At 45.0% G+C, this 72,089-nt stretch overlaps 2 protein-coding genes across 2 annotated transcripts in view; both read left to right on the forward strand.

The window, feature by feature from the left end:
* Positions 1–7,476, forward strand: part of LOC308163859 (methylcytosine dioxygenase TET1-like) — a gene marked incomplete at both ends in the record, with an annotated part of 22,129 nt that extends 14,653 nt beyond the window's left edge. The window contains 7 exons of the mRNA XM_080538043.1: positions 602–712; positions 2,782–2,875; positions 3,917–4,125; positions 4,567–4,717; positions 5,244–5,333; positions 5,993–6,130; positions 6,883–7,476. Coding sequence (XP_080394169.1) covers positions 602–712; positions 2,782–2,875; positions 3,917–4,125; positions 4,567–4,717; positions 5,244–5,333; positions 5,993–6,130; positions 6,883–7,476 — 1,387 coding nt within the window. The remainder of the gene's footprint in view (positions 1–601; positions 713–2,781; positions 2,876–3,916; positions 4,126–4,566; positions 4,718–5,243; positions 5,334–5,992; positions 6,131–6,882) is intronic.
* A 9,787-nt stretch (positions 7,477–17,263) lies between these two features.
* On the forward strand, positions 17,264–30,303 carry LOC308163861 (structural maintenance of chromosomes protein 5-like; the record flags this gene model as incomplete). Its single annotated transcript, XM_080538045.1, has 15 exons — positions 17,264–17,386; positions 18,238–18,351; positions 18,993–19,087; positions 19,246–19,378; positions 19,827–19,991; positions 20,489–20,586; positions 20,976–21,099; positions 21,407–21,529; positions 21,665–21,793; positions 23,171–23,266; positions 23,717–23,821; positions 24,065–24,184; positions 26,746–26,925; positions 29,909–30,004; positions 30,148–30,303. The coding sequence occupies 15 exons, from the start codon at positions 17,264–17,266 to the stop codon at positions 30,301–30,303; spliced, it is 1,857 nt and encodes a 618-aa protein (XP_080394171.1).
* Positions 30,304–72,089: the final 41,786 nt, after the last annotated feature.

A 72,089-nucleotide genomic window follows, 5' to 3' on the forward strand; every position in this document is an offset into this window, starting at 1 on the left:
GTGGTATGTGACCTCAGATTACCTCAGAACCAGACACACACACACACACACCGCACGCACACACACACACACACACACACACTCCTTTACACACACAGACACATCTTGACTCACTCACTCTCACAAACAGCTCTGTTTCTTCTGTGCGTAGTGCCACCAACCAGCTCCCAGTGATAACAGTCACTGCCTAGAAGAAGTGTGTGTGTGTGTGTGTGTGTGTGTAACATGGTCACATCTAGCCACGGTTCCTCTTCGCCTCTGTGGCCTGTTAGATGTGAGCAGTAAGCTTGTTTAGCTCTGATCCTGCATCTTGAGGTTACTTACACACGGTTCTACCGGCTGTCCCTTTGGGAGAACCCTGCGAGGAACCCTTCTGTTGGAAAAGGGTTCTCTCCAAGGAACCCAAAATAAAAGGGCTTCTTCAAAGGGTTCTCTCACAGGGACAGCCGGAGAACCCTTCATGGCGCTGCACCTTTTAAAGAGTGTACTGTACTGTATGTATGGAGGTCATGTCTAACCCTGACCTCTGTGTTTTCTCTCTCTCTCTCTCTCTCTCTCTCTCTCTCTCTCTCTCTCTCTCTCTCTCTCTCCTCTCTCTCCCTCTCTCTCTCTCCCTCATAGAAAAAATCCTGGAGAAAGACGAGGGCCCCTACTACAACCACCTGGGCTCCGGGCCGACTGTGGCCTCCATACGAGAGCTGATGGAGTCCAGGTGAGACATCTGGACTAGGCCAGAGGGAAGAGACAGAAAAACCTCACGACCCCAAAACAAAAAAGGCGTTTGAGACATATGAAAGCGATGAGCCTCTCTCCCCTGGTTATTTCTCCCAAACCAGAACTCTCTTTGACACTCCCTTCCTCCCTTCCCTCCCCTTCTCTTGCTCTCTCTCTCTCTCTCTCTCTCTCTCTCTCTCTCTCTCTCTGTCTCTCTCTCTCTCTCTCTCTCTCTCTCTCTCTCTCTCTCTCTCTCTCTCTCCCTTCTTGTGAACAGAAGGTTGTGTAGGGCTGCTGGAGCCCTGGCAGCCCTGGCACCAAACCCACTCACAGCTGTGAGCTAGCATCACTCTTCCCAGCTCTCCCTCTGCTTTATTATTAGACGGGTACAGACTCTGACTGCTGATGTGGTGAATTCGCTTGGTTTTGAGCAACTTACCGGCACCAGTGATTACCCTTCACGAGCCTACAATGGGAAGTGATTGGGGCATATTACATACACAACAAAAGGCTCCAAAACACGAGATTGGCTTCCAGAAATCGGAACAGAAATCCTTTTCATTTCAATCGTCATTTACCAATTCACTGCCATTAAGAGTCAGGCTCTGTAGGAGCAGACAGGAGTATCTCATTGGCCTTTTGCGGATTCAACATGGTCGACCTCCCGGGTCCTCACGTGTGGTGGGCTACGGGCTGAAGCCAGGGGGAGTGACTGGTCATATTGTGAGAGGCATTTCTGTTTCTTTAGAGCGGTGACTCATCAGTCGCTTGAGAGGGCAGAGTGAGTGTGTGTGGGGGGGTGGTGTTATGGGTAGGGTGGGAGGGGGAGGGGGGGTGGCTCCCTTTGTTTGTTTGAGAGGTGACGTAAGAACTAAAGCCCTCCATAGTCTCCTGGCTGACCTCCCGCTCCACCTCTGATCCCCTCGCGGCCCACCCCTGTGGAGAGAGAGCCCGCTCCCCTCCCACCGCCTGGCGGGCCCTGAATGGGTTCTCATTCACCAGAAGCACATGTGTTAGCCGGGCTAGGCCCGTTCAGGGGGGACGCATGATCAGAATGACAGGTATGATGCAGGCGGGGGGAAAGGTTGAGCTGTGAGCGGGACATCTGATGTGACGCACACAGGGACATACGCGCACGTTCACACACACATAAGCACACGCACACACACGAACGCACACAGGCGCACACACACACACACGCTCACACACACAAACACGCACGCACACACACATACGCGCACATTCGCACACATACGTATAAGCACACACACACACGCACACTGGCACACACAAGCACACACACATACACACACAGACACACAAGCACACACACACACACACACATAAGCACACACACACACATAAGCACACAGGCGCACACACACAATCACACACACATACATGCACAGATACACAAGCACACACAAGCACACGTACACACAGACACACACGCACACACACATACCCGCACATTCACACACACACACACAGGCACACACAAGCACACACACATACACGCACAGACACACAAGCACACACAAGCACACACACACACACACACGCACACACACACGCACACACACATACTGGCTACAAATACTGAAGGCACAGATGGGATGCATTCACAAACAGACATGGACAATGTCTTTCACATACAACAGACACACACACACGCACACACACACACACACACGCACACACACATACTGGCTGACTGTGTTTGTTGGGATGGTTATATTGGGCTTGGTTTGTAAGTGTCTGCCTCTGTGAAGATCAACAGAGGCGTGCGAGAGGCTGCTGGCCGGCCCAGGGCGGCGAGGCTGTGGGCGGACTTCATGACGTTTCCCTGGACCCGTGTCCAACTCACACAGGGGTCACACAGGGGTCACACAGGGTCCAGACGTTGGCGTGTATCACCACGGTCCAGCGCAGAACCAACCAAATTGTCATTCTGGGGATATTCACAGTATCCCAACGCATTTGAAAACTCGAGAAGGCACTTTTGGTTCTGGAAGATACTATACTGCCATACCTGCTCACCTCCAACTCTTGTTTTCCTGTGTGCAGGTATGGAGAGAAGGGGGAAGCGGTACGCATCGAGAAGGTGCTCTACACGGGCCGGGAAGGGAAGAGATCTCCGGGATGTCCCATCGCCGAGGGGGTGAGTACCAGCAAAACCACCTCATCCCCCCCCCCCTCCTTCCCCGGCACGACCAACTCCCTAACCCCCCACTCAACACACTCCCCCCCCCCCCCTACGAATCCCACACAAAAAGGTTTTCCACGCAAGTGTAAAACCCCAAGTACAGGCCACCGCCACTCCTTTGGGAGCGTCAGGCTGTGGTCAGATTTGCGTCGTCTGCTGTCGATGTTCCCAGACGTTTGAAACCAAAACGAACGCTGTGCTGCTGCAGCACACCCCCGAGAGACACGAGTTAACCAATGAGAGAGAGAGAGAGAGAGAGAGAGAGAGAGAGAGAGAGAGAGAGAGAGAGAGAGACAGAGAGAGAGAGAGAGAGAGAGAGACAGAGAGAGAGACAGAGAGAGAGAGAGAGAGAGAGAGAGAGAGAGAGAGAGACAGAGACAGAGAGAGAGAGAGAGAGAGAGAGAGAGAGACAGAGAGAGAGAGAGAGAGAGAGAGACAGAGAGAGAGAGAGAGAGAGAGACAGAGAGAGAGAGAGAGAGAGAGAGAGAGAGACGTCGTGCTGACAGCTCTGCCAGCCAATCAGGAGCGAGTTACAGGCGCAGGCAGTAAACGAGATGTGAGATGGAGACACCTTGCAGAGTGTAAAACAGCAGGGGGCGGGGGGGGGGGGTCCCTCCCTCCCCCCTCCCAGCTGGTGGCCTTGCCCCCCTCCTCTCTCCCTCCCTCCCTCCCCCCCTCCCTCCTCCCACACCCTTTCAGACACCCTACTAATGGCTTTATGGATTCAGAAACAACCACCATGCTTAGAGGCCATTAGTGGCTGACAGACATGAGGTGGGGGGTGAGGGGGGGGTGTGGAGGGGGGTGGAGACAAGAAGGGAAAAGTCTGGCTCTTAACTCCTCTCGCTCTCTCGCTCTCTCTCTCTCTCTTTCTCTCTCTGTCTCTACTTCCCTTTCTCTCTCAACACTTTCACCCTCTTACTGTCTCTGTCTCCCCCCTGTCCCACCGCTCTCTCTCTCCCCCTGTCCCTCCTCCTCCTCCTCCTCCTCTCCCAGGTGATTCGCCGTGGCAGCGTGACGGAGAAGCTTCTGTGTCTGGTGCGCCACCGGGCGGGTCACCACTGTGCCAACGCCCACATCATCATCCTCATCATGGCGTGGGAGGGCGTACCGCAGGGGCTCGGCGACAAGCTGTACCGCGAGCTCTCCACCACCCTCTCCAAGTTCGGCAAGCCCACCGTCCGCGGCTGCGGCCTCAATGAAGAGTGAGTGACGGGGCTGTACCCCCCCCCCCCTCCTTCGCTGCCCCCCCCCCATGCGCCGAACACGCTTGTGGCCTTTGACATCGTAAGCTTACCATGTCACATGTGTCACAAGGCAGCCGGAGTAGCATCTTACCATGTCACATGTGTCACAAGGCAGCCGGAGTAGCATACCACCTGCCACAGTAGCATGAACTTAAAATCATTGCCTTTAAATGACTAAATGCCTTTAAATAATTAAGATTATATAATGATTGGAGCACTTTGAGCTGCAGCGTTTGTAGGAAAAGCGCTATACAAATAAAGTTATTATTATTATTATTGTTATTATAAAGTGAAGAGCTTAGGCCTTACGCAGTACCTGGACAGATTCTATGTTGTTTTGGGGCTGATGTACTTGAATGGAGCGCTGACTGCGACTGTGCTCTCTGGCGCCCCCTGCAGCCGTACGTGTGAGTGCCAAGGCAAGGACCCCGACAGCTGTGGCGCCTCCTTCTCCTTCGGCTGCTCCTGGAACAACCGCCTCAACGGCTGCAAGTTCGCACGAAGCAACATACCCCGCAAGTTCGGACTGCAAGGAACATGCCCCGAAGAGGTGAGCATGTGGTGGTCTGCGACCGTTTTAAAGGAAACACCTCGCAATGTTTTCTTTTTGGGGTTGTTTGTAGACACCGGTGTGGTGGTGCTCGAGATATATCATGAGCTTAGAATGATAAGGTTCTATCTCCGCTTAGGGCAGTTCAGAGATATTGAGCGTCAAAGTTTTGACATTCCATTATGTTTTGTGAGATGGAACCATTGTATTTTATGAATTACTAACTCAAAAATGTCAACATTCTAAAAATAACACCACACAGGCATTAATAAACACCTAATGGATCAGATTATGTAAAAAACTAAATTTTTACAAAAATGGAGATAGAACCCTATAATTCTAACGTCACGATAAAACAAAGATGAGGTTACAAAGTTGCAAAGTGTCCCTTTAAGACGTTGAAAAGCTGACATGTCAACACTATTAAAGTCTTAGTTCTTTGCCTCAGTTTTTTTCAGACTTTATTTCATGTGGTGCTGCGTTGTGTTGCCCTGACCTGTTGTGCTCGTGCTGTGTCTTCTCTCAGGAGGATCAGCTCAGGGGTAACATCCAGACGCTGGCCACAGAGCTGGCTCCCCTGTTCAAGCAGCTGGCCCCAAAGGCCTACAGTAACATGGTAAGACCTGCATGCACACACACATACGCACACGCACACGCACACACACACACACGCGCACACACACACACACACGCACACACACACACACACAGGCCTGCAGTTACTGTAGTTACTTTATTCTATGATAGTGTGTGTGTGTGTGTGTGTGTGTGTGTGTGTGTGTGGCCTGCAGCCTGTAGTAGCCTGTAGCAGTAGTACCTCCCTGCAGCCTGGTGTAGCGGCTGTAGCAGTAACTCACCAGCCACTGCAGAGGCCTGTGACCCTGTCCTCCCCCCCAGCTCCAGTTACAGGGAGTAGGGTACACAGTCCAGGGAAGGGACCCCTCACTGTCTGTCTGGGTGAATAATGTCCACGGTCCAGTTTCTGCTGTGGAGTACTACTTCTACTCCATTCAGAACGCTGTCAGAACAGCCAAGCTTGGTTTTGACCTTCATTAGTACCATGTAGGGGAACCCTTTGAAAAACACATCTTGGCTCGCTTCCATTCAGAACCCTCTGTGGAAAGGTTTCAACACGTTTTTCGGTACTAACTAGAAGCTTTATTCTTCTAAGCGTATAGCACGGTGTTTCGCTAGCTGTCGTACAGGGTATGACCCGTCCTGTTCCCCTTGTATGTGTGTGTGTGTGTGTGTGTGTGTGTGTGTGTGTGTGTCCAGTTGCAGAACGAGTCGGCGGCTCCAGACTGCAGGCTGGGGCTGAAGGAGGGCAGGCCCTTCTCTGGGGTCACCGCCTGCATGGACTTCTGTGCCCACGCTCACAACGACCTGAACAACCTCTACAACGGCTGCACCGTGGTACGACACCTACTGTCTCTCTCTCTCTCTCTCTCTCTCTCTCTCTCTTGCTCTCTCTCGCTCTTTCTTTCTGTCTCTCTCTCTCTCTCGCTCTTTCTTTCTGTCTCTCTCTCTCTTTCTCTCTCTTTTGCTCTCTCTCGCTCTTTCTTTCTGTCTCTCTCTCTCTCTCGCGCTCTTTCTTTCTGTCTCTCTCTCTCTCTCGCTCTTTCTTTCTGTCTCTCTCTCTCTCTCGCTCTTTCTTTCTGTCTCTCTCTCTCTCTCTCTCGCTCTTTCTTTCTGTCTCTCTCTCTCTCTCGCTCTTTCTTTCTGTCTCTCTCTCTCTCTTTCTCTCTCTTTTGCTCTCTCTCGCTCTTTCTTTCTGTCTCTCTCTCTCTCTCTCGCTCTCTCTCGCTCTTTCTTTCTGTCTCTCTCTCTCTCTTGCTCTCTCGCTCTTTCTTTCTGTCTCTCTCGCGCTCTCTTTCTCTTGTCTGTTCGTCTGTCTCTCTCTGTCCATCTGTCTCTCTGTTTGTCTGCCTCTCTGTCTGTCTTTCTCTCTCGCTCCTTCTCACTCTATCTGTGCATGTCTATGTTGTTCTTAGGTCGTTCGTCTGTTTCTCAGGGGGGTAGTTGCCAGAGAGACTTGTGTGTGTCCGCAGTACAACGTCCCCCTGCCCGGTCACCGCCACGATGACTCAGCAGACACTAAACCTTGTCCCTTCTTCTTCTCTCCTCTCCCCTTCCCCTTCCCCCCCCCACCACCGCCTCTCTCCCAGGTGTGCACCCTGACAAAACCAGACAACCGCAAGGTGGGAGAGATCCCCGAGGACGAGCAGCTCCATGTGCTGCCCCTCTACAAGGTCTCGCTCACCGACGAGCACGGCAGCGAGGAGGGCCAGCGGCAGAAGATGAAGTCCGGCGCCATCCAGGTGCTGGACAACTTCCGCCGCGCCGTCCGCAAGCTGCCGTGCTCGTCGGAGAAGAAAACCGGGGTTGTCAAAACACCCAACTTCCTGGACCCCAACATCGGCGGCGTGGCGGTGGCCCCGGCCCACGGCTCCATCCTGATAGAGTGCGCCCGGCGCGAGCTGCATGCCACCACGCCGCTGAAGAGGCCCGACCGCTCCCACCCCACGCGCATCTCCCTGGTCTTCTACTTACATAAGAACCTGAACCAGCCCGTCCACGGCAAGGCCATGTGGGAGGCCAAAATGAAGGAGCGGGCGCGGCAGAGGCAGCAGGAGGCCGCTCTACTGGAGCCCGTGACGCGGCACGCCCCCACGATGCACACCACCTCCACTGTCACTACGCCTGGCGTGTCCCCCTACGCCTTCACCCAGGTCACTGGGTCCTACAGGCACTTTATGTGAGGACAGACAGTTTATTGCATGTTTGAAAATGTCTTTTAAACACCATCCACTGGAAGAAAAAGAAAAAAAAACGTATGTAAGATGTTCTGACAGGATGGAAAAGAAGTCTTTAGAAAGGTTAGGGTAAATCTAACATGACACGATTCTACAGTAAACATTTAGCTTCAAACCTCATCATTTATATAACATTTATTTTCTACCAGCAAAATGTCAGACTATTTTTGATGGAATATATTTTGAAATGCCTAAATAGATAAAAGGTTTACTTTTTAAAAATATTTGTAAAATACTAACACCTTTTTTAATTTGGTTGTGGGAAACATATTTATATATATATATATATATGTATATATTTATAACATATATACATATACGTGTTTAACCTGCTCAGTATTCAGTTGTAAGCGTTCATACCTTTCCTGATCACGAAAAGAAAAAAAAGAAGAAAAAAAAGTTACACAAATGATAAATGACTTGTGATAAAGGATAGCATATCTAGGTTTGGTTCTTCGATCGACGGTCTTACACAATTTATTTTATTGCTGGGATTTCCATGTTAATATTACAAGAAAAGTTTCACGTTGATGTTTTGTAGATAGTCTTAGACAGTAAGAAGCTTCAGATCACCAGACACACGCTGAGGAACACCCAACACAATCAGCATCCTTGATTTAAGTGTCCTTCTCTGCTTGCTGTTTATCTTGTATATATTGAATATACTGTCCAGTTTGGGTTTTATTTTGCTGTATGTCAGGAATACGTTCAGTATTACTTTGTTATAATACAGGGTTTATGTTGGCTAACAATTGTACTGATTGTATATAGATAATTGTTTTCTCCACTCGATGCTACGAGTCATGTGACTTCCTATAAGAGGCGATGAGTAATGTGACTTCCTGTAGAGGCGATATGAGTCATGTGACTTCCTATAGAGGCGATATGAGTCATGTGACTTCCTATAGAGGCGATATGAGTCATGTGACTTCCTATAGAGGCCATATGAGTCATGTGACTTCCTGTAAGAGGACGATATGAGTCATGTGACTTCCTATAGAGGCGATATGAGTCATGTGACTTCCTATAGAGGCCATAGAGTCATGTGACTTCCTGTAAGAGGCCGATGAGAAACTACAGAAACTACGAACCAACATTGTAGCTCTGCTACAGAAAGTACAGGAGGTACACACTGTCTCTCAGACTTACTTACATACACACACACACACACACACACATATACAGTCATACGCTGAACACTAATGTCTCTTCTTCCCTCCTGTAGGACTTTGACATAAACACAGATGATGAACTGGACGCTTACATAGAAGACTTGCTCACCAAGGGAGATTAGAAAAGAGAAGAGGAGAGAAGAATGAACAGAGACAAACACAGACAAAGAGTCTTCACTCAGTTCCTTACTCGCAAGACAGCTCTCCACTCTATTTTATTCTAGACTCTGGTTGGTCTGTGCTTCCGTTCATATAGGGTGAGGGTGTCCATGTTTGTGGGGCAAAAGGTGTGGCCGATACATGCACAGTTCCCTGAGCATCTGAGGATGACCTCTGTTTGGTTTGTTTTTTATAAAACTGCAGTATCTTTATCTTTCTGTTTCTGTTAAGTTAGCATCTCCATCCTCTCTGGGTTTGTACAGGTTTTATGGTGGTCCGACTGAGACTAGCCCATTAGCGTGTAGCGCATGTCTCATTTTAGTCCTTTTATATAGCCGTTATGTATGCTAATCTGTACCAAGAAGTCTTGATTGACTGTAGAACAAAACAGTCTTGAATAGGTTATCCCAGTATTCCCAGCCCAGCCCAGTTCTAAAGCTTATCAGGTTTACCAACCGAACTTACTGCGTTTTATCAGTATCATTATTCCCCCAATATTTCATCTTGTCATCTTGATGTGACTGTTCACTGTGTTCATTTTGGTCTGAAAGTTATTGTCTGGATTTCAACTAACTGGCTTTTCTGTTTTGAGTTATTTAAAATGATTTGTTCATAGTATCAAAGAGGATGCATCAGTGGCCAAGTTTCTTCTAACGGACATTTTTAACATGTCATAGAAAGTTTTATTAAAAGATGGACATGTTGGCTGAACAAAATATGCTGTATTTTTGACTAATCTCTATATGAAGCAACAATAAAAACAGGTTCCCAGACAACTTTACTACATGCTTATTATGTTATGTCATTACGTTGTCACTACATATAAACATCTTGAATATCATATGCATTATTACTGTGAAGTGAAGGACTGTCGTAGCCCAAGTCTTCGAATGTCAGAGGTAATGTAGAATAGTTAGTGTACGTATTAAGTTTTGAATCTTGTAAAACAAAGGATGGTTCAGGGGCTCCCTACGTTACCAGCTTTGCCGAATGGCAAGGCAAGTTTATTTGTATAGCACATTTCATACAACAGGGGCAATTCAAAGTGCTTTACATACATTATATAAAAATACAGCATTAGAAAATAAAAATTGCAATGAATAAAAGCAAATATAAGAAGTAAATAGATAAAACATTTAAAAAGACAGTTAATGGAAAAAAGACATTGATAGAAGTGTTTGTGTTTAATCATAACTGGTGCAAAACATGAAGGTTTTTAGCTTAGATATTTTAAGGGTTTGGGCCTGTTTGATTTCTTCAGGGAGATTGTTCCAGGAGCATGCAGCTGCGTGACTGAAAGCTGCTGCACCGTGTTTTGTTTTTACTCTTGGAATTATTAGCTGATTAGTCTCAGCTGACCTTATATTAGGGACCTTGCGGGAATATAGGGTGGGAGGAGATCTGATATGTATTTTGGTCCAAGACCATTTTGTGATTTGTATGTAATTAGGAGGATTTTGAATTCAATTCTCTGACTGGTAGCCAGTGCAGGGATCTCAGGATTGGTGTAATGTGTTTTTGTTAGGACCCTAGCAGCAGCGTTTTTGGATGAGCTGCAATTTACGAACAGCTCCTTTAGATAGGCCTGTTAGTAGACCATTACAATAATCGAGACTACTCAAAACAAATGCATGGATGAGTTTTTCAAGGTCTTGCTTGGACATGAAACCTCTCATTCTTGTTATGTTTTTCAGGTGATAGTAGGCTGATTTAGTTATCGAATTGATGTGGCTGTTGATGTTTAGATCGGAGTCTAGAATTACACCAAGATTTCTGACCTGTTTTTTAGTCTGAAGAGAGAGAGAATCAAGTTTTGCACTGACTTTCGATCTTTTGTCAGGTGCACCGAATACAATTATCTCTGTTTTGTCCTTGTTTAGTTGGAGCAAGTTTTGTGTCATCCAGGCGTTTATTTGCTCAATGCAATTACAGAGATTGTCAATGGGACTATAGTCGTTCGGTGAGAGGGCTATGTAGATTTGAGTGTCATCCGCATAGTTGTGGTAGGCAATTTTGTTCTTTTTTATGATGTGTCCCAATGGAAGCATGTAGAGATTGAATAGAAGGGGGCCAAGGATTGACCCTTGGGGAACCCCACATGTCATTTTAATTTGGTCAGATACAAAGTTGCCAATGGAGACATAGTAGCTTCTGTCCTGTAGGTAGGATCTAAACCAGTTTAGGGCAGTGCCCGAAAGTCCTACCCAGGTTTTTAGTCTATCTATTAGAATGTCATGGTCTACAGTGTCAAAGGCAGCACTAAGATCTAGTAGGACCAAAACTGAGATTTTTCCGGAGTCTGTGTTTACGCGAATGTCATTAAGGACCTTAATAAGGGCCGTTTCAGTGCTATGTAGGGGCGAAAGCCTGATTGAAAGTCATCAAAGAGATCATTTAGGGTCAAATAATTGCTAAGTTGTTCGTGGGCAACCATTTCAATAATTTTTCCTGTACAGGGAAGGTTTGATATGGGTCTGTAGTTGTTTAGTACAAATGGGTCTAGGCCGTTCTTTTTTAGTAGAGGCTTAATAACTGCAGTTTTCAGGGCTTCAGGGAAGATTCCTGATTTAAGGAAGGTGTTAATTATTTGTATTAGTTCGCCTGCCATGCAGCTAAATATGTTTTTTAAAAAGCTTGTTGGCAGGACATCAAGGGCACAGGTGGATGGTTTAAGACGTGACATGATTTTATCTAGGGTCTTGTAATCAATGGTGTTAAATTGTGACATGGTTGTTATGTCCGCCCTATTTGGGGTTGTTAATGGGGACATGTTTTTCATGCCTGACACAGAAGGCCTAATGCCTTGTCTAATGGTTTCTATTTTATTGTTAAAAAAGGATGCAAGCTCATTGCATTTACTAGTTGAGTGAAATTCCTGAGCAATGGGTGTTGGGGGATTTGTTAGTCTGTCAACAGTTCTGAAAAGGATGCGGGCATTATTGATGTTATTGTTTATGATCTTAGAGAAAAATGATTGCCTGGCACTTCTTATTTCTAAGTTATAGTTCTGAAGATTCTCTTTATAGATATCATAGTGGACTTGAAGGTTTGTTTTTCTCCATCTGCGCTCTGCTTTACGACATTCTCTTTTTTGGGTCTTTACGGATGGGGCAGTTCTCCAGGGAGCTTTTTGCTTACCAGAGATGCATTTGGATCTAATGGGTGCAATATCATCAATGGTTTTTGTGATTTTTAAGTTGAAATCGTGTAGAAGGTCATTTACTTAGAGAGAAATCGGACCTTGATGGTCTTTTAATGGCCACACACGGCAGTTTTACACTCTGATCACACACATGCAAGTTTTAGGTGAACACACACACAAACACAAGCACATGCACTATCTTCGGCGGGTCGCCAGGTAGAAATTGTCCTCTGCCTTTGTAACCCATCTGGGCTGCCATTCCTCCACTGGCAGCCAGGGGCAGCGGTCGCCCTTTTGGCGCGGCTTGAACCGACGCCCGGCGCCCCGGGGACCAAGTAGCGTTCTTCACCGTCGTGGTCAGGGACGGGTGTTCACTTTGGCATGTCTTTCCATGTGGGGTGAAGGAGACCCCTAGTGGACATGGGGGGAACATGCCAACCCCAAGCCATATATATGTGCCACGGCAACCAGGCTTTCACCCTTTTTGGACTCCCATCCAGGTTACTAACCAGGCCCAGCCCTGCTTAGCTTCTGAGATCTGACGAGATCAGGCTTGACAAGGTGGTACGGCCGCACACAAGGTATATTACTGAGGTTGGAATAGAAGTTTGGGGGGGGGGGGGCTAGGGAAAAGGCCTGTGTGAACAGTGCACTGGTCTTTTCATTGATATATCGTTTGGAAATAGTTTTAGACATAGTTTGAATAACAGGAAAGATAGATACGTCAAAGAATATGCAACAGTGGTCAGACAGGGCAATGTCAGTTACAACAACATTTGAAATATCTAGGCCTTTGGTGATGATAAGGTCCAGAGTGTGACCTCGATTATGAGTAGGGAGGTTCACATGTTGTTGAAGTTCAAAAACATCTAACAGAACAGAGAGTTCTTTGGCTTTGTTGTCCTCTGAGTTATCCACATGAATATTTAAATCACCAGCAATGATCAGACCATTAAATTCAGTAGTAATGATGGAGAGAAGCTCTGTAAGTTCATTAAAGAAGCTAGTAGAGTATTGGGGTGGTCTGTATAAAATTATAAAAAGAATTCGAGTGGAACATTTAAAAACAACTGAAAGATATTCAAATGATAAAAATTCCCCGAAGGATTTCTGTTTGCAGTTAAAACTGTCAATGCAGGTTAGATGACGAACTGCATTTCCTTATGACAACCTTGGTACTTGTCAATGACAATAAGATTGAATCTAATCTAATCTAAAATAAAAAAACATGATTTAACATAATAAATACAAAGGGAGATATCTGTTTTTGCAAAACAACCCCTCAAATATGTTGTACAGTTTAATCGGGAATCATATTTAATCAGTGGTGTAGTCTAGTTAGTGGGTATACTGTGATTTTTCCCTCCCAGCCTCATATCGTTCATTTCGGAACTTCATAAAAAATACATCTGCGTTCCCTGCCTGACGTTATATATCTAACATTACATGTTATAAGGCTGATCTGTGCATGGTATAGTGCTGCATTTTGACATATTTCATGTCGCATCTCCCCCCGTTGATGGTATATGACGCTATAGTCAGTCCCAATGCTCCAAAAGTCATGTGCTTCGTGACACAGACGGGGTGAATTTGAATGAAAGTGTGAAAGTTCTGTCACAAAACGCTGTTACGTATCCTCGCACATTTTTAAGTGGGTATACGGAAATCCTTGGCCTTTCTTAGTGGGTATACGGCGTAGCCCTGCGTATCACGTAGACTACACCACTGTATTTAATTGAATCTGTAATTATTAAACAATACTTGAATGTTATGAAATGTATTATCATAAATAATAAGGTGAACACGTTGTCGATACAGTCTGGAAGAAAGATATTATACGAGAGTTTCATATTGTTATGTGTTCGTTAAGCGGAACTACTGCGCAGAAATTGACTGGGTGAATTTTTTTTTGTGTACGGCTTATCTCCTGTGTGTATTCTCTCATGGACCTTCAGGTTGAAGGACGTAGTGAAACTCTTCCCACACTGGGAGCAGGTGTACAGCTTCTCTCCTGTGTGTATTCTTTCATGGTCCTTAAAGTGTCCTGACTGAGTGAAACCCTTCCCACACAGGGAGCAGGTGTATGGCTTTTCTCCTGTGTGTATTCTCTCATGGACCTTCAAGTGTCTTGACCGAGAGAAACCCTTCCCACAGTGGGAGCAGGTGTACAGCTTCTCTACTGTGTGTATTCTCTCATGGACCTTCAGCTTGTCTTGCCTATTGAAACTCTTCCCACAGTGGGCGCACACGTATGGCTTCTCTCCTGTGTGTATTCTCTGATTGTCCTTCAGCTTGTCTTGCCTAATGAAACTCTTCCCACACTGGGGGCAGGTGTATGGCTTCTCTCCTGTGTGTATTCTCTCATGGACCTTCAGAGTGTCTTGCCTATTGAAACTCTTCCCACAGTGGGAACAGGTGTACAGCTTCTCTACTGTGTGTATTCTCTCATGGACCTTCAGAGTGTCTTGCCTATTGAAACTCTTCCCACAGTGGGCGCACACGTATGGCTTCTCTCCTGTGTGTGTTCTCTCATGGACCTTCAGTTTGATGGACGTAGTGAAACCCTTCCCACAGTGGGAGCAGGTATACGGCTTCTCTCCTGTGTGTATTCTCTGATGGTCCTTTAAGCTTCCTGACTGAGTGAAACCCTTCCCACAGTGGGAGCAGGTGTACGGCTTCTCTCCTGTGTGTATTCTCTCATGGACCTTCAGTTTGATGGACGTAGTGAAACTCTTCCCACAGTGGGAGCAGGTGTACGGCTTCTCTCCTGTGTGTATTCTCTCATGGACCTTCAGGTTCATGGATGTAGTGAAACTCTTCCCACAGTGGGAGCAGGTATACGGCTTCTCTCCTGTGTGTATTCTCTGATGGTCCTTTAAGCTTCCTGACTGAGTGAAACCCTTTCCACAGTGGGAGCAGGTGTACGGCTTCTCTCCTGTGTGTATTCTCTCATGGACCTTCAGTTTGATGGACGTAGTGAAACTCTTCCCACAGTGGGAGCAGGTGTACGGCTTCTCTCCTGTGTGTATTCTCTCATGGACCTTCAGGTTCATGGATGCAGTGAAACTCTTCCTACATAGGATGCAGGTGTACGGCTTCTCTCCTGTGTGTATTCTCTGATGGTCCTTTAACGTTCCTGACTGAGTGAAACCCTTCCCACAGTGGGAGCAGGTGTACAGCTTCTCTACTGTGTGTATTCTCTCATGGACCTTCAGAGTGTCTTGCCTATTGAAACTCTTCCCACAGTGGGTGCACACGTATGGCTTCTCTCCTGTGTGTATTCTCTGATGGTCCTTTAAGCTTCCTGACTGAGTGAAACCCTTCCCACAGTGGGAGCAGGTGTACGGCTTCTCTCCTGTGTGTATTCTCTCATGGACCTTCAGTTTGATGGACGTAGTGAAACTCTTCCCACAGTGGGAGCAGGTGTACGGCTTCTCTCCTGTGTGTATTCTCTCATGGACCTTCAGGTTCATGGATGTAGTGAAACTCTTCCCACACTGGGAGCAGTAGTATGGCCTCTCTCCTGTAAAATTTGGAACATACGCAGGATTATAACAAGATAAGAGCAACAAAGTGGTTCCATAGGCTTCACAGTGCCATGTAACAATATCTCTGGGGTCTGAAGAATACAAGAGGAGAATAGTAAGCAGATTTAAAAAGCAAAATTAATGAATGAAGATTACTAACCGTGATTTTTTGGGAGAGAAAGAGAAAGAGAGAGAGGAAGCTATGTACACATAATAGTCATGTTTTTTGAACCCTTAAAACCACTTCACTTGTCTGCTTTATGAACTGTAGTATCATTGTGTGCCGTGTTATTCACGGACAAACACGGTGCCCTTTGCGGGTTAATAACTTCGGTTTACCGTGGGTTAGGATAACAATTCAAATACAATTCGAATCCAAAACCATTTGAATGGTATCGATCCTACACTCCTATCACCGTCGACAGCGCGGAGCGAATTCCCGGGTAGAAATATTCTCTGCCCCCGCTGTCAACAGGAGTTTCATCCAGCAGCAAGCGGTGCTTTGCGGGTTAATAACTTTGGATTACCGTGGGTTAGGATAACAATTCCATCGTGTCCGGATAGAGGAGAGGACAGGGAATCCAAAACCATTTGAATGGTATCGATCCTACACTCCTATCACCGTCGACAGCGCGGAGCGAATTCCCTGTTAAAACGTTTCTCTGCCCCCGCTGTCAACGGGACTTTCAACCAGCAGCAAGCGGTGCTGCGAGCAGCAGCGGCCGGGTGAACTCCCGGTTCATTGAGTTTACGGTTAAAAGCATAACTTCTCGGGGTGTCAGCGCGGTGGTTAAGGGCTCAAAATGACCGTATACCGATGGTGAAGTTAGCAAAGGAGTATTGTGTTTCTACCACATTCACAGCCGGTGTTATTCACGGGCAAAGACGGTGCATAATAGCGATTTTTGTGTTATGCTTGTTGTAAATAAAAGTTCTATGATGCATTGAAATAACATTAAACTAAGATAATACGATAGTCAGCATAATTTTTCTAATCTTTATTAATAAGCTATTACAGAAACTGTAGTGACATTTTCCAAGAGCGAATGTGGTATTTCAAGATGGCGGTTAGTGAAGAAATCTATGAACATGGGATGACGATTTCCATTGACCAATCAACGGTGTGCAGCGTCACACGTCACACGCAGCCTGGCAAAAAGGTTCCGGGTCTAAATTTAGACCCTGGTATCGAAGGGGAGCTAAAGAAGCGAGCCGAACCGACCTGACCCGACCCGGGCTGGCACGATAGTGGAAAAGGGGCTTTAGGGTTAGGCTTTTTGGCTCTGAAAGAATGTCTGCTGACAAAGGGGTGTTTTATGACATCTAGGGCTGCAACAACGAATCGATTAAATCGATAAAAATCGATAACGAAAAGTGTGAGTTCTGGCGAAGCGTCAGCTAAATGACTGTAATGTAATGCGATAGCCAGTGAGTGTTTGCTCGCATTCATGAATTCAATATTGCATGACAAGTGTATTTAGCTAGCTGGCTAACGTCAGTGGTAGAGCAGAGGTGATAAGCTAAAGGCTAGCTAGTGGTAGCCTACCAAGCTACCCGTGAGTTAGAGTGAGGCACTGGACTGTCGCCTAGCCTATTGTATGGAGTGAGAGGACACATTGCATTGTTTTGGAGCATATCTGTTATATAACAAGCTGTCTCTCTCTCCTAGTGTTGAGGAATAAACTGTTCATTCTCTCCTAGTGTTGAGGAACAAGCTGCGGAGCCTGGACGACATGATGAACATAAAGGAGGAGAAGCTGAGGGGGCGGTCCAGGGACACCTACGCTGCCCTCCAGTGGCTGAGGCAGAACAGAAAAATCTTCGCCGGCAACGTCTATGAACCCATGCTGCTAGTGGTGAGATCACAGAACCACCTCTATGAACCCATGCTGCTAGTGGTGAGAGCAGAGATCCACCTCTAGAACCCATGCTGCTAGTTGCTAGTGGTGAGATCACAGAACCACCTCTATGAACCCATGCTGCTAGTTGCTAGTGGTGAGATCACAGAACCACCTCTATGAACCCATGCTGCTAGTTGCTAGTGGTGAGATCACAGAACCACCTCTATGAACCCATGCTGCTAGTTGCTAGTGGTGAGATCACAGAACCACCTCTATGAACCCATGCTGCTAGTTGCTAGTGGTGAGAGCACAGAGTAGCACTCGTATTACTGTGGGAGAACGGCGGGGCAGAGCAGAGTAGCTTGCCCTGAGCGGTGATCATACTCACGACCTACCGGCCGCGCTAGCTACAACACCAAGGGCTGGTTTCACAGACAAGGGTTAATCCTAGTCCTGGACTACATCACACTTTCAATGTAAAAAATCCCCATTGAAGATGCTTTTTAGTCTAGGATTAGGCTTAGGCCTCGTCTGTGAACCCGGCCCAAAGACTGATTGAACCCTCCCCTGTGACTCCTTCCTGGAGTTCAGACTGATTGACCCCTCCCCTGTGACTCCTTCCTGTAGTTCAGACTGATTGACCCCTCCCCTGTGACTCCTTCCTGGAGTTCAGACTGATTGACCCCTCCCCTGTGACTCCTTCCTGGAGTTCAGACTGATTGACCCCTCCCCTGTGACTCCTTCCTGTAGTTCAGACTGATTGACCCCTCCCCTGTGACTCCTTCCTGGAGTTCAGACTGATTGACCCCTCCCCTGTGACTCCTTCCTGGAGTTCAGACTGATTGACCCCTCCCCTTCCTCCTCAGATCAACGTCCGCGAGGCTCGTTTCGCCAAGTACGTGGAGAACCACATCAGCTTCAACGACCTGCGCTCCTTCGTCTTCCAGAGGAAGGACGACATGGAGATGTTCCTCACGGAGGTGAGAGCAGGGGTCAGAGGTCAGGGTTCACAGACCAGTGTACTACGGTTGAGCCCTGAAGGGAAAATTATTATTATTATTATTATTATTTTTCAACTGACGAAAAGGAAACATATTCAGTATAGAGAGGTGAAGTGGTTCAACAAAATGTACTCTGTGAAGCCAAAAAAATTGCAATTAGAATGTCACTAGAGGGCCAAGGGTGACTTTATTCAACAAAAATGGGACTGGGGGAGGGAGGGAGGAGAAACTCAGGCTGGAGGAGCAGGTCAGGGTGAGGTGGGAGGGGGGGACTGGGGGAGGAGGGGAGAGAGGGACTGGGGGAGGGAGGGAGGAGAGGAGGGAGGGAGGGAGAGACTGGGGGGGAGGGGGGAGGAAGGTAGGGACTGGGGGAAGGAGGGAGGGAGGGACTGGGGGAAGGAAGGAGGGGAGGGAGGGACTGGGGGAGAGAGGGAGGGAGGAAGGTAGGGACTGGGGGAGGGATAATAAAATAAATGATGATGCTTAATTTTGGAGCCAATCAAAGTACTGTTGCTAGGTAAACACCACATAAAAGACTTGCAAACCAACTGCATTTTTGACCCAGGCTTCTGAGCTCTCTACTTGGTGTAAAATGTTAAATAAACCTGCTCCGTCCTCAGTGCCGTGACAAGCAGAACCTGAGGGTGAACGCCATCAACGCCCCAGAGGAGTCCTGTGCCAACCGACCCCCCTCTCGACCCCTCGAGTCCCTGAGGTCAGCGCTTTAACCCCGACCCTAACCCTCAACAGGCTACCACACCTAACACCAACCCCACATAAAACACGTGGCACTCTAGGTGGTGAGTGTTCCGGAATTCTTTGGCGGTTGGTGAGTTAACCGCCTGTTTTGCGGCCTTGTTCTTGGTGTTCCAGGCATTTCGGCTTCTTCTCGTACCTGCGCGAGCTCTTCGACGCCCCTGACGAGGTCATGAGCTACCTCTGCAACCAGTACAAGGTGCATGACGTCCCCGTGGGGACGGTTGAGACCAAGTCCATGATCAAGACGGTAGGTCTCTGAGGGAGCCGCAGGGGAGGCTGGTGGAGGTAGAAATTGGAGGACAATCAATCAATCAATCAAATGTAAACTCCTCAAAAAAAAGTTTGGAAACGTTATTTCAGTCGATTCTTCCTCCCCTTTAATAATACCAATTGGTATTGTATTTTATATCGTTGGAAAGCCTGATTAGTCACCTTTACAAGGTACAACTTGTAAGGATCATGCATTCGTGGAATGAGTAACACAGCTAAACGTGTGGGTAGCGGCCCAAAAAATAAATAAACCGTGGGTAGCGGTTTATTTATATAGCACATGACACTTGTCAACCAAAGTGCTTTACAGTAAAAGTACTCCTAAAGTGTAAATAAACAGACAGATAACTCTCTCTCTCTCCCCAACTCCCTGTCTCCCTGTCTCCCTCCCTGTCTCCCTCCCTGTCTCCCTCTCTGTCTCCCAGGTGATACAGGAGCCCTATCTGAAGGTGCTTTACACGGCGGACGAGAAGTACTCTCTGAAGCGCTCTGTCTACTCCAACCATACCAGCACCAGTAACTCAGCTATCAGGCCCTCCCAGTGGCTCATGCTGGCCGTGGACGCGGAGGAGAAACGCAGGGAGGTGGAGGTGGAGGGAGGAGGGGAGGGAGGGAGGTAGGAGGAGGGGAGGGAGAGAGGGACTGGGGGAGGGAGGAGCAGATCAGAGGGAGGGACTGGGGGGGAGGGGAGGGAGGGACTGGGGGAGGGAGGGAGGGAGAGACTGGGGGAGGGAGAGAGGGAGGGAGGTAGGGACTGGGGGAAGGAAGGAGGGAGGGAGGGGGGGACTCGGCGAGGGAAGGAGGGAGGGAGTGGGGGACTGGGGGAAGGAAGGAGGGAGGGAGGGGGGGACTCTGCGAGGGAGGGAGGAGGGGAGGGAGAGACTGGGGGAGGGAGGGAGGTAGGGACTGAGGGAGGGAGGGAGGGACTGGGGCAAGGAAGGAGGGAGGGGGCGACTGGGGGAGGGAAAGTGAGACGGAAGGACGGGCGGGGGGGCTCGGGGGGACGACGACGACATGATCAGCTAAAGTATAAGGTTACACAGGTGAAGTGAAGTTAACCTTTGACCCCCGTGCTGCGGTCGGTCAGGCGATTGAGACCAACATGCAGGCCATCGACGCCCAGGTGGGCGCCATGCAGGAGCGCGCCAGGAAGATAAGCCAGGAAGAAAACTACACAGATATCATGCTCACACACACACACACACACACACACACACACACACACACACACAGATGGACTATACTATACTATTCTATACTATACATATCAGTATGTGGTATACACTCTAGATCGCATAGAACGCATTTTGGAACACAACCAATGTGTCTTCACATGAAAGTGTTTGTCGTATTTATTCTATACCCCCCTCTCTCTCTGTCCTCTCCTCCCTCCCTCCATCCCTCCCTGTCCTCTCTTTCTGTCCTCCCATCCCTCCCTCCCTGTCCTGTCCTTTCCCTCCCTCCCTCCCTGTCCTCTCTCTCTGTCCTCCCCTCCCTCCCTGTCCTCTCCTCCCTCCCTCCCTCCCTGTCCTCTCTGTCCTCCCCCTCCCTCCCTCCCCCCCCTCTCTCTCTAGTCTGAGACAGATGGAGCAGGGTGGTATTGACCTGAGGAAGGCTGAGGAGGACACCAGCGCCCGGGTCTCCTCCGTCAACACCCAGAAGGTGGCCATCGTGGCCGAGTTCATGACCCACATGAAGGTACGTCTGGGTCATGGAGCAGGGCTCAGATACGCACGCGGACACACACACACACACACACACACACACTCACACACACACACACACACACACACCTCACCACTGTGGCTCCTACAGTAGGTCTGGAGTTTATAGGCGTGTCTTCTAATGATACACACGTACAGCATTCACACATTCATGTGTTCCGCTTCTCCTACCCTACCCCCTCCCTCCCTCCCTCCTTCCCTCCCTCCCTCCCTCCCTCTCTCCCTCCCCTCTCCCTCCCTCCCTCTCTCTCTCCCTCCCTCCCTCCCTCCTCCTCTCCTAGTCGAGGGCCATGCTGAGCATGGAGAAGGTGTACATGACTTTGGAGACTGTGAGCCTGACGGCAGAGAAGAGCAAGCTGGAGAACGACTGCAGGGACGGCTCGGCCGAGCACAGGACCCTAGAGGTCAGGAGGTCACACGCACACACACACACACACACACACACACAGTGTCTTACACACGCCATCTCATCACACTCCCACGGTCTGACACAGAAATAATGAGTGTTAACTGTGCGTGTGTGTGTGTGCGTGTGCCAGCAAGTGTACAACCAGCTGGAGCAGTGGAAGGCCCGTTTGACGGACACCTGTAAGCACCTGATGCGGCGGGCCCGGGAGATCTGCAACATGGACCCAGGGGAGGTGGCCGTGCCCCCGGACATGCACAGGGTCAGTTTATTTTAGTGAGTCTGAGCAGAGGCGGAGAGTCAGAGAGATGTGAGGGACAGTAGGGTGGATGCTGAGGCAAGTCATTAAAGGGATAGGCCTACTACAGAATACCCCTCTCCACCTGTTAAGTGTTAAGGTGTTTATGACATAATGTGAAATCGCACAAAGACCTTGATATAAAGCTAATAGTATATATGTTTCATTCAGAGAAAAAAAAATGTGAAGCAGGTTAAATGTAGAATCAGACTGGGGAAATAGAAGAGTTTTGATTGGTGTTATCTGGACATTTGGCTGGTTTGGGGTGTTTCTGACCTAATCATTTGGAATTTCAGGTATTTGGAAACATCAGGGAAGGTGAGGTGAGCAGGCAGGATGAGTATGCAGCAACAAAGGAGGTCAGAGCAGGCAGGCTGAACAGGTAGCAAGAGTAACATACCTGTAGTAGTGCTGTTGAAAGCTTCATTATTTAAGAACCGGTAATTGTAAAAGGAGAGAGTTTGGTTAATGTTTGGTGAAGAGCATATTCGTTGGATAGAGAGGCTTCCCCCCAAAGTGTCCCCCCCCAATGTGTGACTGACTATTTCGCCCTTGGCTTCAACACATCATCACAGTCAGATAATGCATCACTTCTCCCGGAAGATTGTTGCAATTACATATGCTTTGCTATTCACATGTTTATTTATTTTGTTTTCATTGGAACAACACAAAAAAAGCAGAGAAAAAAAGCCAAATCTGATATCATTCCACACAGATCTAAAAAAAAAAGGAAAAAAGGATTGGCACCTAGTTAGATAATGCACCTCTACTCCCAGGAAATTGTTGCAATTTCAAATGCTTTGGTGTTGCAACATTTTTCTGGGAGAAGTGGTGCATTCTCTGATGGAAGTGCAATATTTTGGGCTGTGACTGTATTTCATTAACTCAATAAAAACTCAATATTAACAAAATGTTTACCATTTAAATGGATTGCACTTATATAGCGCCTTTATCCAAAGCACTTTACAACGGCCTCTCATTCACCCATCCACACACACATTCACACACCCGCTCACTGGGAGCAATTTGGGGTTCAGTGTCTTGCCCAAGGACACTTTGACATGTGGCCAGCCGGGGCTCGAACCGCCGATCTGCCAACCTTGCGATCATTAGACACGTGGCTCTACCTCCTGCACCACAGCCGCCCCAACAAGTGCCTTACTCAAGATCACACTAAGTGTTGGTGTTCCCAGGTGGGATTTGAACTCATGACCTTCGGATCACCAGACCAACTCAGTATCCGCCAGGCCACCACTACCCCTATAATTAATTAATGAATTAATTCTTAATGAGTTAATCCATTTACTCCTCCATCCATTCATCTTGTCTTGTGTTCCCCAGGCCTTCAGCCAGCTGCCCACCTCCCTGGATGAGATCGATGCCAGGCTGAACGAGGAGAGGGCCAGAGCAGAATGCTTCACCGGCCTCAGCGAAAACGTACGTGAGAGGGAGAGGGAGAGAGATGAAAGGGGGGGGGGGGGACATTTTGAGGTGATGGAGAGAGGAAAAAAGTAGTTGTCTGTGTGTGTAGGTGACAGATGTGGTGTCCCGGGGGGGGGGGGGGGGTTTGAGGTGATGGATAGAGGAAAAAAGGAGTGTGTGTGTGTGTGTGTGTGTGTGTGTGTATGTGTGTGTGTGAGTGACAGATGTGGTGTCCCCTCCTCCCAGGTGGTGGATGAGTACAACAGGAGAGAGAGGAAGAAATGAGGAGTGTGTGTGTGTGTAAAAGAGAGGAGGTGTGTGTGTGTGTGTGTGTGTGTGTGTGTGTGTGTGTGTGTGTGTGTGTGCGTGTGCGTGTGCGTGTGCGTGTGCGTGTGCGTGTGTGTGTGTGTGTGTAAGAGAGGAGCAGTGTTTGTGTGAGTATGACAGGTGTCCCTCCTCCCCCAGGTGGTGGATGAGTACAACAGGAGAGAGCAGGAGATCAAGAGCCTGGAGAAGGAGTTAGAGGACCGGAGCAACGCCCTGGACACCTACAGACAGAACATATCAGAGGTCACTACACACACCACCCCGCTGTGTGTGTGTGTGTGTGTGTGTGTGTGTGTGTGTGTGTGCGTGTATGATATCTGTGTAGTTTCCTGGCAAAAATCTAAATGTTGTTTCTCTCTTTTTCTCTCTCCTCCTCTTTCCCCCCCTCTCCCTCTCTGTGTGGCGCACACACACACACACACTCACACACTCACACACACACACACACACACTCACACACACTCACACACACATACACACACTCAGGCGAAGGAGCTTTGGTTGAACCCTCTGAAGCAGCTGGTGGAACAGATCAATGAGAAGTTCAGTGCTTTCTTCCGCTCCATGCAGTGTGCCGGGGAGGTGGACCTGCACTCTGAGAGCGAGGTATGCACACTAACCACACACACACACGCACGCACACACACACACACACACACACACACACACACACACACACACACATACACACCCTCTTTGACCCTCTGTATCGGTGTGATAAAGGAGAACTATCTCCTCCTTCCTCTCTGTCTGTCTGGGAGTGCTAGCCACACTCCACCAGTCATTGGAGCTGGTGTCTGGCTCCAGAGAAAAGGAGAAGAGACGTGCAGTCAAACATCTGTCAAATACATTTATTAAAACAGAATCAATTTAACAGTCAACCCTTGTTTTTCGGAGAGAGAAGGCATAGCTCACTTTTTTTCTTCCAGAGCAGAAACACACAGCTTTATCGACTTTGTCCTTGGCAAAGACCATCTGTTGTTTAGGGAGATAGGCGATGAACTCAACAACAGGGTAGGTGTATGTTTAGACGAAACGAGAGAGTGGAGGCCATTTGGGGACTGACTCACGACCCAGAGAAATGTTTATAGGAGACCCAGGAACAACCCGAGGGGGTTCAAATTGATTCTTTAACTCACCAACTGCCAAAGAATTCCGGAACACTCACCACCTCGAGTGCCAAGTGTTTTATGTGGTGTTTACCTAGCAACAACCTAGCAACAATGTTTTGTTTTACCAGCTCAGTGGCCTTTGCGGTTAGAGATGTCCGCCCTGAGATTGGGAGGTCGTGAGTTCGATCCCCGGCCCCGGAGTCATACCAAAGAATATATAGATGGTACCCGATGCCTCCCTGCTTGGCACTCAGCATTAAGGGTTGGATTGGGGGTAAGACCCTACGACATACCAGCGTCATGTCCAGGGGGTGTACTTGTACTTGTACATCAAGCCACCTCACGCTACGGAAACAGGAGATAGGCTCCTGCCGCCTACGGGTCCCTTAGGCTCGAGAACCATCGGTTCTCAAGGCTTACTTACTACTTACTACCTAGCAACAATGCTTTGATTGGCTACAAAATGAACCATCATCATTTATGCATCTCTGGTGAATACAGTCACCCCATGGCACTCAAGAACATTGACAATTTGGGAGACTGACTTTATTCACCCTCTCGGCACTGAATGAGTTAACACTGGTAGCAGCAGAGAGGTGCCATGTGTGTGTGTGTGTGTGTCAGGGTTTCCGTTAACCGGTAATTACCGGTCTTTGTCCGGTAACATTTGTTGAAGTCCGACAAACTGAAAACTCGTCGGACAAAATGTCCGGTGAAAATAATCACCACCATTCTCAGCTGAGCACCAAACACACACACACCCACACACACACACTGCCCGAGAGAGAAGGACCCGCCCCCTCCAGCCAGCCTATAGGCTAACCAAAGGGGGCGGGTCCTTCTCTCTCGGGCAGTGCCGCGCGTGCACGAGTGTGTGTGTGTCCGGTGCCCAGCCGAAAATGGTGGCCCGAAGCGGAAAGCCTTATCTTTATCGCACAATAACAAGGATAACAAACGAAACGGACAACATTTACACTAAGACAGTGTGCGAATTAAATCACGGTGTGCGGGGGAGCCCAGGGATTCAAGCAACAAAAAGAAAATCTCCTGACGGAAAAAAAAGTTCTGGCCAAATCGGGGCCGGTGGCTTTCCGCGCGCGTGCGATGTTCCGTTCTACGTTCTAATGCTTTGACTTTTCTTTCGAAAAATGTGAATACATTTCCGCGTTGTCGAAAATCAATGACACATCGCTAGTCAACTAACACGGCTTGTTTTATGAGCCTGCTAACAATGTAAAGTAGTGTTGTAAGATGGAGACAAACTTCAGCTATATGATCTAACAGCCGGTCTTCAGGACGACATACAGACCCGTATGAGCTTACAGGGCTATCCCCTAAGTATGATTTGACAGGCAGCTAAACGAAAATGCCTTCCCAACCAGCGAGACCTGGGGGGTGTTCCATCAACGTCGCCAAAGGAAAACCTAGGCCCACTTCGCCAAGTCCCGCGAGACTCTTAAAAAGATCCAGGCATATCTTGATAGATCTCGCGAGACTTGTCAAAACAAGCCCAGACTTTCCTCCAGCGACGTCGATGGAACACCCCCCTGGTTATAGAAATGACGTTGTTTTATTGATATTTTTTTTTAAAAAGGGTAAAACTGGAAAGAGAAAATTGAAAACTCACATTAATCCCAAACAATTTAACAAACTTCAGTTAACGTAATGTGGAGTCCGTTCATTGATCGATGCTGTCTGTTCAGTTCCCAGTGAGGCGCCCGTTCAGCGCTGGACATAATGGCATAGCGCGCATGCGAATCATGTTATATTATTATATAGCTCGCATCTAATCGTATCGGATGAGAAATAGACATTAAATGGCATATATAGGCCGCTACACAACAGTAATCACCGCGACAAACAGCTATATTAGATTTGGAGAAAAAAAAAATATGATTTTGAAAAAAAAAATTTGTATTATATTTTAATATGATGACCGGAATAATTCACGTTTGTCCGGTAAATCGAAATCTTCCCGGACACGATGTCCGGCGGCAAATTTTTCTAACGGAAACCCTGGTGTGTGTGTGTGTGACTCAGGTCTGCCCCCTGCAGGAGGAGTACGACAAGTACGGCATCCGTATCCGGGTGAAGTTCCGTAACAACACGGAGCTGCACGAGCTGACGGCCCACCACCAGAGCGGCGGGGAGCGCAGCGTGTCCACCATGCTCTACCTCATGGCCCTGCAGGAGCTGAACCGCTGCCCCTTCAGAGTGGTGGACGAGATCAACCAGGTACCACACACACACACACACACGCACACACAGAGACAGACACATACAGAGACATACACACACAGAGAGACAGACAGACACACACCCCTTCAGAGTGGTGGACGAGATCAACCAGGTACCACACACACACACACACACACACACACACACACACACAGAGACAGACACACACACACACACACAGAGACAGACACACACACACACACACACACACACACACACACAGAGAGACAGACACACGCACACACACACAATCACACACACACGCACAGAGACAGACAGACACACACCCCTTCAGAGTGGTGGACGACATTAACCAGGTACCACACACACACACACACACACACGCACAGAGACAGACAGACACACACCCCTTCAGAGTGGTGGACGAGATCAACCAGGTACCACACACACACACACACACACACACACACACACACACACACACACACACACACACACACACTCACACACACACAGAGACAGACACACACACACACACACACACACACATACAGAGACATACACACACAGAGAGACAGACAGACACACACCCCTTCAGAGTGGTGGACGAGATCAACCAGGTACCACACACACACACACACACACACACACACACACACACACACACACACACACACACAGGGTGTGTGTCTGTCTGTCTCTGTGACAGCTTGACAGTGCACCTGAAATGCAATCATGTCATCATGGACCAGAATCTCAAAGGAATGTTTCTTGTCTTGTAGAATCAAGGCCATGAAGAATTGAGGTTGTTCTGAGAGCAAAGGGAGGCCCTACTCAGTGTTAGTGTAGTGTTCCTAATAAAGTGTTGCGTGAGTGTGTATATAAAGTATATCTCAAAAGTGAGTACACCCTTTAGATTTTTGCAAATATTCTGTTATATCCTTTCAGGGGATAACATTATCCTACTGTAACTTTGATATAACTTAAAGTAGTCAGTGTGCTGCTTGAATAACAGTATAGATGTATTGTCCTTTGAAAATTACTCAGTACACAGCTGTTAATGTCTAAACAGCTGGCAACAAAAGTGAGTACACCCCATAGTGAACATGTCCTAATTGTGCCCAATTATGTTGTTTTCCCGCCCTGGTGTCATGTGACTCGTTAGTGTTACAAGGATTCAGGTGTAAATGATAAGCAGGGCTGTTAAATTTTGTGTTTTGGGCACAATTCTCTCTGAATGCTGGACAACATGGCACCTCATGGCAAGGAACTCTCTGGGCGGCTGAAAAAAAGGATTATTGCGCTTCACAAAGATGGCCTTGGCTATAAGAAGATTGCCAACACCCTGAAAATGAGTTGCAGCACAGTGGCTAAGATCATACAGCGGTTTTCCAGGACAGGTTCCACTCGGAACAGGCCTCGCCAGGGTCGACCAAAGAAGTTGAGTCCACGTGCTCAGCGTCATATCCAGAGGTTGGTTTCCAAAAATAGACGTGCGAGTGCTTCCAGCATTGCTGCAGAGGTTGCAGAAGTGGGATGTCAGCCTGTCAGTGCCCAGACCATACGCCGCACACTGCATCAAATCGGTTTGTATGGCCGTCGCCCCAGACAGAAGCCTCTTCTGAAACCGATGCATAAGAAAGCCCGCAAACAGTTTGCTGAAGACAATGAATCCAAGAACATGAGTTACTGGAACTATGTCCTGTGGTCTGATGAGACCAAAATAAACCTGTTTGGGTCAGATGGTGTCCGGCGTGTGTGGCGGCACCCTGGTGACGAGTACCAAGACAAATGTGTTTTGCCTACAGTCAAGCATGGTGGTGGCAGCATCATGGTCTGGGGCTGCATGAGTGCTGCCGGCACTGGGGAGCTGCATTTCATTGAGGGACACATGAATTCCAATATATACTGTGACATCCTGCAGCAGAGCATGATCCCCTCTCTTCGGAAACTGGGCCGTTTTTTAGGGCAGTTTTCCAACATGATAATGACCCTAAACACACCTCCAAGATGACAACGGCCTTGCTGAAGAAGCTGAAGGTTAAGGTGATGGACTGGCCAAGTATGTCTCCAGACCTAAACCCAATTGAGCACATGTGGGGCATCCTCAAGAGGAAGGTGGAGGAGTGCAAGGTGTCCAACATCCGTGGGCTCCGTGATGTCGTCATGGAGGAGTGGAAGAAGATTCCAGAAGCAACCTGTGCAGCTCTGGTGAATTCCATGCCCAGGAGGGTTAAAGCAGTGCTAGATAACAATGGTGGTCACACAAAATATTGACACTTTGGGCACAATATAGACATGTTCACTATGGGGTGTACTCACTTCTGTTGCCAGCTGTTTAGACATTAACAGCTGTGTACTGAGTAATTTTCAATGGACAATAAATCTATACTGTTATTCAAGCAGCACACTGACTACTTTAAGTTATATCAAAGTTTCATTAAGATAGTGTTATCCCCTGAAAGGATATGACAGAATATTTGCAAAAATCTAAAGGGTGTACTCACTTTTGAGATATACTGTATACAGCGCCCTGCTTGACAGTGAAGCATTTGTTTTTGTTCTTCTGGCTCTACACTACAAAAGGTTGGATTAGAACACACACACACACCACTGCTGCTGCTTCCTACAATTTGTAATAACCAAATACCATGGAACATGGTGTAACAGACACATGCTGAATCACTCCCTGAAGCAATACACCCACACACACACACACTCACACACACACTCCTGCCCTACGCCAGTCCCGTAGGTGGAGTTGACTCTGCCCTCCACCCACACACCTGCCTGCAGGACATGGAGTAATACAGAGGGTTCTGATAGGCTGCGTTCGTAAATTCCCTCAGGAATCTGATCAGCACTCATGGAATGCCTCTTGACCAATCAGATTACGTGGTCCCTTTATGACGTTGAACCCAGTGTGCGCTCAGGCGCTCTCAGAGCGAATTTACGAACGCAGCCAGCTAGAGATGGAACAATAGGGAGGGTTCTGATAGATGTCCATCTCCTCCACCAGGGTATGGACCCGGTCAACGAGAGGAGAGTGTTTGACATCGTGGTCAGGACCGCATGCAAGGAGACCACCTCTCAGTACTTCTTTATCACACCCAAGGTGAGTTACCTGTGTGTGTGTGTGTGTGTGTGTGTGTGTGTGTGTGTGTCTGTGTCTGTGTGTCTGTTCATGTAAATTCACGTGTCTGTCTGTCTGTGTATACATGTAAATTCACGTGTGTGTGTGTGTGTGTGTGTCTCCAGCTCCTGGCCAACCTCCAGTATGCGGAGGAGATGACCATCCTGTGTATCCATAACGGGGCCCACATGCTGCCCCCCAACAAGTGGGAGGAGAAGTCCTTCATCCACCGCAGCAGCCGCCGTAAAGAAGCCACAACCGCTGCAAAAGGCCGGAGCTGAAACCAACAGCGCTGCCCTCCAGCGTTCACATCATCTCCAATCGTTGGTTTGCTGCCGTGTTGATTTTGGAAGGCTATTTTACTTTTTTTAAAATTTAGTCTTAGTCTTTAGACAAAGATGCACATTCGTTTTTAGTCACATTTAGATCCTTCTTTAGTTTTAGCTCACGAAAAACTGAAAACATTTTAGTGTAGTTTTAGTTTACAACAGACACACACACACATTTTAGTCAAATGTTCGTTGATGACTAAAACTAATGTGCATCTTCGTCTGAAGACTGTCACAAACCCGAAGGTAGCGGCAAACAGAAAGGAGTCCACACGTGTTTAACTTAGAAAATTATTTTTATTAACCTAATAAAGCAAATTAAGCTAAATAACCTACTGGTATGTATAAGAATATGGATAAGAATCAGTAGTGTATGCCATGAGTGAATGAGTGTAAAATGTGTGTTGTGTGTGTGTGAGGGGTGTATGTATGTAGTGTAAAAACAGGAGGCCCAAAACCCAGGTAACCAGAGACCTCAACAGGACCCTAGATGGAAGACGGGTAAATGGAAGAGAGAGAGAGAGAGAGAGAGCTGAGGACAAACCCACCATTTATATCCTCAACTCCCCAAACCCAGGTGACACTAGTTAGGCCGACGCCCTCCCCACTCTGCCAAGGCTCCTAAAGGAAACAACAGAACAGCCAATAGGCAGCAGGCAGAGTGGGAGGCGTCACAAGACTAAGACTAAGGCCGCGTTCGTGAATTTGCCGAAGTGCACACTGAGTTCAACGTCAAGTCATTTGATTGGACTAGAGGCTCTGGCGCTCTCAGAGCGAATTTACGAACGCGGCCTAAATGTAAAATAGCCTGCCAAAATTAACACTGGTTTGCAGTTTTTTAGTAATTAATTTGTTTTTTGCAGTATGTTTTTTTTTTTTTGGGGGGGGGGGAGATTTGAAGTACATTGAAGAACATGTTATATATTCCATATTTTGTATATATTGTATTTGTTAAGGCGAGTTGTTAGAGCTAAAATTCAATAAAGGCAGCCTGTTTTGTTTCAAGGTGTATAAGAAAAAGATATTTAATATTCCTCTATAGAAGGAGAAAGTTTACAGGTTCATCAGACGCATCTGATCATTCAAAGTTTCTCAGAAAGTCCAGATCATTCATTTCATCTCAGTATTTATGCTCTCAGGTACCCTCAGGTAAGAGGTCCGCCCTCGGGTGAGGTCTAGACCAATCATGAACAATGGGTGTGGATTTGTACATTGAGGAAGATGATGGGGGATGAAGGTTTAAGGGGGAATCGACCCCCACTTTCTCCTAGAGACACAAATATGTAAAAGGAACACAAAGGACACAAACTGGTTTAGTCTGATCCTAGAGTACTGGGTCTGGGGAAACACAAAGGTCCAAAACTGCTCTAGATGGCTTAGTCCATCTAGGTGTAGGTCAGGAGAAAAGAGAGCAATCAGGTCTTTGTAATCATTTAAATGTGTCTGTTGTCTAGCCAATGTCAAGCTTCAAGTAGAGAAACTGGTTTCATTGTGTGCTTACAACAGGAAATCAGTTCTCTAGACATTCAATTTACTGTGCAGGCCACTCAAGTCCTTCGCCAACGCATCTCTGAACATCTACTGGCCCAAGGAGAACGCAGCAGGGAAATGGCTGCTGTACCTGGTGCAGATCCACAGTAGAGGCATACAGACGGTCCCCTGCTCTCCTGCAACGGAGATCAGTCCAGTCCAACATGCCAGGTTAGGCCCCCCCCTCTCTCTCACATCTATCTATGTATCCATCATCTAAACCTCACAGGAGGCTATATCATTAGGTAGGGGGGGGGGGGGGGGGGGTAGTGGTGGCCTAGTGGTTAGTGAGTTAAACTGGTGATCAAAAGGTCATCAGTTCAAATACCACCTGGGAACACCACCACACTAGCATGCCCTTGAGTACAGCATAATTTAGCCCTAAATTACTCCTGGGAGACTGTCCCTGTAATCTCTTAATTGTAAATCGTTTCGGATGAAAGTGTAAACTGGATCTGTTTAAAATTCCTTTGTTTGACACCCAAAAATGCCAACAAACCTTACACCAACAGTCTGGTAAGTCTGTATATTCATATAACATAAACTTATGTATATATATATGTATAATTATGTGCTTTATTTTACTGCTACATCATATCTAGCGCCGCCGTGATACTGACACCTCTCGAAGACATGAAACTGAACTGGAGGCCTCCTCAAGTGAGGGTGGATTCTCCTTCCTTCCAACAAAAAGGAAATATAAAACCCTGGTAAGAGGAATTTAATTCCCCCAAAATGTGTTTTGTACATTTGTTCAATGCACCCGGTCGTTTAACCTTTTTTGTATGCTACAGTAGCCTATCTGTTCCCTCTTTGAATTGCAGTTGTGTTCGGAAGAGGTGAAATGTGTCGAGATACGCTGCCCCCTGCTGGAGGTGGTGCTCAGCTCACGCCTTTGGAACAGCACTTTCCTTGAGGTACCTATGTACCTTTTCGTATGCCACTTATTCCTCACGTCACATACAACATATTTCTACTGCATATTCCCCTTTATGAAACCGTCATGCTGCTCTCATCCCTCTTTCCCTGCTCGTCCCATCCCAGGACTATAGTTCATTAAACTACCTGGACATTGTGGTGGATGCTACTCTCAGCCTAACAGATTCTCGAGAGAATATTGGGCTCAAGAAGACAGAGGAATCGGGTACACAGGTACTAAATAGGTCCCTTGCAATTCACGTTCATGTTTGTGTTTGGTACCTTTCCTCATTCTCTTGCCATCCATTTCAATGAGCCCATCCTAGGATTTCTCCCTTCGCCAGACGCCACTGCGTCAGACTGTGACAAAGGATAATGGATCTGTGATGCCCCAGTCTTTGTTCTGTGTGTGTGTGTGTGCCTGTTGTGCCTGCGCAGGTGAGGTTGACAGTGTTTCCTGAGAGGAAGCGTTCCCTGTTGTTCAGGAAGGTGGCCTGGTGGATCATCTTCCTGTCAGTCATTGCAGGACTCCTGTTATTGGGTCATCTTGGCTTTGTGCTGTGGAAGGTAACCAATCAGAGGGGGGAATTCATATCCATGCTTTATATTCATGTTGTGTGCGTGTATTCAATAACGTGTGTGTGTGTGTGTCCATCCTTCTAGTGTGGATGCATCAAATGCCCTGTGCATGACAAGACCACTGCACAAGAGGCCTCCCCCAAAGCATGAATACCACAGAACAACCTCGCCCTATGGGATGAAAGACAAATGTTCACTGTGTGGAAAAATTGCAATTTACAACCAGAAAAGACTATTGCAATACTGAAAAAGCCCACAGGACAAGCTTTTTGAAAAATGATTATTCTAAATTTGACTTGACTGAGGTTATATTACCCATGTCGGCATAGTAACAAGCATACGAGAAAGACAAAGCAGTTACTCGACCACAACGGATTGAGAGAGCATCATTGTGAACTGAATTGAGTCGCTGATGCAAGGTTTTCTTTACAATTTTTTAATGAAATGGAAAAAGGCTATTTCCTCATTAATACCAAAACTTGTTACAACAACATCATGAAAATGTTTTGCTATTCTTTCACAGTAATGGAATGTAGTATCTTAGCTGGGAGTGGTGAGAGTCGATGAGAGGTTGTAGTAGTGGTTAACTATTAACATTTTGACCAGAACGTCCTTGAATTGAATACAACAGCCGTTTGGCAAACACACACACACATCATTTAGAATTGTTCACTTTGATAGTCATTTGCTCCTGTACAATAGTGGAATGTTTATCTGGCGTGCCAGACTACTGGTACATAGTAAGCTAGTATGTAGCTTGCTAGCAATTGCTAAATAGTATGGCTTCTTAACCAGGCTAGTGGAATCTAATACTGTTACTCTCCAGATACCTTTACAAACTGGAATAGAAACCAGACCTCTAATATACACACTCACCACTCTTACACAGACTTGCTATCCTATTCATTGTACAAGGTCAGAATTACCTTGAGTAACACTTAAAGTACACTCCCCTCTCAAAAAAGGGATGCGGCAACTTTTCATTCAACAAAAAGTATGCTTCTTCAATAACATTCACAATACATTCTTATTGTGTTGTTCACCATCTTTGTTGCTTTTCTCTACAGACACTTCTCTCCTGTGTGTATTCTCTGGTGTCTCTTTAGGTTTCCTGCCTCACTGAAACTCTGCCCACACTGGGAGCAGTGATATGGCCTCTCTCCTGTGTGTTTTCTCTGGTGTTTCTTTAGGTTCCCTGCCACACTGAAACTCTTCCCACACTGGGAGCAGTAGAATGGCTTCTCTCCTGTGTGTATTCTCTGGTGTTTCTTTAGGTTCCCTGCCACACTGAAACTCTTCCCACACTGGGAGCAGGAGAATGGCTTCTCTCCTGTGTGTATTCTCTGGTGTGTCTTTAGGGATCCTGCCTCACTGAAACTCTGCCCACACTGGGAGCAGCAGAATGGCTTCTCTCCTGTGTGTATTCTCTGGTGTGTCTTTAGGGATCCTGCCTCACTGAAACTCTTCCCACACTGGGAGCAGTAGAATGGCTTCTCTCCTGTGTGTATTCTCTGGTGTCTCTTTAGGTCTCCTGCGTGACTGAAACCCTTCCCACACTGGGAGCAGCAGAATGGCTTCTCTCCTGTGTGTATTCTCTGGTGTTTCTTTAGGGATCCTGCCTCACTGAAACTCTTCCCACACTGGGAGCAGCAGAATGGCTTCTCTCCTGTGTGTATTCTTTGGTGTCTCTTTAGTTTGCTCATATAACCAAATCTCTTTCCACACTGAAGACAAGAGTGAGTCTTCTGTCCTCCTTGAGTCTGTGGTTGTGATTTAAGGTGAGTTGGACAAATGAAACTCTCACTGCAATCTAAACAGTGGTGATTCTTCTGTCTTAAGCTCCTCCTCCTCCGTCTGTGTTGTTTATGGCTTCCTGATGCGGTGGAGCTGGGCTCCATGTCTGAGTCTGGGTTGGAGCTCTCTCCTGTAAGAATAGGAACATATGCAGGATTAGAAACAACATGAGAACAAGGGTGGAGGTTGCAGGGATGCACAGAAAATATTTTGCCAGCTTTGATAGTGTGGGGAAACGCCCCTAATCAATCCTGAACATGCTGGTTAAGGATATGAGACCCTTGTTAACCAGCATGTTCAGGATTGATCCGGTCAGGACGGTGGCTTGCTGGGGTGTGCACGTTGGCATCTTGACAAGATAACTATCATAGAACGCGCCTTCTTAGCACTGTAACGTTAAGACAACATTTTTAGCTAAGTATTTTTGATAGTATAGTATTTTTGATAAGTATCGCTTTGATGACAACGTTACAGCACATAACGTAAAATAATGTAAGAAGGCTTTTAACGTAACGATATCGTTAGCCAATAACAAGGCTAGGCTAACAAAGACACTGGGAGACGCTAGCCAGTGGCAGCTTCAGGGAAGAAAAACGCTTATTTCAGCTCCAAAAAAACATGCGACGACGTCGATTACCAAATATGTCGGCGACGATTTTGGTAATCGACGTCGTCGCGACTAGTCGACTAATCGTGGCAGCCCTAGTAACATGTATAGTGAGAATAGTAGCGGACCAAGGCAGCTCCCTTGTGCGACTCCGAAGTCGCTGTCATATTTCTCAGACACATGATCTCCAAGCTTGACATAGAACATTCTCCCTGTGGTATCTACCATAGAGCCATGAGATGTAAACATGGTATCTACCATAGAGCCATGAGATGTAAACATGGTATCTACCATAGAGCCATGAGATGTAGACATGTGATCTACCATAGAGCCATGAGATGTAAACATGGTATCTACCATAGAGCCATGAGATGTAAACATGGTATCTACCATAGAGCCATGAGATGTAGACATGTGATCTACCATAGAGCCATGAGATGGAAACATGGTATCTACCATAGAGCCTTGAGATGTAGACATGTGATCTACCATAGAGTCATGAGATGTAAACATGGTATCTACCATAGAGCCTTGAGATGTAGACATGGTATCTACCATAGAGCCAGGAGATGGAAACATGGTATCTACTAGGGGTGCAACGGTTCTCGTTTTTTTTACGGACGGTACGGTTTGCGTTCCACGGCTCAATTCACTAGTGAACCGTGATGGTTTTCGGTTTATGCTGCGATTTGGCTGCGTTCGTAAATTAGTTCTGAGAGCGCCGCAACAGTTTGAGGAAGCCCCGGATTCCTACAAGTCTGCGGTGTGGGGTCATTTCGCTTTTCCCGTTGAATACGACAATAAGGGGGGGAAAACAGTGGACAGAAATATTACTGTCTGCAAGCTCTGCTTAAAGCGTGTGCCATATGCAAATGGTTGCACCTCTAACATGAACCAGCATATTCGCCGCTACCACTCAACGATAACACTGACTGGGAGCAGGAAAGCCAGTCAGGTAGCGTCAGTGAGCAGACAGCAGTCTCTCTCTGATGCGTTCGGACAGACGTACACTACCACTTCAGAGAAACACAAAAAAATAACCAATGCAGTGGGGATGTTCATTGCAAAGGATTTGCAGCCCTTTTCGGTGGTTGGAGATTTGGGTTTTCGAAATCTGATAAAAACTCTCGAGCCCCGTTACAGTGTCCCCTCCCGTACATCATTCAGCACCAAAATAATCCCCGGTATTTACCAAACAACGCGCAGAGGCATTGAAGACGATTTGGCAAAAACACAGAGCTTTGCACTGACTACGGAGGGTTGGACCTCCCGGTCAACGGAGAGTTACCTCACTGTCACGGTCCACTACATGTCACCGGATTGGGAGATGAAGAGCGCAGTACTGCAAACTCGTCCACTATACGAAAGCCATACCAGCGCGCACCTGGCAGAGGAACTAACAAATGCAGTGACTGAGTGGAAGTTGGAGAGGCCAAACATAACAATTCCCGTAACAACAGACAACGCAGCAAATATCGTAAATGCGATCCATGAAGCTGGTGGACTGGGGCCACAGATCGGCTGCTTTGCGCACGTCGTAAATCTCGCCGCCAAGAAGGCAGTGGCAATAACCCCGGTGTCCCGCCTCCTGGGTAAGATCAGACATGCAGTCACTTTCTTCCACAAAAGCACCACAGCCCACCATATTCTGACAATTAAACAAGATATGTTAGACTTACCAAAACACAAATTAATCCACGATGTCGCAACTCGTTGGAATACAACACATGACATGTTGGAACGCTATGTGGAAAGTGTTACTTTTGTAGTGTGAATTTGTTTTCCTCCTGTTTGTATACGGGCTACCAGCTGTCAAGGCTAAAGTGCACTTTTACTTTCGAAAGTGTTTATTTATTTTTGGACATTTGAAAGTGTTTTTTGTTTATATACAATTATATATACATAACATATACATGTGTATGTTAAAGTTCCATATTATGTATAAGCAAAATAAAGTAAAGTAACAGTTTGTAAATAAATAGTAGCATTTGTTTCTGAACCGAACCGTACCGAAAACCGTGACCCAAAATACCGAACCGTACCGAACCGTGGGCCAACTGAACCGTTGCACCCCTAGTATCTACCATATAGTCAGGAGATGCAAACATGGTATCTACCATAGAGCCATGAGATGTAGACATGGTATCTACCATAGAGCCATGAGATGGAAACATGGTATCTGCTTGCATATGGCTTTGCTTTTGTCCTGCTCATCTCTATCATCATAATTTTTACATCCAAAATGCACCCAGACATCTGCCTTTAAGCCTGGTCGTTGCGTGAGATATGATAAATTCTTGTAGCGCGAGATCTGGCCACGAGATCTCGTTGCGGGTTGAAGCTGCAAAAAAAAAAAAAAAACGTGAAAGATCGATCTCGGGATTTATGAATTGATAATCGCTCATTCAATGAAGATCGATTCAGAATTGGGAAATCGATTTTTTTAACCCAGCCCTAGTATCTACCATAGAGTCATGAGATGTAAACATGGTATCTACCATAGAGCCATGAGATGTAAACATGGTATCTACCATAGAGCCATGAGATGTAGACATGGTATCTACCATAGAGCCAGGAGATGTAAACATGGTATCTACCATCGAGCCATGAGATGGAAACACTGCTATTGCTACTAGTGTAGGAATATGCGTGTTTTGTTTGTCTCAAATAGCAGTGTTTACATCGCTTCATTAGGACAAAGGAGAGATAATTGTATTCGGTTCACCTGACAAAAGATCGAAAGTCAGTGCAAAACTTGATTCTCTCTCTAAACTAAAAAACAGGTCAGAAATCTTAGTGTAATTCTAGACTCTAAACTTCAACAGCCACATTAACTTGATAACTAAATCAGCCTACTATCACCTGAAAAACATAACAAGAATGAGAGGTTTCATGTCCAAATAAGACCTTGAAAAAAAAAAAAACTCATCCATGCATTTGTTTCGAGTAGACTTGATTATTGTAATGGTCTACTAACAGGCCTATCTAAAGGGGCTGTTCGTAAGCTGCAGCTCATCCAAAACGCAACTGCTAGGGTCCTAACAAAAATGAATACGTTTGAACACATTACACCAATCCTGAGATCCCTACACTGGCTACCAGTCTCTCACAGAAAATGGTCTTGGACCAAAATACATATCAGATGTCCTCCCACCCTATATTCATATCAGATGTCCTCCCACCCTATATTCATAGCAGATCTCCTCCCTCCCTATATTCATATCAGATCTCCTCCCTATATTCATATCAGATCTCCTCCCTCCCTATATTCATATCAGATCTCCTCCCACCCTATATTCATATCAGATCTCCTCCCACCCTATATTCATATCAGATGTCCTCCCACCCTATATTCTCTAAGGCCCCTAAGGTCAGCTGCTGCATGCTCCTGGAACAAACTCCCTGAAGAAATCAAACAGGCGGAAACCCTACAAATATTTAAATCTAAGCTAAAAACCTTCATGTTGCAGCAGTTATGATTAAACACTTCTATCAATGTCTTTTATCCATGAACTATTGTCTTATTAAATTGTTTTATCAATGTACCACTTATATTTGCTTTTATTCAGTCGTTTATATTTTCTTGCTATGCTCCTCTTGCTGTATTTTTAAATAATGTATGTAAAGCACTTTGAATTGCCCCTGTTGTATGAAATGTGCCATACAAATAAACTTGCCTTGCCACTGGCAGCATTGATTTTACAGCAGTGCAATGACCCTCACCACTATACAACAAAGACTTACCATCCGTGTCTTCAATCTCCACTTCTACTTCGACCTCTTGTTTTACCATCACTCCCTCCTCCCTCATTTCTTCTCCTCCATCTTCTTCTTTCACAATCACACCCTTCTGCATTACAGCTGCACCTCCTTCCTCTTCTTTCACCATCACTCTCTTCTCCTCCACTTCTTCTTTCACCATCACACCATTCTCCTCTGCATCTTCTTCCTCCAGCTTCACTGCCACCATCTCTGGACCCCACTGTGTGATTTTCAGGGCTGGAGAACCACAGCCAGATCCGGGGGACTCTGTGGACTCTGGTTCATACATGGTTACATGAGCTGAAGAGGACCTGCATCTAGAAACAGTGGAGGCACAAACAGTGGAGGGTCAATTGACAGCCAACCAGTTCAATTAAAGCCCATCTAGACTAAAAATGCAATAATCTATGGATTACTGATTGCATTTCTTTGTAATTAAAGGGTCTGGAAAGTAGACATTAAATGGTTCCAATTGTATTTTGTGTCCAAGAAAAAATTACAATAAACTTCTAGTTAGGCTCAACTTCCTGGTCAGACAGCTGTGTGGGCGTGGACTTTGCACGCTTGACTGCCCTTTAATTACCAACTGTTTAGCTGCTGCTGAAATGTGTAAATACTGAGCTAATACAATGACTTGGCTAAGATTATAGTTATGCACCTGGCAGTATAATTCATCATATCTATTCAATGACCACCATTAGCATACTGTACACCTGGCACCCTATGGTGAATTATTGAACACAATAGGCTACTTGTGGACAGGATTCACAGCATGTGTATGACTTACTGATCAGGTGTACCACAATGGTGTTGTCCTCCTTTTCTAATTTGCTGCCGTATTTTCACAATATCCTCCATGTTTAGTTGCTTCCCACACTGGACGTAGCACTGGCGCATGTCGTCATCACGATAGCGCTCTTCGACCTCTTGACCTCTAGTCTTGACCGCTGAACTGGCGTTACTGTCACTATCCATGTCATTACTGTCACTATCCATGTCATTCGGTGCTTCAGAGAGTCGATGCCTCTCTTTAAGAGCATGTGCATCTTGCCCTGAGGCATTTGTGCTGAGCATCTCATCTTTGGCCTTTTGGTTTTTGATGTAGTGCCGTAAAAACATATCCCACGGTGTGTCGTACTCTTCTTTAATGTTGGGAGAGTGATGGTTCCTACTGTGGGTGGGAGGTGGTGGTGGTGGTGGCTGGAGCCTAATAAGATTGTCCTTCCGGTGGTTCTGTCCTTCTGTCTCTGCATCAGGGGACCCAAGGTGTGTCCTCTGGCTCTCTGACACTGAATAAGCAGAAGCATCCATCATTGCCCAGATGGGGAGTTCGCAGTGCAGGGAATCCTACGAATGAAGATGATCAAAATATTAAAACAAGAGTGAAGAAATGTAATTTGTAATCATCAGAAGTGGAAAACAGTAGCCAAGCTACAGTTAGGTCCATATATTGGACTCTGTCAGAATTGTTGTTATTTAAGCTGTTTAGTAAAACATACAGATTTCAAAACTTACAGTTATAGAATGAATATGGCCTTAAGTGCAGACTCAAATACCCTCTTTAATTTGAGGGTATTAATATCCAAATTGGAGGAAGGGTGTAGAAATTACAGCTCTTTAATATGTAGCCCCCTCTTTTTCAAGAGACCAAAAGGAAAATACCCTACGCTTCGTGCTTTGAATTGCCGTATTACCCTACATGGAACCGTTGGAATTGTTTTGATAGCACATTTTGTTTAGGAATTACGGTAATGAGAACAATGTGTGTAAAATGCATGGCCGTTTTTATTAAGGCGTTTATTTTATATAAAACGAATTATGACAGTTTTATAGTGGTATTGACAAAAACCGTTGCTATTTTCAAAAACCGGGGTTTACGGTACAACCGTCAAATCGCACAACCCTAGTATCTGTGAGATCTACCCAGTTTCCTATATTCCTGATGCTGAGCTGCACGTTTCCCTCTTTGTGTATTCCGGTAAGCTGTCTCCAGTTAAAAGGTAGAAACCCATGCTACTTTACTGAGCTCTCTGAATTAATTCAGGAAGAAACCACGCTTGTCCTGAAGCCAGATGTACTGATAGACTATCCTTCAGCTCAGAAATAGATGTACTGCCATGATTATAAAGTCTAAATCAAGTTACTATTTAAACACCATCTCTGATTCTGGCGGTGATCCAACTACATATTGGAAAGCAGTTAAATCACAATACATAGTTCCTCTCGCTGTCAACGTCATCAACTTTTATCCAAGTCTAACATCATATGGATACAAACAGAATAAGTGACGCTTTCCACCAGCATTTTATCAATCACTCCAACTCCTACCGTCAGGTCGGCGCCTCCGTTGTTGTTCAAGCTAGTGTCGCTTTCCCAGTCTTTGTGTAATAAGTGAACTTGTTGTAATGTTCTTCTTCTTCTTTTTTTTTTTTTTCAATTGGCGGTTGACAACCACTTGTTGTAATGTTTGCCCTCTAGCACAGTTATAAACTTAATAAATGACTCGTGTTGTCTTCAGTCTCAGCACTGTGTGCGTTTATTGATCCGCCATCTTAGTTCCACATCCCGTTCCTTGGTCTCGCGAGAATAACTGACGTCTGAAGTTTATTTGTAAGGCAAGGCAAGGCAAGGCAAGTTTATTTGTATAGCACATTTCATACAACAGGGGCAATTCAAAGTGCTTTACATGCATTATTTAAAAATACAGCAAGAGGAGCATAAGAAAATAACAATTACAATGAATAAAAGCAAATATAAGAAGTAAATAGATAAAACATTTAAAAAGACAATAGTTAATGGGAAAAAGACATTGATAGAAGTGTTTGTGTTTAATCATATCCCTCCACATCCTTCTACATCTCTCTACATCCCTCCACATCCCTCTACATCCCTCTACATCCCTCTACATCCCTCTACAACCCTCTACATCCCTCTACATCCCTCCACATCCCTCCACATCCCTCTACAACCCTCTACATCCCTCCACATTCCTCTACATCCCTCTACATCCCTCTACATCCCTCTACACCCCTCTACATACCTCTACATCTCTCTACACCCCTCTACATCCCTCTACAACCCTCTACATCCCTCCACATTCCTCTACACCCCTCTACATCCCTCTACATCCCTCTACATCCCTCTACATCCCTCTACACCCCTCTACATCCCTCCACATTCCTCTACAGTCCTCTACATCCCTCTACATCCCTCCACATCACTCTACATCCCTCTACATCCCTCTACATCCCTCCACATCCCTTCACATCCCTCTACATCCCTCCACATCCCTCTACATCCCTCCACATCCCTCTACATCCCTCTACATCCCTCCACATCCCTCTACATCCCTCTACATCCCTCTACATCCCTCTACACCACTCCATATCCCTCCATATCCCTCCACATCCCTCCACAAGAGGAGCATAAGAAAATAAAAATTACAATGAATAAAAGCAAATATAAGAAGTAAATAGATAAAACATTTAAAAAGACAATAGTTAATGGAAAAAAGACATTGATAGAAGTGTTTGTGTTTAATCATAACTGGTGCAAAACATGAAGGTTTTTAGCTTAGATTTAAATATTTTAAGGGTTTGGGCCTGTTTGATTTCTTCAGGGAGTTTGTTCCAGGAGCATGCAGCAGCGTGACTGAAAGCTGCTGCACCGTGTTTTGTTTTTACTCTTGGAATTATTAGCTGATTTGCAGTGTTGGGCACGTTACTTTAAAAAAGTAATTAGTTATAGTTACTAGTTACTTATCCCAAAAAGTAACTGAGTTAGTAACTGAATTACTTCATTATAAAAGTAACTAGTTACTAGGGAAAGTAACTATTGCGTTACTTTTTACCACGGTGCAGTGGGCTAGCCGTGGTGTCAGTCAAATCTTGTTTTGATTGCCTGAAATGATACATAATGCAAAGAGCATATTATACTGACTGTCTTACACACACACACACACACACACACAAACAAACACACACACACACACACACACACACACACTAATAGCATTACACATTAACCATATTTAAAACCTTTTCATAATGTATGGATGCATTTAATGTATTTAAAGATAAATACTAGTTCTTACCTTGACAACTGCCTCTGGGAGGTCAACAAGGATTTGCAGGCCACTCTTCAGTTCCAGGGTCTTGAACATCAGTGTCTCGAGCGTGGGTAGGAGTGTGCCATGGAAACAGTGGTCTTCTCCCTGAAGAATGTCTAAGGCCACTGTTAGTGGCTTCATTACACTACAGTACTCCCTGATGAACTGATGCTCTCGTTCAGTGATGGCTTTCAACCCGAACTTGGAGGAGATGGTGTTCAGCTCGACTATAGGGATCTCACAGATTCGAACAAGGGCATCATAGAACGAGTTCCATCTTGTAGTAGTGCAAGGGACTAGCAGCTTCCTTGCGATGACATCATCCACGGTCTCTGCGGCCACCGTTGAACGGCTAGCCTTGTTCCATAAGCCTGTGCATTTTGTCGTAGCACTTCTGTATATTGCTTTTGCTTCTGGTCTTGACAGTAGCCACTTGTCAACATCAGTACATGAAACCAGGTTTAATGTGTGCGATGCACATCTCTGATGTGGCGGCAAAGTAATCACAGCATCATCACCAACACTGTTTTGCAAGACATCATTAATGTTCATAAAAGTCACCTCATCCTCATCCTCCCCAGAGTCATCCTCCTTGGCTGGCTGGTACATTTTGAAGGCCTTGACGAAATTAGAGCCATTATCCGTGACAGTTGATGTTATTTTGTGGGATATGCCATAGGATGAGTGAATGTAGTCAAGTTCAGTTGCAATACTGTCGTGAGTATGACGGCCCTTGAATCGTCTGCATGCCAGGGCTGCTTTCCTTCGTTCCATGCTATGTGGATGAATCCAATGCGCGGTCACGCCAAGATAGCTTTTATTATGTGCAGTCCAAATGTCTGCAGTTGTAGAGACATATTCTAACTCTTCAAATTTATTTTGGAGCTCGGCATTCATTTTGGCGTACTTGGCGTCTATATATTTAGAAAACGTCTTTCTGCATGGCGGACCGGCCCCTCCTCTCGCCGGTATTTTGGCAATTACGGCTCTGAAGGAGTCAGAATCAACTGTTGATAACGGAAGCATGTTCTCAACAACATACCTGCCTATCATTCCGTTCAGTTCAGTCTGTGTCACAAGTTTTTGTGGAGCTGACGCAGAAAAATCCAGCTTTAGCTGCTTGGACGGCGTGGCTCCGTGTCCTTCTTTGTTAGCGGAGCTCACGTTTGCCACACCTGGCCTGCTATCATCATCAACGGTTTTAGCCACTAGTTTTGTAGAAGCGTGTGCCGTTGAGAGATGCTTCATCAGGTTAGAGTTGCTTACAACGGACGTGGACAAACGTTTAGCTCCGGGACATAAAGTACACATCACATGTACGTTTTTACATTTTACCTCAATGAAGTTGAAATAGTGCCTGTATTTCCACCGTGAAAACGCCACGTTCACCTCAGAACACTCGGGACTCGCCATTGCTCTCTGATAGTTTGAGTGTGTGTGTGGTGCTGTGCGCGCGTGTGGTTTGTGTGTAGAAACATCCGCACAACACTGAACTATGGTTGGCTCTACCATACCCAATCATGATCACTTAAGCGGTTGTCTCGCCCCTCCCCTCCCCAGCAATCAAAAACACCGTTGCAGCTGTGACTGAGGTCGGATGACAATGAGAAGCTTCAGTAAAGTAACTAGTAACGCGCCGCATTGAATTACCGGTAACGGTAACGGCGTTATAGCGATGGAAATAGTAATCATTTAAATTACCCGTTACTGAAAAAAGTAACGTCGTTAGTAACGCCGTTTATTCTAACGCCGTTATTCACATCACTGCTGATTTGTCTCAGCTGACCTTAGGGACCTTGCAGGAATATAGGGTGGGAGGAGATCTGATATGTATTTTGGTCCAAGACCATTTTGTGATTTGTATGTAATTAGGAGGATTTGTATAGAATTTTTCATACAACAAGGGGCAATTCAAAGTGCTTTACAGTTTTTTTTTTAAAATACAAATATGATACACAAACAAAATACAAATATGATGCCTTAGGTTAGGAGAGACGTCAGCTATTCCCGTGAGACCAACGAACAGGTCCATACACAGTCCGCTAGGTGGCGGTAATGCGCCTTAAGTTGGTCGCAAACCTTCAAACTGAGAAGAAGAAGAAGAAGAAGAAGCCCAACGAACAGAATGTGGAACTAAGATGGCGGATCAACAAGCGCACACAGTGCTGAGACTGAAGACAACACGAGTCATTTATTAAGTTTATAACTGTGCTAGAGGGCAAACATTACAACAAGTTCACTTATTACACAAAGACTGGGAAAGCGACACTAGCTTGAACAACAACGGAGGCGCCGACCTGACGGTAGGAGTTGGAGTGATTGATGAATGAAGCAGAGAGCTGCTAGATACAATGGTCAGTACAGAGCTGCGTTAGTGATACACGATCATTATTACATACTTATTCATTACAATCAAATACAATCATGTTCATAGATGTGGCTTTGTTTGGCTAGTTAACCAGCCAACTCTGTAACATTACCCTAGTGAATTACTCATGACATGACGTAGGCCTACTCGTTCCCTCTCGTCAGCATTTCAGACAGCAAATGTTACCAGCCCTTTATAAACAAGCACAAACACTTTCCACCACTTATCCATGGCACTTTTTGTTCAGTAAAAGATTGCATTTCATGTTCGAAAGGCGCTATGTAAATAAAGTTTTACTTACTTACTTACTTACTTACTTTTACACTGCTGTACTGAAAAGGTACTGAACCGTGACTTCAAAACCACAAACTGAAATGTGTCTGTACCGTTACACCCCTATATATTTTAAATGTAAGTAACAATACAAACTTGATCTATTCAAATCTGTAATCTCTTACCTTTCATTCGCTATTTTCATTTCGTCTGCACTCTTATCCTGTGGCCTGTAAATGGTATTTGAAAATCATGGCATGATCAGCCTATTTGCTGTGTTGTCAACACAGAAAAAGCTAAACTTTTGGTTTTCCCTTGAAAAAGAGGGGGCCACATATTAAAGAGCTGTAATTCCTAGACCCTTCCTCCAATCTGGATAGGAATACCCTCAAATTAAAGAGGGTATTTAGTCTGCACTTTAAGGCCATATGCATTCTATAACTGCAACTTGAATATGTTTTGGTAAACAGCTAAAATAACAACAATTCTCTCAGTGTCCAAAATGTATATATATATATATATATATATATATGGACCTACATATAGCTTGGCTACTGTTTTCCACTTCTGGTAAACAAATAATTGATTACATTTCTTCACTCTTGTTTTAATATTTTGATCATCTTTATTCGTAGGATTCCCTGCCCTGTGAACTCCCTATCTGGGCAATGATGGATGCTTCTGCTTGTTCTGGTCATGACGACATGCGCCAGTGCTACGTCCAGTGTGGGAAGAAACTAAACATGGCGGATATTGTGAAAATACGGCAGCGAATCAGAAAAGGAGGACAACACCATTGTGGTACAACTGATCAGTAAGTCATACACATGCTGTGAATCCTGTCCACAAGTAGCCTATTGTGTTCACAGGGTTCGACAGTAACGCTTGTCCGGAGCAAGTAAAAAAATCGCCGGGTTTGTTGCTGGTCCTGGATATTTTTAACTGTGTGCAGGAAGAACAACAGACGGCATAATAATAATATCTTCATTCCACGATCATCTAGTCTGGTCTGGCGCCTGCGCCGTCTGTTGTTCTTCCTGCACACAGGTAAAAATATCCAGGATCCAGCAGCGTTGTCAGGCTCGCGCAAACAAATCCGGTGAATTCTTTATTTACTCACAAGCAAGCGTTACTGTCGAACCCTGGTTCAATAATTCACCATAGGGTGCCAGGTGTACAGTATGCTAATGGTGGTCATTGAATTTATATGATGAATTATACTGCCAGGTGCATAACTATAATCTTAGCCAAGTCATTGTATTAGCTCAGTACATTTCAGCAGCAGCTAAACAGTTGGTAATTAAAGGGCAGAACTATAAGCACATCTAATAGATGAATGTCATGTATGATAACGCAGCAAGCTTGCTTGAAAGGGAGCTGCCAGTCAAGCGTGCAAAGTCCACGCCCATACAGCCCTCTGTCTGACCAGGAAGTTGAGCCTAACTAGAAGATTATTGTCATTTTTTCTTGGACACAAAATACAATTGGAACCGTTTAATGTCTATTTTCCAGACCCTTTAATTACAAATAAATGCAATCAGTAATCCATAGATTATTGCATTTGCAGGACATGTCCTGTCAGTCTAGGTGGGCTTTCAGTGAACTGGTTGGCTGTCATTTATAATTGACTCTGCACTGTTTGTGCCTCCACTGTTTCTAGATGCAGGTCCTCTTCAGCTCATGTAACCATGTATGAACCAGAGTCCACAGAGTCCCCCGGATCTGGCTGTGGTTCTCCAGCCCTGAAAATCACACAGTGGGGTCCAGAGATGGTGGCAGTGAAGCTGGAGGAAGAAGATGTAGAGGAGAATGGTGTGATGGTGAAAGAAGAAGTGGAGGAGAAGAGAGTGATGGTGAAAGAAGAAGATGGAGGTGCAGCTGTAATGCAGAAGGGTGTGATGGTGAAAGAAGAAGATGGCGGAGAAGAAATGAGGGAGGAGGGAGTGATGGTGAAACAAGAGGTCGAAGTAGAAGTGGAGATTGAAGACACGGATGGTAAGTCTTTGTTGTGTAGTGGTGAGGGTCATTGCACTGCTGTAAAATCAATGCTGCCAGTGGCAAGGCAAGTTTATTTGTACGGCACATTTCATATAACAGGGGCAATTCAAAGTGCTTTACATAGCCTACATTATTTAAAAATACAGCAAGAGGAGCATAGCAAGAAAATAAAAACGACTGAATAAAAGCAAATATAAGAGGTAAATAGATAAAACATTTTATAAGACAATAGTTTAGTTTACTTTATTAGTTTATTATATCGAGGACAATCCAAATACATGAACCATATAAAATACAGTAAAAAAGGCAGCTTTAGCCTAGTCGGCTAATTTTCAGCTGAAGTCCCCGGCCAGTTGCAACATGGCATCCTGAAAAGTAACGTCATTAGTTAAAATAAAACATTTAAATATTCTAAGAACACGTGGCTGAGACAAGGTACCCCAACATCACACTAGGGATGGGACGATTATCGTGTTTATCGTTAATCGCGATAAAAACACCCGCGATAACTTTATCGTGGAGAATTTTAATTAGTTGAATAATCGTCATAATCGTTTTTTTATTTTTATTTTTATTTTTATTTTAAATGACTGGACTTTTTAAATAGGCACTACATTTTATAAACACTGCTTTGTCTGACTGGTGGTCCCCAGCTGATGACCCAGTTAGGCCCACATAGGTGTTCAGTGAGGTGTCACAGCACACCTGTTCTAAAGGCACTGTTGGAGGTGCGTCAGGCAGCAATGCCCAGCAGGAGTACCATCACCTGTATCATGATTTGATCTGTCTGTTTTTATTGTATGTATTAATGTATGTGACCTATGTGTGTTTTTTGTTGTTGTTGTTGTTGTTAATATTTTTATTGAGTTTCACAGAGACATGTACACAACAGGACATAACAACAACAACTAGTATCCGTGGGGGAGGTTATTGTCCCATTAATAGTAGAAAACTAGTTTTGCACTTTGTTATGCAGTACATTGTCCATAAACAATAACAGAACATGTTCTTTCTCTTTTCTCTTTTTTTTAAACAAACTAACAAACAAAAAACAAAGACAAACAAAACAAAAACAAAAAAACAGGGGGGGAGGAGGCCATGTCACATCAGAAATAAACAGAAAAGAAAATGACAACAAATGCCATAATATATGGGGGGATCACCCCCATCGGAGACAGCATCCATGTCTTACAGTCCTAAACACAGCGGCAGCACAACACCAGCACAGTAAATAATATTGTGACCCATACATTGTAGATCTGTTACACATTAGTCTTGTGTACTTTCTTGAGTGTAATCCACCAAACCTTTCATTACAATGGCAGCCAGTCTGGTACCAATATAATCTAAGAACGGAGACCAAATCTTATAGAATGTCTTTATCTTACACTTATACCTATATGTCAGATATAGGAATCATATCAAAAATTACCTTGTGCCATCCAGCTATTGTAGGCGGTTTGCAGTCTATCCATTTCAGCAATATATTTTTCCTTGCACAAAAAGTGAGGATACACAGAAGTCTTTTGGAATGCATACTTTTAAGTTGTTTGTCTGGCAACCCAAACAATAGACACATGGGGTCCTTATCCAATGTAACATCTAGAATTAGATTAATTTTATCCACTATACCTTTCCAGTAATCATCTATATATCTACAAGTCCAAACACAATGAACAAAGCTCCCAACCTCGGTAATACACTTTGTACACATTTCCGATTTGTTATGATCCATTTTATGTCTAAGTTGGGGAGTAATCTGCAAACGTTGTAGTAGGCTAAATTGCGTTTCCTTCGTCCTATTACAGATTGAGATGTCGTTTGCCGATTGCCATATTAGTGACCAAGTTGCTGCATCAGTATTAATGTTCAGGTCATTATTCCAGTCTTTGGGCGTAAATGCAGGTTTGCCTTTATCATATTTCGAAAGTGCTCTATACCCAAGCCAGGGTTTCCGTTAACCGGTAATTCCCGGACTTTGTCCGGTAAAAGTTGTTGAAGTCCGACAAATTGAAAACTCGTCGGACATAAATGTCCGGTGAAAATAATTCCCTCTAAGCACAATTTGAATACAATTCGCTAAAGTTCACATTCTGATTCCTTCTATTTTAAAAAAGACGAATATATAGGCTATGTATTTATTTTATTATGATATGATTTGACACCGGCATGATGATGACTCCTAATGTGTAGGCTGCCTATGCGAAACAGCGGTTGTTTCCGGTGTGCGCTATAACTCGTGCACAATCGAGTCGAGGCAGAGAGGAGGATAGCGATGTTTCTCTCTGTGATAGTGTGATTATGCAAGCCTTTTCTGAAAGGGATGAGAACCCGATTGTTTCAGCTTCTCCCAGGGAGAAAGTGGTAGTAGAGTTACCATCCTCCCCGAGTCCTACCATACCATCCGCTGACAGCCTATCTCTGCCTGTAACCGGCGAGCGATTGCGTGTCGCTCAAGTAGCTGATCAGTCATTAAACAAATGTTTTTTACATGCAGCTAGTGAGGAATCTGAAATAGGGGGCAACGTAGTTTATTTCCTTAACGATGGGATATTAATGCGTAAATGGTCTCCTCCTAATGCAAATGGTTGTGAGTGGAATACTGTAAAACAAGTGGTTGTGCCTGTGGGTTATAGACAACAGGTGTTATCTGTAGCACATGAGAGCCAGTGGTCAGGACATTTAGGTATAACTAAAACTTATCAGCTGATATTGAAACATTTCTTTTGGCCCGGACTGAAGGCGGATGTTGCCAAGCACTGCCGCTGTTGCCATACTTGTCAGATGGCGGGTAAGCCTAATCAATCCATTCCACCCGCACCATTGCATCCCATTCCTGCTATAGGGGAGCCATTTGAACGTGTAATAATTGATTGTGTTGGACCTTTGCCTAGGACTAAAAGTGGAAGTCAGTATTTGCTTACTATTATGTGCGCTGCTACTCGTTTTCCCGAAGCTGTTCCGTTGCGTAACATATCAGCCAGCTCAGTGGTGAAAGCTTTAACAACGTTTTTTTCCACATTCGGTCTTCCTCTTGTTATACAATCTGACCAGGGCACTAACTTTCAGTCTAAGCTTTTCAAACAAGCCCTAAGAACGTTAGGGGTACGATGTCACGCCAGAAGCCTACATGCTTGCACTGTTCAATAAAATGTTATACATCTAGACATTGTGGTATTTCTTTATATACGTATCCCAGCCTCCCTATTGTTTCTCAATAAACAGTTATGTTCTCCTCATTGACATACTCCCGAGTCCGATTAAGTATGATTTGACAGGCAGCTAAACGAAATGCCTTCCCAACCAGCGAGACCTGGTTATAGAAATGACGTTGTTTTATTGATAAAAAAAAGGGTAAAACTGGAAAGAGAAAATAGAAAACTCACATTAATCCCAAACAATTTAACAAACTTCAGTTAACGTAATGTGGAGTCTGTTCATTGATCGATGCTGTCTGTTCAGTTCCCAGTGAGGCGCCCGTTCAGCGCTGGACATAATAGCATAGCGCGCATGCGAATCATGTTATATTATTATATATTATATAGCTCGCATCTAATCGTATCGGATGAGAAATAGACATTAAATGGCATATATAGGCCGCTACACAACAGTAATCACCGCGACAAACAGCTATATTAGAAATTATTTTTTTTTTTTTATTTTTTATTTTTTTTTTAAAATATTTTATTATGATGACCGGAATATATCACGTTTGTCCGGTAAATCGAAATCTTCCCGGACACGATGTCCGGCGGCAATTTTTTCTAACGGAAACCCTGACCCAAGCCCCAGAATGCCTCTCGTCTTTCCAGCAGAGACTATCTCCTCCAGCGGAGAGGGTTGGTGACAGAGGCCAGTGTCTTTTTGGCTATTTAAAAAACTTCGTATCTGAAGGTATCTGAAAAACTCATTTCGTGGTAGGTCATATTTCTTACATAATTGGTCAAATGAAAGTAGTATTTCCGTATCATATAAATGTCCGATAGTAACCATCCCTTTGCTGTCCCACCGCTTGAAACCCCTATCCGTGGCACCAGGGGAGAAGTCTATGTTGCCCCAAACTGGCGAGAGGGAGGATGTAATAATCGTATGTTATAAATAAATAGTAATATAATTGAGATTTCTCACATGAGCCGCGCGCGAATATCCTCACAGAAATTTGTCTCGCGCGATTGTTCAGCCTGCATGGGTAACGTGACTGTCAAGTCAGCCTTGTCAGTCAGTCACTAACGTATGCTAGCCTTCTCACCATGGCTGCATCGGCCCCGTGTCCATTGCCTCACCTTTCCAGGGTTGCACGCAGGCTTCTATGCATACCTGCAACTAGTGTTCCTTCAGAGAGAGTGTTTAGTGCCAGTGGGCACATACTCACACCTCTCCGAGCACAGCTAAAGGCAGAAAAAGTGAACATGTTGACATTTTTGCACTTTAACCTATCTTGAAGCTTTCACGTCTCTAAGCCACAAGGCTAGCACTCAGTTTGATGACAGAAAAGTGTCAGTGTTCAAGTTTTGTTTGACAGTATTTTTTTCCTTTATTTATGCAGTGATACCTTATAATTTATCATTACCTTATTTAAGATTTTATTAAAGATTTTTATTTTTGTCAAGATGTTTTTAAAATGATGTTAATGTTATTAACATGATTCAATAAAAATACAACACAATGATTCAATAAAAATACAACACAATCTAAGTTAAAGTGATTACAGTGTGTTTTATTGGCATTCATTTTTTTTTTTTTTTTTTCATTCTCGCGATAATATCGTGGATCGCGATTATTTTGCCCACGATAATCGTGACATGACATTTTCTAATCGTCCCACCCCTACATCACACTTGACAAAAAAAACACGTAAGCAAGCTGAGGTGGTTGAAGGGGCTACAACAAACACCACATATGGGGGCAGCGACATTTCAAGCACATCGAAGCCACAGGACAATTACAGGCCACACAACATTAAGCACTTACAAACAGCAATACATTAAACAAAACAAAACATTAAAAAAAAGGCATTATGGGGAGGCAGCACAGAGAGGGATTAATGAGGACAAGTATAGTTCTGTGTCAGCCAGGCTTTCATGTGTGTTGTGAAGGTGGAGTAAGTATGTATGTCTTTGAGTTGGTTGGGTAGTGAGTTCCAGTTTTCTATTGCTATCACTGAGAAGGATTGCTTACTGAAGGTGCTTTTCCTGAATGGAACTATAAGGTCGCCACGAGAGGTGCTTCTGGTGGGCCGTAAGCTGTGGTCACGCTGGTTTATGAAAGAGTTAAGCGGGGGAGGAGCTTTGTTATGCAGAATTTTATGGATGAGACAGATGTTTTTGTATTTGATGGTGTCTTCCCAGCTAAGGTATTTACATTTGTCTAGGATGGTACAGTAGTGTGTGCTGTTGGGCTTCTGGTCCATGACCTTAAGGGTCCGCTTGTATAGGGTGGCTAATGGCTTTAGGGAAGTGCTGTATGCATGGCCCCAGCTTGTCAAACAATATGTGAGGTGCGACATAATTGATGCGTCCATATATAGTCTGGCAGCACTCATGGTCAGTGAGCTTCTGATGTACCTGAAGTTTGCCAGGCCAAACTTCACCCTACCAGACACTTTCTTGATGTGCTCTTTGAAAGTCAGGTTTGAATCAATGATGATCCCTAAATATTGGAACGACGGAACTATACTAATGTTTTGCCCTGAAATGGTTATGTTTGCCGTGGTCATATTGTGTTGTTTGGAGAAGAACATTCCTACAGTTTTATTAACGTTGAGCTGGAGGCAAGAGCTGTTGAGCCATTTGGTGACCTTTTCCATAGCAGAGCTAAGTTTGGCAGCTGCCAGGTGTTTGTTCTTGTCATGCACATATAAAACAGTGTCATCAGCATACATTTGTACATGCACTTCTGGGCAGACAGATGGTAGGTCGTTGATATATAGGCTAAACAAGAGTGGGCCAGGTATGGAGCCTTGTGGTACCCCGGTGCAAGACATGATGGTAGGTGAGCGCTGATTGTTTATCTGGACTAGCTGATTTCTGTCACTGAGATATGAGTCCAACCATTTAAGGGCTGATGGCAAGAAGTTAAAGGCAGACAGCTTGGTGATAAGGACCTGGTGCAGGGTTTCCGTTAGAAAAAATTGCCGCCGGTCATCGTGTCCGGGAAGATTTCGATTTACTGGACAAACGTGAGATATTCCGGTCATCATATTAAAATATAATATAGCTGTTTGTCGCGGTGATTACTGTTGTGTAGCCTATATATGCCGTTTAATGTCTATTTCTCATCCGATACGATTAGATGCGAGCTATATAATATATAATAATATAACATGATTCGCATGCGCGCTATGCCATATGTCCAGCGCTGAACGCATCTAGCGCGGCCAGCGCAACTCGGTGGGCACCACAGTGCACCTGAATGGAAAACGCACTCTGTTTCTTCAGAAGAGCACCAACTCCAGCACGCTTCCCCATCATTACACTGGCCCCATCCGAGCCCAGGCCAATGACGCGGGACAGCTCCACACCTCTCTCGCGGAGCACCTCCACCACTTTGTCAAATATACACTGTGCGGTCCCGGAGTGCACATCATAATTGCCCAGAAAACATGTCTCAACTCTTCCTTTTATTTCCAACTTCACGTATATAATCAGCTTCTTGTCCACGGTGATATTTACTGTCTCATCAATGATAATTCCAATGAAGTCACTCCCCTTTAGTTTTTCATCCAGCTGATCCATCACAACGTCTTCCAGTACCCTTTCCATGTCATCAACGGAGTCGCTGTGGCGGTAAATGCCCTCACTCAAGACAAAATCTGGAGCCTTAACTGCTTTCAGTAGCTCAGTCAGTCCCACATACTGATGACATGCGATGCCATTTTTTGCCATGTGAAATGCAACTTGTAGCTGAGAGTGCAGCTTATTGTTAGCCGTTTCATTAGCCTGCTCACAGTGGCCTTGCATAGCGGTTTGCTGTTGCCTCAAACTGACCGCCGATATGTGCTCACTGCACCGACTGTGATCAGTGAGACATTCTCATATTCGCTATATGCTATATTATGCTCCTCTCGTGAATCCGTTATTCCTCCCCGATGTGTTGCACGGTGAGCAGAACATTTTTCCTTCCCCATCTAAACGCAGCCAGGGGAAAGTTTCTTTCCATTCAACTCTGAACCCTCAAGACTTTCTGACTGGAGGAGCCACTACCTCCATCTCTTTAGAGCCAGACTTCTCCTCAGACTCATTGTTGCTTGGTTTCATGAAGTAATTGTTAAGCTTACTTTGTCTTGCCATGTTTACATTAATTTAATCGCTCGCTATGGTGCACTTTGAGCTGCAACGTTTGCGTATTATTATGGTAGCCGGGTTGGCAGGGTTGCCAGATGGGCCGGGTTATCGCCGAATGGGCTACTGGGTTTAGCGGTAATAGACTGGTTAGTTAGGCTGTATTGTCAATCCCATCTGGCAACCCTGCCGCCGCTGTTTCGCATAGGCTAGCCTACACATTAGGAGTCATCATCATGCCGGCGTCAAATCATATAATAATAAAAGAAATACATAGCCTATATATTCGTATTTTTTTAAATAGAAGGAATCAGAATGAACTTTAGCGAAGTGTATTCAAATTGTGCTTAGAGGGAATTATTTTCACCGGACATTATGACCAAAGAGATTTAAATTTGTCGGACTTCAACAAATTTTACCGGACAAAGACCGGTAATTACCGGTTAACGGAAACCCTGACCTGGTGATTGACTGTGTCGAAGGCTTTGCGGAGATCTAAAAACACAGCTCCTACAACACCTCCTCTATCAACCATACCTTTGACCTTTTCTAGGAAGTAGCAGTTGGCCGTTTCTGTAGAGTGTAGGGTCCTAAAGCCAAACTGCATTGGATGAAGGGGAAATGGGCTATTGCTTAAAAAGTGAACGAGCTGCTCTGTAACCCACTTCTCAGTGACCTTGGAGATAATGGGTAAAATACTGATTGGCCTATAGTTACCAACATCCTGGGGGTCACCTGACTTGAAGATGGGAGAAACAATAGCTGTTTTCCAGGTACTAGGGACTAGGGATGGACGGTTTCCAATTATTGAAACCGAAAAACCGTCAGAGAGTAAAACCGCGGTTTTCCGGTTAACCGAAAAATACATTAAAAAAATAAATAAAAATAAATAAAATTAAAAAAAGAGCGCCAATTTCAAATAATTGAGCCCTACTGCTACAATACACTCATGTCAAACACCATTAAAACACCGTAAGCACAGTCGCAACACATTTAGGCTACTTAGTTTCACAAATATAAGTGGAAAGGCAGACTTTTGTAAGCTACACCATACATGAAAACACATGAACACTTAACTAGGGCTGCAACGATTAGTCGAGTAGTCACGACTAATCGACGGCGAAAATTCGTCGACGTGAAATGTTGTTGTCGACTAATCGCATAAAAAGATATATGAAAAAAAAACGTTTATTTTTTTTATTTTTTTTATTTTTTTTACGGGAGCCATGCAAGAATCAGCTGGGTACGTTTTAGCTAACGTTGTTAGCCAACTGGCTAACGTTATATTGTTAGGGTCGTAATGTTTATGTTAGCTTTACTGTTACATGTTGGAAAACAACGTCTCATGGACAGGGCTGTACATGCTATGAGCGTTTGTGCTATTAATTTATTTGCCCTGTGGCACGCATGTGACAGACAGAGGCGCTTGTATGTAACGTTACGTAGCAGGGGTTTTCCATGTTGAAGCCAGGAGAACGCGAGATGAAATGAAGTGAGGGGTGGTCGCTATTAAAATACCAGGTAGTCATGGTGGATGATCATGAATGATGCTTGATAAGTGAATGCTATTTCAATTATGTTGAGTCCACCAGCGAGCTGTCTGTAAGATAAACAGCGCCAAGCGTAGCCTACTAACGTGAGCTGTCTGTAGTCTAGCCAGCAATGCTAGCTAGCCAATCAACTAGCTCTGTGAGCAGCTGTAGCTTGGCGTAACGTTAGGTTAGATAGCTAGTTAAGCCGGATTTATGCTTCTGCGTCGCCATTTACGCGCAGCGAAAAGCCACACGACTAATCGCGACTAATCGAAAAAATAATCGACAGATTAGTCGACTACCAAAATAATCGTTAGTTGCAGCCCTACACTTAACACACCAGCTCCGCTGATCCAGGGTGCACGCCTGCACGGAAGATCATCTCTTGGAACAGCGTCTTCAAAGTTTCAGCTGCTGCTCAATGTATTTAAATATTTGAATACTGCTCAATAATCACTGAAATATTAGACTTAGAATTAGGCAGTGAACATACTTAAAGCTTTTCATAAAAACCACATGCCGCGAGACTGACTCGTCCTGAACTGTCGTAAGTCAATCAACAAAGAATGCCCCATCAAAATAAAAGTGCCCATGGTAGAGCTGTCAAAATAGAGCTTTCAAAATAAATGTACTAATACAGATAGAGATAAATACAGAACTACCTTTGCGTCACTAAGTGACCGCGTATCTTCTGAGACATGCGTTCTGTCATCACTTTCAGTAGCGCCTTCACACACGCGCTGTGCACAAACACTCTTGATCCATTTAGCTCTTGTTTTATTATATTGTGGTTTAGTAAATACTGCACTTGGAGTTACATTCAATGCATGATTTGTGCTATAGAACATAAATAAAGTTTGATTGATTGATTGATATCAAATCAAATCACATTTTATTTCTATAGCGCATTTCTCACAAAAGTGACCCAATGCGCTTTACAGAGAGCAGCGAAAATGATCTTATTAAATGTAAGCGAGTAATTGTAAAAAACCTTTCCTATCTACCAATAACTGAAGGCAACTATCTTTCCCATGGAGTGATTCGTTACCCTTAAATATAATCCCAATTAGATATTAATCCTCAGTTATTCTTCACAACTGACCAAACCTCTCACTCATTGCGCGGCAGATTCAGACTGTATCATTGTTATTTTCACACACGACAAACATGTGACATGTTCCAGTTTTATTCTTATTCTATTTTATTCTTCTAAAAAAAAAAAAAAAAAATAAAAATCCGGTTTCAGACGGTTTTGATAAAAAACCGTTTCTATTTTTATAAACCCTGGTTTTCGGTTTAACCGAAAAACCGTCCATCCCTACTAGGGACTGTTTCCTCAAGTATTGATTGGTTGATAATTTGTGTAATGGGGTGGACTAGGTGTTCTTTCAGAGATTTCAGCATTGTAGTGTCCATTCCATAGATATCCTTCGCTGTTGAGAGTTTGAGAGATGAAATTATGACTTGGGTTTTGTGTGCCGAGATGGGCTGAATGCTGAAAGAGGGCTTGGTTTCAAGTTCAACATTATTGTTGGTTATTTGAGGAAAATTCTGTGCGATCTCTTTTACAGAGTCAATGAAATATGTGTTAAAAGCTACAGCTATTTGGGCTGGATCTTGTGTTAAGTTGTCATTCAGTTTCAGCTGTATCTGTTTCCTAGGCCTGTGGTTGGTTCCCATGACATTTTGGATTTGTTCCCAGATCCGTTTGGTGTTTCCCTTTGCCTCTTTGATGATAGTAATGATGAAATTAGCTTTAGCCTTTCTGATCATTTTGGTAACCTTGTTCCGGAGGGAGGTAAACCTATGCCTGTCACTGACTAGCTGTGGCTTATTCTCCAAAGCTCTCTTCAAAGCAAAGTCTCTTTCTTTTATCAGGTTAACTATCTCGGTGTTGAACCAGGGAAGGGAGTTGTTGTTTTTCTTTCCTTTCACTTTTTGAGTAAATGTATTGACTAGACTTTGTAGTTTGATTGCTAGTGTCTTGGAGTCTACCTCTACGCTGTTCCCAGTGAGGATGTTATTCCAACCAATCTGTTGCACTGCAAAGTTATCCATTTCCTTGTGGGGGATCCTTAATTGCTCAACTGGATTAAATGGATGTTTAAAACGATTCTTAGTAAATTTTCTGGACAGTAGTGTCAGGTTATGATCAGAAAGACCAGTAATGAAATGATATGTCTTGACTACTCTTTCAGGCTTGTTGCTGAAGATCAGGTCTATCTGTGTCTGGGAGGATGCAGTTATTCTAGTTGGGCCATCTAGAAGTTGTTTAAACTCCAGACCGTCTGTGAGCTGCTTAAGGGGTTTCCTAATTGACTTGTCTAGCCAGTTACAATTCAGGTCACCAAGTACAATCACTTCTGTTTTTGAGTCACACTCTTGAAGTAGCTTTTTGAATGTAATGTAAAAATCCTTGCTAGCAGAAGGTGGGCGATAAACAACAATGAGCATTGAGCACAAAAGAAATTTCTCGAGAAAGCTGTACATTCAGACCGATGCATTCTAAGTCATGTTCGAAAGACCAGTTTATTAGTTGACAGTTGAAATGGTCTTTGATATAAATCATGACACCACACTAAGGTGCGTAAGCAAATTTTCCCGCAATTTTGGGATTTATAAAAACTGTGCGCACCTCTAGGCTACGCACACTGTGATCCATGCGTACGCATAGAAACTGGAGAAATGTCAACTGCGACTCCGCTGGCAGAAGGATGAAACAGGAGAAACGCTTTGAAATGGATACAATTTCCACCAACATAAATCGAAATATTACCTCACATATTATGCGAGTGCACACAAAGAATATACGTGCACACTGCACATATCTTATTCTCCCTTGTCCTGTACCCATCACAATGTAGCCTACATATATCTTTGTTCGTATATAGATATTCATGCAAATATATTAACTTTTTATATTCATATTCATTGCACATAGCGCAAGGCTGGACAAGTTGAGCACCGTTCCTGATTCACTGTTCCCGAGTGCTCAGTGGGTAACGTCCCGATAAGTCCAATGATCGCAATATCCATACATTGAAGAACATGAACAAGCCCACTGTAGACAATTGACTATCATCCCCAAGCACACCCCATGTATACGGACTACGAACATTTTAAGCGCACAGACACTTTATTACTGAGCTATCTATTATTACTAATTGCACCACCAGTGTATCTTGTCTTACTTAATCTGTAATTATTAAACAATACTTGGATGTTATGACATGTATTATCATGAATAGTAAGGTGAACAGTAGGACGAATCATGTTTAAACTGACTCCGTTGTTGAAGCAGTCTGGAACATAGATATTATATAGACGAGAGAAGAGAGTTTCGGTGCGTACGCAAAGCAAGAACATTTGGATTCTGATTTATAAAAGGCGCACTGCACGCGCACCGCACGCAAGTGGAATTTGCGGGCCACTCTTCCCACACCTGCTTCCCTTTATCCCAATCAACCCTAAATGTTGCGCACGGGAACGAGCGTCTCGCCTCACCGTTTTTAACACCCATGCTTTGCCTATTATTGGTCAGTTAAATGCCCGACAGAAGGCGAAAAAAAATTCACCCACTCAATTTCTGCGCAGTAGTTCCGCTTAACAATATGAAACTCTATAATATCTATGTTCCAGACTGTATCGACAACGTGTTCACCCTATTATTTATGATAATACATTTCATAACATTCAAGTATTGTTTAATAATTACAGATTCAATTAAATATGATTCCCGATTAAACTGTACAACATATCTCCCTTTGTATTTATTATGTTAAATCATGTTTTTTCTTTTAGATTAGATTCAATCTTATTGTCATTGACAAGTACCAAGGTTGTCACAAGGAAATGCTGTTCGTCATCTAACCTGCATTGTAGAAAAGCCAAGCATGTTTCAAGTTTATTGTTATGTTACATTTAAGAGAGTAAAATTCGTAGGCTTCGGTTCCTGACATGGCAGCACAAGACATAAGGCAATAGGCATAATACAAGATAAAGGTGACAATATTACAGCTAAGACAGGATACACTAGTGATGCAACTACAGTAGTAATAATAGATAGTTCAGTAATCTGTGCGCTTAAAGTTTTCGTAGTCCGTATACATAGGGATGGGGTGTAGGCCTACTTGGGGATGATAGTCAATTGTCTACAGTGGGCCTGTTCATGTTCTTCACTGTATGGATATTGCAATCATTGGACTTATCGGGAACGTTACCCTTATGAAGACGTACATTACTGTGAAGTCAATGCGGACGGTGGTCAACCTCGCGCTACGTGCAATGAATATTTATGTAAAAAGTAAATATATTTGCATGACTATCAATATGATATGTACAGTAAAGATATATGTATATAGTGTGATGCGTACAGGACAAGGACGAATAAGATATGTGTAGTGTGCACGTATCCTTTGTGTGCACTCCTTCATAGTACGTGAGAGGCAATATTTCTTATGTCGGTGGAAATGGTATCCATTTCAAAGCGTTTCTCCTCTTTCATCCTTCTGCCAGCGGAGTCGCAGTTGCTCATTTCTCCAGTTACTATGCGTACGCATGGGTCCCAGTGTGCTTAGAGGTGCGCACAGTTTCACGCCAAGTTCCTTTTTTATAAATCCCAAATTTGCGGGAGGATTTACGTACGCATGTACGTAGGCAAGTCACAAAATTAATCAATCAGATTCTAACCTCTCCATCATGGGCAAGACCAAAAAGTTGTGTAAGGACGTCAGGGACAAGATTGTAGACCTGCACAAGGCTGGAATGGGCTACAAGACCATCAGCAAGCAGCTTGTAACTGTTGTGCGATTATTTGAAAATGACAGAAAGACAAAATAACCATCAATCGCCCTCGGTCTGGGGTGACGAACATGAAATGCATCTGCGTTTCCTTGTCTTAGTACTTCTCAATGACAATAAGGTTGCATCTAATCTAAAAGAGAAATGATTTAGTATAATAACTACAAAGCGAGGTATCTGTTTTTGCAAAACAACCTCTCAAATGTTGTAGTTTAATCGGGAATCATATTGGATCTGTAATTATTATACATATTATACCAATACTTGGATGTTATGACATTATCATAAATAATAAGGTAAACAGTAGGACGAATCACGTTTAAACTGATTCCGTTGTCGATGCAGTCTGGAACATGTTATATATGGTCTGGCGAGAACGTTCGTTCGGAAATGTACTGATTGGGTGACTGACCATTTATATGCAACGTTTGCAGGAAAAGTGCCATAGAAATAAAAAGTTATTATTTTATTATAGGCAACTATGGGCGTCAAAAAGGGTGGGATAAGACGCTCGTTCACATGTGCAACAGAGTTGATTGGAAGCAGGCGTGGAACTTGCAAATTCCACTGGCGTGCGCACCGTTTTATAAATCCGAATGTTGGCGACGTAAATGTTCTTGCTTTACAAAGGTGTGTAGGTACGCAAAGCGTAGGTACGCAAAGCTTTATAAATGAGAACCCTGATATGAATATAGGGAGGGAGGAGATCTGATATGAATATAGGGAGGGAGGAGATCTGATATGAATATAGGGAGGGAGGAGATCTGATATGAATATAGGGTGGGAGGACATCTGATATGAATATAGGGAGGGAGGACATCTGATATGAATATAGGGAGGGAGATCTGATATGAATATAGGGAGGGGATTTGATATGAATATAGGGTGAGGAGATCTGATATGAATATAGGGAGGGAGGAGATCTGATATGAATATAGGGAGGGAGGAGATCTGATATGAATATAGGGTGGGAGGAGATCTGAAATGTATTTTGGTCCCAGACCATTTTCTGTGAGAGACTGGTAGCCAGTGTAGGGATCTCAGGATTGGTGTAATGTGTTCAAACGTATTCATTTTTGTTAGGACCCTAGCAGTTGCGTTTTGGATGAGCTGCAGCTTACGAACAGCCCCTTTAGATAGGCCTGTTAGTAGACCATTACAATAATCAAGTCTACTCTAAACAAATGCATGGATGAGTTTTTTTTTTTCAAGGTCTTATTTGGACATGAAACCTCTCATTCTTGTTATGTTTTTCAGGTGATAGTAGGCTGATTTAGTTATCGAGTTCATGTGGCTGTTGAAGTTTAGAGTCTACAGGTTGCTAAAAACAACATCGTAGGGGATAGCTGTGTGATTATTCTGACCGAAACCTGGCTAAATGACAACATTGTGGACGCAGCTGTTAGCTTGGAGGGGCGCACGCTACACCGCGCTGACCGAACGGAGCTTAGCGGGAAGTCAAGAGGAGGGGGGATCATAATATCGACGAAGGATAGCTGGTGCTTAAACACGAAAACTGTAAGTAGCCACTGCTCCCCAGACCTGGAATACTTGACTGTTAAATGCCGACCCACATACCTCCCGAGGGAGTTTAACGCGGTGCTAATAACATGTGTGTATATAGCGCCTAGCGCAGACAGCAGCGTAGCATTGGCGCGACTATATGAAGTCATCAGTGGCCAACAAAGCACTGATCCACAGGCTATTCACATCATAGCGGGGGACTTCAATCATGTCGACCTGAAGGCAGTACTACCCAAGTTCTATCAGCATGTGAAATGTGCAACGAGAGGAGAAAAAACACTGGATAAGGTATACACCAACATCAAACGTGCTTACAAGGCTAGTCCGCTAGCTCATCTAGGCATGTCTGACCATGTGTCAATCCTCCTGATTCCTGCATACACTACAATGGGGAAAAGTGCTCCCATCACCACTAAGACTGTCAGAACCTGGCCAGAAGGGTCCGCTCCACTGCAGATCTGCCTAAATGACACCCTATGGCAGGAATATGAGCATGAGGACCTGGAACAGTACACGTCGTCGGTTCTGAACCACATAGTGAACTGCACCAACTCAGTCACCGTGGACAAACGGGTCCGGGTCTACCCCAACACGAAGCCATGGATGACTGGGAAGGTCCAAAAACTGATCAACGAGAGGGACAACGCCTTCTTCGCAGGGAAGAGCACACCGCTGTACAGCTCCACCAGGGCCAACCTAAAGCGCGGCATCAAAGCGGCCAAGGCAGAGCACAGAGAGAAGATTGAGGAATGCCTCCTGAGCAACGACTCCAGGCGGATGTGGCAGGGGGTTCAGCAGATGACAAACTTCAGAGCCAACAGGCTCACAGCCGCAGAGGACGACCCCCTGCTGGCGGGAAAGCTGAACACCTTCTACGCCCGGTTCGACGAGGGGCGAACGGAGGTAACCGCAACACAAACACCACTCTCTCCAGCTCTCAGCAGCCTCACCCTCACAGAGCATGAAGTGAGACGCGTACTGAAGGCGGTGGACCCCAGGAAAGCCTCGGGGCCGGATGGCGTCCTGAGACGGGTGCTGAGAGACTGCGCCGACCAGCTGGCCGGGGTTTTCACCAACATCTTTAACCAGTCCCTGTCCCAGGCCACCGTCCCACCCTGCCTGAAAACCTCAACTATCATCCCAGTCCCGAAGAAAAGCACGGTGAGCTGCCTAAACGACTACCGCCCGGTGGCACTCACACCAATCATCATGAAGTGCTTCGAGAAACTAGTCCGGGCCCACATACTCACACGCCTCCCGCCCAACCTGGATCCATACCAGTTCGCCTACAGAGCCCACAGGTCCACAGAGGACGCCATCGCGACGACTCTCCACGCCACTCTATCCCACCTGGAGAGGGGAAACAGCTACGCGAGACTGCTCTTCGTGGACTTCAGCTCCGCCTTCAACACCATCCTTCCAGACAGGCTAGTGACCAAACTACTAGACCTGGGTCTATCACACTCTATATGTGCGTGGATCAAGGACTTCCTGACCGACCGCCCCCAGAGGGTGCGGGTGGGCCCCCACACCTCCACAGCCCTCAGCCTCAGCACTGGGTCCCCCCAGGGCTGCGTGCTAAGCCCCATCCTCTACAACCTCTACACCCACGACTTCACCCCCGTCCACCCCAGCAACTACATCGTAAAGTTTGCAGACGACACCACCGTGGTGGGATGTATCTCGGGGGGGGACGAGGCGGCGTACAGGGATGAGGTAGAGCAACTGAGCAAGCTGTGCAAGGTTAACAACCTGCTGCTGAACAAGTCAAAGACCCAGGAATTCATCGTAGACTTCAGGAGGAAAAAGTCTGAGATCCAGCCCCTGCTCATCGACGGAGAGAGCGTGGAGAGAGTCTCAACCCTCCGATTCCTAGGACATCACATGCGGGATGACCTGACCTGGAAGGACAACACAAAAGGCACCATCAAGAGGGCACAACAGCGGCTATACACCCTGAGATGCCTCAGGAAAGAACACAACACGCAGGAGATACTGGTGGCCTTCTACCGCGGCGCAGTGGAGAGCATCCTCACCTACGGCATCTGCAACTGGTTCTACAGCTGCACAACAGCGGAGAGAAATGCGCTACAGAGAGTCGTGAGAACAGCACAGAAGATCACCGGCGCCCCCCTCCCCTCTCTGGAAGAGCTGTACAACACACGCTGTCTCAGGAAGGCCTCCAAGATCTCCAGGGACCCGACCCACCCTGGGCACGTACACTTTATCAGGCTGCCCTCGAAAAGGAGGTACAGGACCCCGGCCGCTAAGACAAACAGACTGAAGAACTGCTTCTACCACAGGGCCGTCAAGGCCCTGAACACAGCAAAGACCTAAGTTCTGGGCCCTGGACAGTCTGGACGGATTGTATGGCAGCTGCTGGACTGAAAGAAAAAAAAAACAGGTGTAGTGCTGAGGCACAAACATGTACATTCCAAGCCTGCAAACTGTGACACTTTAAATAACGTGAAAAAATACTATTGTGCAATATGACAACCCTAGTTGACTATCTGTGCAGTATAGTACAGTGGATTGTGTACATAGCCTTTATTTATGTAAACCAGCTCCTTTCCTTCTTGTGTTTTTATTATTTTTCTAAAAGTTTTTTTTCTTTTTTTTCCCCTTTCCTAACACCAGGGGAGCCACCCCTCCTAAATTTCGTTGTTTGGTACCTGTACTGTAGCAATGACAATAAAGTCCATTCATTCATTCATTCATTCATTCATTCATAGAATTACCGTATTTTCCGCCTTATAAGGCGCACTGGATTATAAGTCGCACCTTCAATGAATGGCCTATTTTAGAACTGTTTTCATATTTAGGGCGCACCGGATTATAAGGCGCATAGAATAGAAGATACTGCAGTCAAACGTTTGACTGGGTTTGCGTTACGCCCAAGCTCCACCTACTGCGTTGCGTCACCTCGCCATCGGCGTTGCGTCAACTTCCCGTTGTCCATGCTCCACCTGAGCATTGCGTCACCGTCAACGTTCTACCTGCTCCACTGTCATTGTCAAAATATATATTTTTCCACCTCAAGTATCAGCCGTTCGTCATCCATTTTTGCAACAAGCGTCAAGGACCTGTGGTGATTCACAGCTGACTCGCGTGAATAGCAATTCGCAATAGCTGCGACCACGAGCTATAGAGTAGTTGGCTACAAGCATTTTCGATCTGGTATTATCTCTATTAGTGGATTAACCGCTGTGGTGATTTAACAGCTGATAAAAATACATCAAGTAGACTACAAACAGAGCAAAACAAGAAAACAACACCAGAAAACAACCAATAGGCTATACAATTATAACCAACAACCAATATGTGACAGCTCCTGGTGAAATGTGCAACGTAGTTTTTCAGTTTTTACATGTGCTTGAACTACAGATCTTTCAAATGATGTGTCATACATTGACATCGGAGAAAGTTTGAACAGGACAGGCGTATTTGAATGTCGGTGCACCTCAAACACTGAATGGGAGAAAAGTGACTAAACACAGCCACAGCTACGAACGCTGCTAACAGCTAGCGGCTAACAAAACACATCGCTACGAAGGTCTAAACCAGTGGTTCTCAACCTTTTTTGGGCCAGCGCCCCCCTGTCCATTATCCAGGTCTCTTACCGCCCCCCATCAAAAAAATACTTCCCTGAATATGAATGTTGACTAATATTCTGTGTTATATCATTTAAAAAGCATGTCACTGAATGCCAAATAATAGATTTGATTTAACTGGGCAGTTGGAATATCATTATCATTAGTTTACCAGAGAGCAGAAAGGCCATGTGAATGTGAATAAAAATGCTGTTTATGAGTGTTAAATAAACTCAGACAACATCAGAGAATACAAACAGACTGTTTTATGATGCTAATATTTATACATTTTTGATTAGACTTTGTTAACAAAGTTCCAAAGTTCAGAGCACTGCGCTCTGGGACCGCTCAGAGATGGGTGCTCTGACTGAAAAGTAGGGATGCTCCGATTTATCGGCCACCGATTTAAATCGGCCGATTTCACTCCAAATGACTCGATCGGTGATCGGCAAAAATGGCCGATCGCAAAAACCGTTTTTTTTTTTTTTTTTTTTTTCCTGGGGAAGACAGATAACTGAACAGAAAACATAGGAGGACGTAACAGTATGTAAACCATGAAGGCCACGTTTATGATGTCTTTTATACAGCCATATCGACTGACTTGGGCTTCAGGCCCTAACTGGGTGATAGGCCAGACCTTTACTATGCCATAAAAATGGGTCTGCGTTTGCTTGGTGCCTAATGGATCAAAACTTTTGTCTAAAAAGCTAAAAATATTTAGGCTATCCAGTCAGTTATGTATTTTTTAAAAAATCGGTATCGGTATCGGTTGATCTTGAGGAAACAAATCGGTGATCGGTATCGGCCCCAAAAATCCAGATCGGAGCACGGTTTGCCCGAGCGAACTGACCGTTCGTGCATTTACGAACGTACCTGTAATAACACTGCTGACAGCTGATCAATCACAAGTAGACAGAGTAGTGGTTTCCTATAGCAACAAAAGACGCTGACAGCTGTTCGGAGTGCTTATGTGTTCGTTTCCAGGGCATCACATGAGGAGCAACATATCACTAAAAAGCGATCGTATATTTTAGTTTGTAAACATTAAGACGAACACATCGCAATGCTAACCTCAGAATGGCACTAGGGATAACATCCACAACAACACTTAACAGTAATACATTTATGTAATATACTGTGATGAACCTGCGAGGGGAGGGGACATTCGTAGCTGATTTCTCCAGGTTAGATTATTGGTAGGCTAAGCGACAGAGAACTTTCCGGACTGGTTTATTACAATACGATCGCTTTTTTGAGATAGGTTGTTCCTGCTGTGATGTTCTGGTATGGTGGTATGGTATTAGCACTCATTTTAACTAAATTAAATAAGCTGTATTGAAAGGAAGCGAACGAAGCGAACGCATAAGCGCAGAGGGTAGTGTGTATACGCGGGGAGGGAGTATTTGGCACGACAGGCTTACGTCACCGGCGGGGACATGGACTGAGTATCAAAACTAACATAAGAAATATTCTCTCTCGCTTATAGCCAACAATTACAATGAGCCTACAAACTGAAACACATGTCACTCAAGCATAGCCTACAAGGAAAACACGAGTTCATAGAAATTAAACAAGACCGTAAATTGAACAACACCGTATCGCTGTTAGATGAGCAACACAAATTAAATAGCCTATTCCTCATAAATCTTCGCCAACTGGCTAAATCCAAAGACAATCAACTATTTACAGTTATATAGCCTATTCCACTCCGTGTTCATTTGCGGGTGCTATGCAAGAAAAGGATGGCAAGGGTTGAAAGTTGGCTTGTGCTAGCATTAGCTATGGTGCATCCATGGTCAACATGACATTACAGGTGGGATGAACCGGGGTTCTTTCTATCGTAGACTAGCATAGTATTGCAATTTCTGCACTGTACATGAACTGTCAAGATTATTCTACAATGCAGCTTACCCAGACACATTGGAAACTATCAAAAGCTCTGCCTTTGCTAGCTGAGTTTTTAGCTTCATCTTCTTGATGACACTCTCACTTTTATTGTTTTGGGCGCTGCGCTACGTGTGTCTGCGTCACAGAGCCCGGCTGTAGCAGTCTCTAGGCACAGAGGGAGGTCGACACAGAGGAACAGTTGCAGAATATGTGTTTATTTAGTCCAGCACAGCTCAGCACCGTCACTGACGTGCTGAGCGAGTCTTTTCCCCCCCCCCTGCTTCTCCCTTCCGGGACCCGCACCCGCTGTTCTCCCTTTCGGGACCCGCTCCCGCTGTCTCTCCCTTTCGGGACCCGCTCCGCGACCCGCCCCCTCTCGGGACTCGTCCGCTCCTGGCAGAGCCCTTGCTCTCGCCCCGCTGCTCCTCCCTTTTGGGACCCGCTCCGTCCGCCCGCTCCTGGCAGAGCCCTCGCTCTCGCCCCGCTGCTCCTCCCTTTCGGGACCCGCTCCGTCCGCCCGGCTCCCCGCACCTCACCCCCTTTCGGGATCTCGTGCGTCCTCGCCGCGGCTCTCTCTCTCTCTGTCTCACAGTGTCTCCCCGCGGCAGGTACTTCCTGCCCTACTCATCTCCCGAGGGAACAAACACACACAGGTTAAATAGACCAGTGGGACAACGAGTCTGATCACTGACACCTGTCCGGAATCAGCCCATTATTCCCCTCCAACGGCAGTCTGGCTCCCTCTGCAGGCCAGAACGCGCCATGTTCCCCACACCGGCCAAGTTCAGAACACTGCGCTCTGGGAGCGCTCAGAGATGGGTGCTCTGACTGAAAAGACGGTTTGTCCGAGCGAACTGACCGTTCGTGCATTTACGAACGTACCCGGTCTAAACCATCGTTTCTCAACGGGGGCGGTACCGCCCACCAGGGCGCGTTCAGACAACATCGGGGGCCGCTGGAGCAAATATTTTTTAAAGGGGGCGTTGAGGTGTTCTTGGGGGGCGTTCACGCATAAAGTATTTTTCTCATGAAAAACAGCTGTCAGCAGTGTTATTACGGGTACGTTCGCTCGGACAAACCGTCTTTTCAGTCAGAGCACCCATCTCTGAGCGCTCTGAACTTGGCCGGGCTCTGTGACGCAGACACATGTAGCGCAGCGCCCCAAAAAAATTAAAGTGAGTGTCATCAAGAAGATGGAGAAGCTAAAAACTCAGCTAGCAAAGGCAGAGCTTTTGATAGTTTCCAATGTGTCTGGGTAAGCTGCATTGTAGAAGAATCTTGACAGTTCATGTACAGTGCAGAAATTGCAATACTATGCTAGTCTACGATAGAAAGAACCCCGGTTCATCCCACCTGTAATGTCATGTTGACCATGGATGCACCATAGCTAATGCTAGCACAAGCCAACTTTCAATGCCCAACTTCTATGAGTGTTTTCCTTGTAAGCTATGCTTGAGTGACATATGTTTCAGTTTGTGGGCTCATTGTAATTGTTGGCTATAAGCAACATTTCTTATTTTAGTTGTGATACTCAGGCCATGTCCCCGCCAGTGACGTGCCAAATACACACTACCCTCTGCGCTTATGCGTTCGCTTCCTTTCAATACAGCTTATTTAATTTAGTTAAAATGAGTGCTAATGCCTAATACCATACCACCATACCAGAACATCACAGCAGGAACAACCTATCTCAAAAAAGCGATCGTATTGTAACCAGTCCGGAAAGCTCTCTGTCGCTTACCAATAATCGAACCTAGAGAAATCAGCTACGAATGTCCCCTCCCCTCGCAGGTTCATTACAGTATATTACATAAATGTATTACTGTTAAGTGTTGTTGTGGATGTTATCCCTAGTGCCATTCTGAGGTTAGCATTGCGATGTGTTCGTCTTAACGTTTACAAACTAAAATATACGATCGCTTTTTTGTGATATGTTGCTCCTCTTGTGATGTCCTGGAAACGAACACATAAGCACTCCGAACAGCTGTCAGCGTCTTTTGTTGCTATAGGAAACCACTACTCTGCTTGCGATTGATCAGCTGTCAGCAGTGTTATTACGGGTACGTTCGTAAATGCACGAACGGTCAGTTTGCTCGGGCAAAACCGTGTTTTCAGTCAGAGCACCCATCTCTGAGCGCTCCCAGAGCGCAGAGCTCTGAACTTTGGAACTTTGTTATGTTTTGATATGAGAAATTCGAACTAAGTGGTCAGTTTATGAAAATAATACCATAGAATACTAAATAAAATATTTAAATAATAGCCCCCTAGCGTTTGCCGCCATATTGTGACACCACCCCCCCCCCAAAGTCCAATCAAAAATGAATAAATATTAGCATCATAAAACAGCAATTTGGCGAAATGCAATACCAGCCCACTTAAAAAAACTAACAATGTTAGTTGTAATGTACAGTTTTGTAGCCTACTGTTTGTTCTGCACTGGACATGTGTGAAATTGCTTCTGTGTTATTGTTGTTCTGTGATATAACACAGAATATTAGTCAGCATTAATATTCAGGGAAGAAAATAAGCCTACTTTTTTGGATGGGGGGCGGTAAGAGACCTGGATAATGGACAGGGGGGCGCTGGCCCAAAAAAGGTTGAGAACCACTGGTCTAAGTGAATCGTCTATCCATCAGTAATCATAAGAAAAAAATAATCTATGCCAAATCCAGGGTCAAGTTAGAAGAACACAATTTACTACTCAGAAAGGATTCAAACACCATTGTAATCGTGTCAGTTCTTGTAAATTAGCCTGCACCATAATTTTATAGCCTACATACTTTTTTAGATGAGATTTTAGATTAGATTCAGACAACGAAATGCAGTGAAAAGTGCGTCTGAAGAGGGATTTGAACCACCGTCTTAAAATGACGAATAAATACCATGGCATGGCATCATTACCACTAGGCCATCGTGACGATATGATGGGTTGTAGCCTGCTGCTGATATCACCACAGTAGTAAATATTCATTTATTAAAATATGAACATATAACAATAACTGGAGCTAGTATGACCTAAGCATTTAATCGGTCAGCAATTTCTTGCCAAACCATTTCCCTCGCCCTGTTAATTGCGGCAGTATTACACTATTTTACATCTTATTTTTCGTCTTCATAAAGATCAATCTTCATTTCGACAGTTCGACTCTTCGGGGCTCTTTATGTCTGCGTGCACGCGCCCATATCGA

This window comes from Nansenia antarctica, assembly GCF_963989245.1.
Source record: "Nansenia antarctica genome assembly, chromosome: 8".
Lineage (NCBI taxonomy): Eukaryota > Metazoa > Chordata > Actinopteri > Argentiniformes > Microstomatidae > Nansenia > Nansenia antarctica.